The sequence below is a fragment of the Emydura macquarii genome, unplaced genomic scaffold, assembly GCF_026122565.2.
Source record: "Emydura macquarii macquarii isolate MOO-44397 ecotype Brisbane River unplaced genomic scaffold, CSIRO-AGI_Emac_v2 contig_1253, whole genome shotgun sequence".
Taxonomy (NCBI): domain Eukaryota; kingdom Metazoa; phylum Chordata; order Testudines; family Chelidae; genus Emydura; species Emydura macquarii.
The window spans coordinates 73,745,336-73,807,865 of record NW_027131390.1 but is presented as its reverse complement, the minus strand read 5'-3'; the positions used below and the strand labels follow the sequence as shown (position 1 = coordinate 73,807,865).

The window sequence follows — 62,530 nt, the reverse complement described above, 5'->3', positions numbered from 1 at the left end:
CCTTGCAGCACAAAAATAATCTTTACTTTTTAGCTTTTCGACATATGTTCTTAAATCCCTCAACACTCTCCGTGGCTAGTCATTGTAATTGCAATGTAATTGTTTGTGGGGCAAAGAATGGTAACGAGAACCCGCACACAAGCACACACACACACACACACACACACACACACACACACACACACACACACACACACACACACACACACACACACACACACACACACACACACACACACACACACACACACACACACACACACACTCTCTCTCTCTCTCTCTCTCTCTCTCTCTCTCTCTCTCTCTCTCTCTCTCTCACTAACTAACTAACTAAACGCTTTCCTTCATATTTTCCACAAAGAAAAATGACATCTGGACGAAAGAGCATCATAAGATTGAGCCCATGGGAATATTTTTTAAAAAGCCATGAGGGAGTGAAAACAGGGATTACAAAAATGGACCCCCTTTTGTGAGTTTAACTGTAGTGTTATTTTGTTATGTTGTAGGCTGGGTGAAACCTCATTGAAGCCGGCAGACGGAATAGCTTGACCTTCATTCCAGATACATGTAAGAAGCAGTTAAGCTTCTGTTGGATTGTTGAAACAATAGGAACCACTACCCAAAACATAGGCCACCTGCAAGGCCAGTCAGTAGCTGAGCTGTGTGGGTGGAGGGTTTCCACTGCAGACTGAATACAAACACAGAGGGCAGGGTATTGTTTGGGTGGAAGTGTGTTGTGTACATGTGCGGAAGCAGACAGAGGAGGCACTAGAAAACCCAAGACAGCCAGACAAAATGTCTTGCAGCAAGATTCTGAGAAAAAAGTTGAGAGCGCATGCTTTTTGGGCAGACTGCTAGCTGGAAAGAGAGGCTTGGAATACTGAGCAAGGACACTCCTGTTTGATTGCTCCTTTGTGCAAGGAGATAGGATTTTGTACATTCTTTATAAATTTTGTACATTCTTTATAAATAAATAGGACTGCATCAAAGAAATACCTGAATTCATCATCCATCTCTTCTCTTAATGCAAACAGCCCACAAGACCCCAACAGATGCCAAAAAGCACACACAACCTATTGCTATTTTCCCTTACCTGGCCTGTGAACACACAGTGTGAAATTCTGCCTCCCTTGAAGTCAATGAAAGTTTTGCCACTGACTTCGAGAGGGTCAGGATTTCACCCTCAGATGCCAATTGCACAGCATTGGGATCTGCCCATCACCTACTGGTAGCTGTTCCAGCTCCAGTGACAACGATCAGCTGCTGATGTTTGCTGTTATCCAGGAGGAGCCTTTGGTTTTCTTCAGTCGAGATAAAGCAATTCCATTTCTCCACCTTCAGTCTGAGGGCCTTCAGGACATGCTCCTTTAAATAATCTGTGCACTCATCTTTGGCCACACCTGAGTTAACAGTGATGGTGGGAGCACTGGTTTTCTCCAGGGTAGGATTTAAAGGCATTTGGGCCACCGTGTCCTGCTGAGCCCAACATGCTGCATAGTTGCAGCTAGTACCTGTGGCCAATGGGAGCTGAGAACATCCAGGTGATGCAGTAAGACACCACGCTCCTTGCTTATCAGGTCAAGCCAAGCAGCAGGTACCCCGACTTCCATGCAATACACAGCGGCTACACTCATCTTCAGCATCTGGAGGAGGGGCGGCTGCAAGCGTTTTATTGAAAGACACAGGGAGGATTGTTGGCTGGCAATATTCCGCCGCAGCAACTCCAGTTCTGATGCTGCTGTGCAAGCTCCCTCACCCTGCCACCGGTGTCACCTGCTGCTAGGAACTGACAGCAGTAAACTGAGCTCCCTGGGTCTGAGCAGTCGAGTAACATGACACCTGTCTCTAATGGCAATCTAAGAAAGGCAGTCACCTTCGGTTGCACTGAATTTTCTTTTATTATTATTACTGCAAATGACACCTACGTTTGTGTCATGGAGAGACCGTCTGAACAATAATATTGTTTTGGAGTGTGATTATTTTACACTGACAAAAGCCATGGTATAGACAGTCATACCAGCAAAAAAGTGCTTTTGTTGGTGTAGCTTATTTTTTTTCAGGGAACTGCTATGATATATACCAGCAAAAGAACTCTTTTGCCAGCATAAGCTGCAACTCTGTTAGGAGTGTTTGCTGGTATAGCTGTACCGGTATTGCAAACCCCTTCTAGTGTAGACAAGGCTTCAGTAATTGTTGTCAGATCCTCACAGCCAAAAGGAAAACTGGGGTATGGGGTGAAGGCGTTGTGTCTTACCAGAGGGCAATTATACCAGCTATAGAGCACTATTAAGTACTAAAAGCCACATTAAATTACATTTTCTGACACAAACTTTACTGAGTGATAGTCTTGACGCTGAAAAGAAAATCCAGGCAGTGTGTGAAGCAGTTATCAGAAGGCTTGTACAACAAGGACTGTCTGGCTAATTAGATCAGTGCTGTCATCTTAAACCCAACAAAGAACCCCATGAAACTCAAGCTGGGGCAGACATTGTTCCCTTAACTCCTGCTGTTAAGAAATAAGAGGGAAAAGAGTAGAGAGTAGACAAGGATACACTGTTAGCCAGAAAGGCACTTCAATACCTCAAGGTTGAGCACAGTATAAGAGCCTAAATAGAATATAATAGACAGCTGTGAAAGTAATAATCTCTCCAAGAAATACTCGTACTTAGCTCTTATATGGCACGGTGTATGTGTTCATAGATCTCAAAGGAAGGTAAGTATCATTTGCACTTTACAGATGGGGAAACTGAGGCAGAGAAGCACAGAGATTAGTCTAAGGTCACACAGCAATTCAAGGGCATGGTCCAGAATAGAATCCACATGTCCTGACCCTAGTGCACTGTCCAAGCCACTAGTCCAAGGTTGTTTGTGTCCTCCGCAGCTCCTTTATAATGTCTACAAAATCCTCACCCCAAGCAGTTTACAAACAAGGGTGGGAGAAAGAAAGCCTTATTATTGGTCAAGAGGCTCTTAAGGACTGGTGAGACAATGTGCTTAAATGCAGAGGACAAGATGCCAGAGGGGAGAGATTGATTGAGGATGATGCAGAAAAACAGGAACGGGATGAGGAAAGAGAGATTGTAGTTCAGCATCATCACACTGACTAGAGTCAGACTGTTTATTTTTTTTACATCTATAATTAACATTTATTTTGTTTTATACAATTTATATTTACATCTCTATATAAAATAAAATGAAGGTGGGAAAAATTGAAAAAAAAAAGTCAGACCAAAATCAAACCCTACTGCGTTTCAGTCATTCATTCCTTTGACGGCTCTAACACTCCCGGACGGCTAAAAAAACCATGTATCATGTACTGACTCTCAAGGATGAGTAAATACATAATTGGGTATTTTGAAGAATAAAATTGGCATTAATTCCTTGACTGAAAACAGAGCCATTTTGATCCCTCAGGCAAATAGTTAAGTAATCTTTTAAAAAGAAATGTAGCAGCACAACTAAAATGACTCTGTACAAATATGTATTCATGTAATTTTAAAAGGTGTATTATTTACAGAAAGGCTTGAATGACTCCTTTGGAGCTAATCCTACTGGTTAATTATGTATTTAGGACATGTGACCGACAGTAATAATTCTTATAAAAATATATGGAAACATTTAGTATGCAACACAGTAGTTAGTTATTAAATCACAATGTCTCAGGCATTTCATTGTTATTTTAAAGTATCAAAAGCAATTAGACTGTATTGGATTTACCATATATTTTTCACTGGGTAGAGACCAAACACATATTAATGCATCTTAAGAAAGAATCTGATATCCAAGCATAACTGATCATAACTATCCCCATAGACAATGATATATGAACCTTCAAACCAGCTTCGCCATTTTAGAGGATGAAAAATGTTAGACCTCTTGTACGGGCACTGCAACAACTAAAAGCGGACAAGAAATCCCCCAGCTGACTGGAGAACGGCCTACTAACTCCAGCATGTTGGAGTGACTCAGACTGAATTTCAGGTCTAAAATGTAGGGGCAGGGCTGAACATCAGAATAGGAAACATCCAGTGTAAGTAGACAAGTGGATTGTTCAAGAAATGGAGGTACCACATTGTGGCATATGGGATAAAAGTGATACTGCTGGTTGGAATGTATAGGACACAGTCAGAAAATGAACCATGTCCATGAGGCTGTTACTAATGATATTGTTATTTAATAGAACTAGTCATCTTTAGGAAAGGAACTCTGTAGGAAAATGTGAAGCATCATTATAATGCAGGCCTGTTCATAAGTGGAAGGCCTGTAGGGTAATTTAACACCTTCCCCGCTCCAAAAAACCCAGTTTAATTAAAAACTGCAAGCACTGGTTCATTCCATACTATATGAGATTGCTACTTCCTAAAAGGGATATTAATGCTACAGCGACTTCAATTTTACTTAGTTCCCAGTCTAACAGTCAAAAGCATTCATTCTAAAGTTGAAAGTTTACTGATCGAACAAGAAAAAACAAGAAATTAAAACAAGCATTTATACTGAAACTGAGTGATTATGCAAAAGAACCCTAGTTAAAACCTTTAAAGTTTCTCTTCTCTTGGAGGCACAATATCAAAGTCTCTTATCTTCAGAACAACCTTTCTTTGATGAAAAGGAAAGGGCTAATTTCATTTTCAGAACTCATATGTAAGGGTTTTCACTTCTCCTGTTCTAACAGATAGATGCAAGGTGGAGGAAAGGCAGGAGAGAAAAGGTGAGGAAAATACACTTTTGTTGATGTCTTTGGAACCCTGCAGGGCTGGTCAGTCACACATGAATGCTTTGGCTGGCAACTCGATCACAGCACCTGTTGTTTGGGCTCTGGTTCACATTCTGGTCAGGGGCATCATCTGGTTGGGTCTTTTCTCCGTGAACAGGGCAGGAATGTTGTTAACTCATCTTGCTGATGTAATGCCGTGCATTTCAGGGTTTGATAAAAAGCCAAAAGAATAGGAGATAGGATTGGAGGAAGGGAGGGAACAAGGAATACAAAAAGAAGGGAAGAGGATAGGACCTTACCTGCCTTCGCAGTACTGGCAATTGAGTATCCCCGCTGACGGGCTGAGGACTGGATGTCATGCTGAGACGGTTTTCAAGACTCAAGTAAAAAACAAAGTTCTTTGAATAAGAGCAAGGCCTAGTGGCCTTCCTCTCAGGATGAAAATCTTTCAGTCTCGTCTTTTCTTTCGATCTTACGGGTCAGGGAAGATGAGATGAGACAAGACAAGCTGCAATGCAAGGTGGGTTAGAAGAATAAAAAAATTTTCAAAATCTCTTTGTAAGAAATCCAAAAAGGGGAAAAGTTCAGTCCTTCATTATTTTGACTGTCAGTTAGGCTTAATATCTGCCACACCAATCTTGGTTCATTTATTTCTGGTTCCACATCTTCTGTTTTTACCAAGCATGATTTTCACATAGTTTGAGTTATATCAGTAGGCCTTTTTCTTTAAAAAAATTTGTTTCTTATATCTTCTTTTCATACCTTTCCCATCAGTGTTTGTTATTATAGGTTATTGTGGCATATTATGAACTTTTACATACTTTTTACAGGTGATCTTACAATTCAGGTAAATTTGTAGCCCCAATTATTACAACATGGTCCTAATCACTGTTGGGGACCATAAGTGCTATGTTAATAAAAACAATAATATCCAACAAATGCCTACCCTCAATTAAAAATATTTTTAATATTAATTAAATCTTAGTTGTAAGCATCCTATAACTACAAAAATAAAAAAGATTAACAAAACCACAATTTATAATCACCAATTACCCTTTAAGTTATCAAACAACCAGCTGTAACACTTTCCCTCATTTCACTCTCTCCATTCCCTTGGCTTTTCTTGTATCCATTTGTCATGTCATATCTTCAATTAAAATGTAAATTCTTCAAGTAGGTACCATTTCTTTTAAATATTTTGTAACGCATCTACCACCCTTTTGGTGCTATTTAACAAATAACAATAACATGCATAAGCCATGCAAGAGATAGAGTTCAGATCTGAGGCAGATTTAAAGGAATTGGCTAAATAAAACATGAAGACCAGACTCAAGGAGTATGATTAGACTGAAAATGATGGACAGATAGCCACAATAGAAAGCTACGTTTAAAAGACTGAAGTGGCAGCAAAAGAACCAGAATTTAGGAAGCCATGTTCAGAATAGCAAGTCAGAAAGGAGCAAGAAATATATAAACCAAAGCAGGGCAGATACTGCATCTGATTTTTAAAATGTTCTCGAGTATTAGAGTTGGGAGGGAAAGTTTTCCCATCCCTAGTATCTCTGAGATTTCCAAAATATTTCCCATTCCAAATCAGTACAAAAATTTGAGAACTCAAAAAATTTCATAAAGAATCTAAAAAAACCACATCAACCCAATCTAAATGTTTAATTGATAATGTTGAAATATTGAATTGTCGTTAACAATAAATTAACCAATTTTTTATGAAAAATTGCTTTGATCTGAAAAATGGAACTTTAATATTTCAAAATTGTTTCAAAATGGGAAATTTGTGGAAATTGACCCTTTCCCACAAACACATTTTTGATTTTGACAAATTAGCATTTTCCAGATGAAAAAAACATTTAGCCCAAAATTTCCCAACCAGCTCTACTGAATATGACCGTTGCAGACGGGATAGCAGGCTTTGGTGCAGGCGACTGACATACATCATAACATACAGAGCACAAACAGAAGTGTTGTCCACAGAGATAGAGAGCAGTCACCACTTTAGGTAATCCCTGATAAGCTCTGACCCTACAGGAGCTCCTCAAGTGAGATGAGGCCGTGGCAGTAGGACAGGGAAGTGCCAGTAGGAGGGAACAACACCAGAAGCTTGCTACAAGCATGCAGAAATCTGCAGTGCTGGCAGCAGACCAAGAGGACAGGTTGCTGCAGAGCTTGTGGCTCCCTACAGCTGGGAGGTGGTTTGGGGAGCTGGCTCATGCTGCTAGAGACAACAATATCAGACTAGCAGAGGAAAGCTGAAGCTGAAAAGTACATCCCACCATTGGAGCCCAAAGAGAAGGTGGCAGGAAATCCAGGGGCAGAGAGGTGAAAAGGGCTGCAACACAAGGAGAAGAGAGGATGAAAGTCCCTGAGACAAAGAGTCTGAGAAAAGGAGCCAGGGAGTAGGAATGAGCAAATGCAGAGGCTTAGGGAAGGAAAAATGGAGCATCTGGGAGTGAGAACAGAGGTTCAGCAAGGGGGCAGGTACTTACTTTCCTGCTCGGAGCTGTTGGGAAGAGAGGTTTTCCAGGTACATTTCTTACCATCACAAAGGCTTCTCTCTCATCTTCCTTTCTCATCCTTCTGCAGTGAAAGAATTGGAAAAAGACGGTTACTTACCAGTAACTGCTGTTCTTCGAGATGTGTTGCTCATGTCCATTCCATTGTAGGTGTGTGCACGCCTCCCTGCACGGTTACTGGAACTTTTTTCCATTTAGCACCTCCCGTAGGGCCAGCTCCAACGCTTCCTGGAGCCCCGCGCACATGCCGCAGTATATGAGGCGCTGCCGGCCCTACGCCCCCTCTTCTGGACGCAACTCCAGCAGCGGGGACGGGAGTAGTCATGGAATGGACATGAGCAACATATCTCGAAGAACAGCAGTTACTGGTAAGTAACCGTCTTTTCTTCTTCGAGTGCTTGTTCATGTCCATTCCATTGTAGATGACTCACAAGCAATACCTTGGAGGTGGGCTGGAGTTATGGATGAGCTGCCTGCAGTACCGCTCTTTCAAATATCACACAGTCTCATGCTTGCTGGACAATGGCGTAAGTGGGACATGAAGGTGTGTACAGACGACCAGGTGGCAGCCCTGCAAATGTCTTTTCCCGGCACTCTCGTTAGGAAGGCTGTAGATGAAGCTTGAGCTCTGGTTGAGTGGGCCGTAACTATCCCTGGAAGCAGCACCTTCGCTTGCTCATAGCAGAACTTGATGCAGGAAGTTATCCATGATGAGATGCGCTGGGCAGAAACAGGTAAGCCACCGTGACGAAGAGATCTCCGGAATGTGTAGATCTCCGGAATGATCTTGTGCGCTCAATGTAGAATGCCAAGGACCGTCTGACATCTAGCGTGTGCTACCTCCTCTCCTCCTCCAAACCATGCGGTTTGGGGAAAAACAGGGGGAGAAAAACATCTTGGTTATAATGAAATTGAGAAACCACCTTAGGCAGGAAAGCCAGGTGCGGCCTCAATTGAACCTTGTCTTTATAAAATACAGTATAAGGAGGCTCTGAGATCAGCACCCTAATCTCAGAGACGCTCCTTGCTGAGGTAATGGCCACCAGGAAGGCCACCTTTCAAGAAAGCAGCAGTAAAGGGCCCTGTGAGCTGCGAGAGAACCAGGTTCAGATCCCAGGGAGGCAACCGGTCACAGCCTGTGGGTAGAGCCTCTCCACCCCTTTCAGGAACCCAATAGTCATAGGGTGGGAGAAAATTGATCTCTCTTCCAAAGGCTGCTGGAACGCCAATATAGCTGCCAGGTGGACCTTTAGGGAGGCCACAGCTAATCCCTGGAGTTTTAGTTGTTAAAATAGTCCAGGATTGCTTGTATCGGCAACAGCCCTGGTAAAATCCCTTGGGATGCTGCCCAACAGGTAAACCACTTCCATTTAGCACAATATACATCCTGCGTGAAAGGTTTTCTGCTACCCAGCAGAATCTGCTGGACTTGTGCTGAGACAGATTCGCTCATCTGTGTTTTGCCACAGAGTCTCCATGCAGTGAGGTGAAGAGAATCCAGGTCCGGGTGCAGCAAGTGACCACGATCCTGGGACAGGAAATCGTGCCATCTCGGAAGCTCCAACGAGGGGGCGATCGATAGGTCTAGCAGCACATGCCGAACCAGTGCTGGCGCGGCCAGGATAGTGCAACTAAGTTAATGTCCATTTTATTCCTCTTGATTTTCAGCAGGACTTTGTGAAGGAGAGGAATGGGTGGGAACGCATACATGAGGCTCCCCGACCACTGCAGCAGGAATGCGTCAGAGAGCGACCTGATCTCCAGACCACGGAGGGAACAGAACTCTGAACATTTCTTGTTCTATGTTGATGCAAACAGGTCCACCCCAGGATAGCCCCACCACTGGAAAATCATAGAGACCACCTTCAGAAACAGCGACTCGTCATGGCAGGGTAAGAACAACCTGCTGAGGTGGTCTGCCTCGTTGTTCCTCACTCCTGGGAGGTGAGAGCCTATTATGTGAAAATCGTGCCTCACCGCCAGGTCCCACAGATGGATGGTCTCTTTGCAGAGGGCTGAGGAGCAGGCTTCCCCCTGCTTGTTGATATAATACATGGCCGCTGCATTGTCTGTCACTACCTGTACCACCTTGCCCACAATAAGGTGGAGGAACACCCTGCATACTAGTCAGATTTCCCATAATTCTTTCACATTGATATGCATGGCCCCTCTCCTCCCTCGACCAGACCCCTTGTGTGCCGAGGTTGGAGCTGATATGGGCCCCCCACCCTAAGTCTGAGGTGTCCGTTACCAAGGTAACTGAGGGGACTAGCTCTTTGAAAAGTTCACCCCTCAACCCTGCCTGGGGGCTCCGCCACCAGTGTAGTATGGCCAGGACAGGAGTGGGGACTGTAACCATCCAGTCCAGGGAATGTCTGCTCGGGGTATAAACCGAGGTCAACCACAACTGAAGTGGTCTGAGCCTTAGCCGAGCCAGCCTCATCACATAAGTGCAGGCCGCCATGTGACCTAACAGCTGCAGACAGTGCCTGGCTGTTGTCATCAGGCAGAGGTGCAGGCGAGCGATGATCGCAGACATCGCCTCGAAGCAAGGCAGGGGTAGCAAAGCTCTGGCTTAGGAAGCGTCCAGGACCGCCCCGATAAACTCTATCCGCTGCACTGGAGCTAATGTGGACTTCTGCTTGTTTGTTAGCAGACCTAGCCGGCAGCAGACGGCGTGTATCAGATCTACACTGTGCTGGATATGGGCCCTGGACCTGCCCCTGATTAGCCAGTCATCCAGGTAGGGAATATTTGGACCCCCTTGCGCATCAGCTGTGCTGCCATCACCGCCATACCTTTTGTGAATACCCTCAGGGCCAAGGAAAGGCCAAAAGGGAGTGCTGTGAACCGGTAATAGGAACCAGCTACCATGAAACGGAGGAAATACCTGTGAGTGGGGCAGATAGAAATGTGGAAGCATGCGTCCTTTAGGTCAAAGGTGGCATACCTGTCTCCTGGGTCCAGGGACAGAATGATGGAGGCAAGCGAGACCATGTGAAATTTCAGTCCCTTGAGATATTTATTAAGACGACGCAGATCTAGTATGGGTCTTAGGCCGCCTTTCACTTTGGGTATGAGAAAGTACCTTGAGTACTTTCCCCCTCCTGTCCAGTGGAATCCTTTCTATGGTCCCGAGGCTGAGAAGGGCCTCGACCTCCTGCACAAGGAGTTGCTCATGAGAGGGGTCCCTGAAGGGGGACGAGTAGAGAGGATTGTGGGGAGGGGCGGTCACAAACTGGAGGGCGTAGCCTGCCGAAACTATGCCAAGTACCCAGCGATCTGACGTGACCTTGGCCCATTCGGACAGAAAGGTAACTAGGCGGTTGAGGAAGGGACGGGAAGGATCCGGTGAACAGACTGGTATGCCACCCTAGAGCGCACCATCAAAACTCCTCTCCTCTGACTGCCCAATCGCCTACACGATCCTTGCTGGGGGGCTGAAGAGGTCCCTGGTGTTGGTCCACGCCTCCTAGACCCCCTATTTCTGTCCCTCTGTCTATAAAGCATGACCCTCTGTGGTTGGTACCTCTGCTGCTGCTGGCCCTGAGGACAGAACTGGCATCTAGAGGTCTGGGGCGTATAAAGACCCAAGGTGCGGAGCATGGCCCTCGAATCCTTCAGACCATGCAACTTTGCATCCGTCTGGCCTGAGAACAAGGCCGAACCATCGAAGGGGAGGTCCTGGATGGGTTGGACCTCCTGAGACAGCCCCGAGAATTGCAGCCATGAGCACCTGCGTGTGCAGATGGCAGAGGCCAGGGCCCTGCCTGCTGCATCTGAAGATGCCTGCAGTGCTGCCCTGGCCACCGTGACACCCTCCCCTCCAGGAAGGTGCTAAAGTCCAGTGCCTGGTGCTGGAACAGAATGTCCCCAAAGCGCTTTAACGAGTCCCAAAGGTTGAAGTTGTACCTGCCCAGGAGTGCCTACTGGTTAGCAATTTGAAACTGCATGCTTGCTGTTAAATACATTTTTCTTCCGAACAGGTCCAACTTCTTGTTGTCTTTGTTTCTTGAGGTGGATCTCGGCTGACCTTGCCTATCCCGCTGGTAGGCTGCATCCACCACCAGGGTACTAGGAGAGGGGTGGGTGAAGCAGTACTTGAACCTCTTGGCCAGGCCTTATTTTTTCTCAGTCCTTTTAGAGGTTGGGGCCATTGAGAAGAGGGTCTGCCACAGGGCCTTAACTAACCTGAGCTGTGGCAGCCACTGCCAAGACATTAAAGACACTGTCCGATGCCTCCTTCAGCTCCTCCGCCTCCCACCCCAAGTTGGAAGCTACCCTCTTCAGCAACTCCTGATGTGCCCTGAAATCGTCCAGGGGCACCAAGTGACCTTGGGTGTCCGCCTCATCCGGGGAAGAGGATGACGACTGGAATGGAGCAGTAGGAGGTGGCATCACTTCCCACTGACGAGCAACCCCCACTGAAGTCCCTTCCTTGGGGTCCGACTCATCATCAGAGGCCGAACAGTGACCCTTCTCCAGCACCTGTAGGGAGGACTGAACCACCAATGATTTGAAGGACTGTGGACCTGGCCCAACAGGGAACCCCCAGGGTCTCCAATATGGCCATTGGGGAGGCCACTGCCCTTGAGGCTACCCCGGGTCCGAACGTTTTGTATGTGGCCTGTGTACCTTTCTGATGGTTCCCGTGGCGCCATCTCACTGCGCCGCCGAAAGAGTGGAAGGCGCGTGATTTCTCGGCGGACACAGTGAGCTGCCGCCAAAAAAGGAGCTGTGAGATTTTGCGGCAGAGACTAGGATGCCACAAGAATTCCGCCGGCAGGTAATTCCAATGTGGCCCACCAGTGGAATGGAATTGAGAACCCTGATAAAGATGAAAATTCCCTGGGTGCACACCCTAATGAAATGTGCTGCACATGCCTATGCAGCCTATGCTGGTGGTGCCTACTTGCCTGGTGGCTGCCCTCCCGAGAGGACACCAACTCATTGTACGATGACTATGGCGGGGCTGCCTTGGATGCTCCCATTGTCAGGTGCCGAGCATTGGGGGAGCAATGACCCCATCTGCAGGTGCTCCAGTGCGCTGAAGAATGGCTCCTCGGCATTGTTGAATGCGAAGACGATGACACCTGGTGCCAGTGCCATGACTGGAACCAATGTGGGGAGTCTTGCTCTGACTGAGAGCTGGAACGTCCAGAGTGTCGCCTGGCCACTGACGACTTGCGGCACTGCTTTCTTCTTGGTGCCGAGTCAGCTTCCAGCAACTGGGTTCTGCGCCAACTCAGTGTGGGCAAACTCCTAGGTGCCAGGGAGCGGTGCCGACTTTCTTCAGGGGAGCGACCTTGTGCAGGCGACCCCAACAGGTGCTGCCTCCTGGCGTGAATGTCACCCGGTGCTGGGGATCGTGACTGGTGCTGGGAGGGCAACATCGCTGCATGCCCTGCGATGTGGCGTGCTCTGGTGACCGCGACCTGGAACAACCTCTGGGGGAGCGGTGTGTCAAACCTTCCCCCCGGTGCAACCGGGCTCGTGGGGATCTTCCTCCCTGCTCCGGGGATCACCTAAGCGAACTTCCAACTGAGCGGGCTTCCCCTGGTACACCCGCTCCTTCTCTCTGGGTGGAGGCTGGGGCGGAGGGAGGCATGGGCAAGGCCAAACAAGGCACTTGCCGCCTGAAATGCCTCCAGCATTGACAGTGCCAGCTGGTGCAGAGATGCCTCCCCATTCCCCAGAGTCGGGAGTGGCTCTCTGACCGGAGACCTAGGCTCCAGCAGTGGCGAGCAAGTCTCCGCTGTCTGGCCTTGGTGCCCCGTGCTTGACCCTGCTTTCTTAGACAGTGTGCGGGAGGGCATCCTCACACCGTGTGCTGTTTACGCTGCCTCTTCTTCAGCGCGAGAAAGATGTCCGGAACCCAGGTGGGGCCAGTGCCAATGATGTGCTCTGCACCAATGCCACACTTGGTACCGAGGCCAACCAGGTCGGTTCGGAGGCCGGTCTAAGTGCCGCCTCCATCAGTAAGGCTTTCTGATGGATTTCTCTGTCCTTTCGAGTCTGCAGTCTGAAAGCCTTACAAATCTTGCACTTGTCCTTACGATGAGCTTCCCCCAGGCACTTTAGGCAACTATCATGGGGGTCGCTCAGCAGGAAGGCCTTCCCGCAGTAGGCACACGGTTTGAAGTCCGGTGACAGGGGCATACCCCGCTCCCAGCTAAATCCCAGCTGGGACTATCCTAAGCTGACTAACTAACATTATTACCACACTTAAAGTCTAATCTACCTAACTAGAACAAACAATGAACAATTAAGGGAGAACAAAAGGGATTGAGCACTTACGATTTGTAAGTTGAAGCAGTTCCAGCAACCATCACAGGTGGAAAGAAGGAACTGAGGGGGCATAGGGCTAACAGCGCTTCATATACCGGGGCATGTGCACAGGGCTCCAGGGGGTGCCAGAGCTGGCCCTAGGGAAAAAAGTTCTGGTAACCATGCATGGAGGCGTGCACACACCTACAATGGCACTGCACGCGAAGAAGAACAGGATAAAATCTTCTATTCAAAGTAGGTAGAAAGATTTATGGAAAGAGGATAGTGTTAGTCAACATATAAACTCCCTCCATCTGCCATTAAAGACCTCCATGTCAGCAATTAGTGGAAGACAAAGTAGGTCACAACACTTGCAGGAAAGCAATACCTGAGAGCTCCACCCTGTCAAAAATTACTAGATGGAATGGAGCAGGGTGTCTTAGTTTTGAGTGATTATCCAAGGCCAGATTCTTTAGCCTCATCATAGGCTCTCTGCTACAGAGATGGTCAGTGTAGCAACCTGCATGGAACTTGGAGGGAGAAGCACAGGTTGCAGAAGGGAAGAGTCTGGAGGAGGTACCAAGAAGTCAGTCTGTTTGCACATCGCTTGAGTGCTAGTTGCAGTGGCAGCATCTCTGTAAATGGTTCTCTTAATAAAGGCCCAGTTTAGATTTAGAAACATGGAGTCCTCGTACCTGAAAACGATCATCAGACCTGACAAGGTCAGATCATCACACTCTCTGCCTTAGCTTTCTCCCACTGGGGCCACTGGTGCTACTCCTGAAATGTGGATGGAGCTCTGCAATGAGGCTGTGCTTTGGCTTAAACTCTTTGAGGCCACTTTTATTACTATTGTGACATATTTGTTTTGTGGTAATGTCTAGAGCAGGCCTCATTGTACTAGTACAATCAGAGTAAGACAGCCCTTTCCCCAAAGAGCTTATACATTACATTGACTAGGACAGGCAAAGAATAGCAGGGAAAATAAGGGCACAGAGAGGTGAAGTGACTGGCCCAAAGTCACACAGCAGGTGAGTGGCAGAGCAGGCAACAGAACCCAGGTTTCCTGAGTCACAGTCTGTTGGCCCCTCCTGCTTCTCAAATTTTTTTTCATCCCCAAAGAGGACTGAAAAGGCAGCCTACGAACATGGGCTGCTCTCAGAGCACTCTACACTTTCAATGGAAAAAGCAGCTCTCTGAAGGGCCAGAGCCATGAGCCAATCCCTCCCCTGACCATGGTGCTGCACCAATTCAGGTCATCCCCCTCCTCCCTTCTCTTTATCTAGCCCCTGCTGCACTCTCCATTGTACTGTTGGAGAAAAAATAATGGGGAAGAGAGGAGGAAGGAAGACACCTGCTGGGAATTAGCTCTATTATTCCCAACTGCCACCGTTGCTACTAGAAGAACTTGTTGGAGAACATATTAGAGCTTCCCTACAGCCACTGGAAAAGCATATCTTGCTAACACTATTTTAAATACCCTGAGCAAAAGATTGATAACTGTTGCTCAGATGAACTCTCTCTAGCTTCCCTTCCCAGAGGAAAGCCTGAACCTTCATTCCCCACATCAGAGATCTTCCATATGGGTGTTACATCAATTACTTCATTATCTTTGTGATCACGTTTCCTCTCCCTCTCTGCTAGGCAAGCAGAAATGGCTAGAGCCTGTTTTTCTCTGAGATAGTCACAAGTAGCCTGTAATCTGACAGGATTTCACATCATTAGTACATTTGGGAATGCCAAGGCCCAAGCACATGGACATACAGGCCTTGTACTTATTGAAAATGAGCACTCTGGGTGTTGAAGCTTAGTCACATAAGTCTCTTTCATCTCTTAAGTATAGACCTGCTCTCCAGCCAAGCCAGTTTTAAGGGCGGTCTCAGAGTTCCTTACTAATTAGAGATTATTCTGAACTGCAGCCCATCTACAAAATCCCAGTCATCTATATATCGTTGGAACAATGGAAGAATCTTCTGACCTCCATCCTCTTCTGGAAATTCAGCTGAGGAAGTGTCTCATATGATTATATATAATAGTCTCCCACACCCTTTGGGAGAACACTGCCAATTGAAGAGGCAAGACAAAAATAACCTTGCCATTTCCCTCCATGGGAGATGTCCAATATTTGGCAAGTGTCCTAAGAGCCAGAAACTATCTTAAAGTACAAAGGGGTAAAGAGGAGTACTCACAAGTAGAGATGGCAATATGGATCTAAAGATGATTGATTCTGGGATGGCAGAGAAAACCACCTAGTGTGGAGGGAAAAGAAGATGGAGTCTTTGTTTCTTATGAGAACTGATCTATAGAAATGGCTGCAAAAGCCTGAGACGGAATGTGCCTTTTTAAGCAGATGTTTAATTTTAGAATGTTTTAAAATTAGATGGATGTTATTTTTTATGATGTTTCTAATTAATTTAAACATGGGCAATGCAGATTTTAAAGCTAATTCATTTTATACGTTGATAAAAAATTTAACTGCATCTTGGGATGGCAAAGATTGTTGGGTGTGCTCCTTTATGGCAACCCATCATTGGAAAGGAATACCCCTCATACCAATTCCTGTGCCAGTTAATAAATGGGAAAGTTTGGCCTGGACTAATCCCATGGGAACAGTAATAGGAAAAGAACACCGGTTGGGAATGAGGGTTGATCCCAGAGACTTAATTCTCCCGGAAAAAAAAACAGCAGCACCAATATGTGTGCAATGAATACAAACCTGTACCAGTAACAAAATCAAACAAACCCTGGTTAAACATTACCTGTAAAGTAAAAAATGTAGGAAAATATTCAAAATGCAAATACATTGTCCATCTACCTACAGTGGAAGGAAAAAAAAAATCAGTAAAACTTTAATACAAAAACAAGGCTCAAATGCCACTCAATTGAATGAGAAAACAGTTTATAATTGTATGCTAGATGCCATCCAAGGAATTAAGTGTAACAAAACCCACAAGTGATAAATGAAGCTAGAAAATATACATTTATATAAAAATTACCAGTTTAAAAAAAAAGGTTTGAAAAATTCAAAAGGCTATTACCCTCAATCAATATGCAAATAATACCTGGTTTGCATGGGCTAACATCATGCTACATGTGCTATACCAAGCCCATTCCAATAGTTGCAGAGAAGTTACTCCAATAGAAGGTGTATGGTGGGCATGTGGAAATTGGGTGGGAAAAACTTTACTACCAAGGTGGAGGGGAAGATGTACCCTAGTATCTCTCTGGCCTGAAGGTGTGCATCCAGTTCCTCTACATGAGGTTGTGTATAATCACCGGCCTAAAAAAAGTTTTAGGCCCACCCTGCATGCTCACCATTATAACCCATTAACTGAACACTCTTCAGCGTTCTGGAGAGGATGGAAAATGTTTTGGCCTTGGCAAGGAGTGGGTGATTTAAAGTATGCACTAAGAAATTTTTCAGCAAAATTTAAAATATTTGCCAATGTAACTGAAGATGCTATTTTAAAATTACAGGCTGAAATTAAATCGCTAGCACAAATAAGTATTCAAAGTAGGTTAGCCCTAGACCAATTATTAGCTCAACAAAAAGAAGTTTGTGTAATGTTAAATCAAACCTGTTGTTTTTATAAAAATAAATCAGCTCAAATTTAGATGGATATACACAAAATTTGGAATGTCAGCAAATTTTTCCATTAGTTCGCTGACCCTCCAATGCCACCGTCTGGCATTGATATTTCATGGTCATCCATCTGGAATGCTCTGACTTCTTGGTTACCAGACTTATCCTGGCTTAAAAAATTGTTTGTAGGTATAATAATGTTTATGATAATATTAATGTTAATGTTTTGTTGTATGCAATGTTGCTGTTCATTATTCCAGCAAAAAAGGTTTAAACCCCCTATGAGACAGATGGTGCAAAGATCAATACAGTATTGGTATATTGGCAAGGGCAATGAAAAAATATATCATGATTGTGTTTCTAGTAATAGAACTATTAGAAACAAAGGGGGGACTGTGGAGGGAAAAGAAGATGGAGTCTCTGTTTCTTATGAGAACTGATCTATAGAAATGGCTGCAAAAGCCTGAGATGGAATGTGCCTTTCTAGCAGTTGTTTAATCTTAGAATGTTCAGAAGTAATAAAATAGTTAGGGGCCTAGGCGCCGGGAGGGATGGAATGCGGAGGAAGACCTTGCAACTTAGATAGGGACAGTTGAAAGATACTGGGCCAAAATATTCCTAGATAAGCAGTTTTTTTAGTATGTATTGCCATGGAAACTGTGACTTAAAAAGACTTGTTTGTGTAAAGCTATAAAAGCTTTTAGAAATGAATGTTTATGGTCGCCCCTAGCATATAGGGACCACCTTCTTTATGTAAAGAATAAACTTTGACTTTACTAAACTGCTGTCTGGTTAATTTGGACTATCTGCTGGGCAACGGACATGTAAGTAAGAACCCCTGAGTCTGGGTTCTTCCACACTAGTCATACTGCAGTGGAAGAAAAGCCCCTTTTGAGTACAAGGAAGGTTTTGTGCACCTTTTTCCTGTTGCCTTCCCATCTCCCAGCATGCATGGTAACATCACAATGCTTCCCTGATCCTGCATCCTTACGCTATTCTCAGCAACACATCTTGAGGGTCAGAGGGTCTTTACCTCCATTCTGGGGTAAGAGGCAAATGGTCCCACTTTACCAGAATATGGACATGTTGTAAACAAAATATCCAGAGGACTTATGTATTATACGACTTCATGCTCCCTGTGGTCGGGTGCCAAGACATCAAAAATACTCCAAATACTCAGTCAGATACTGACTATGGTGCTGAGGCTGATAAGAGTTTAGAGCCACCTGTGTAGAGCCTCATAGTGCAGATACATCAATCATCAAAATACCTCTTGAGATGTCAAGCTTCCAGATGCCAAAACCCTCCACAAGACACAGATGTCCCCAAGCTCAAATGGATTCCATGATATGGATCCTCACGGTACCTTCTGACAGACGCCCAAAATAGCATCTAAGGAATCTGGAGATCCAAACTTCAGTGGACACAGGCGTGTTAACAGCACTTTCTGCCAGGATTCCAAATAATTAGACCTGGTCAGAAAATAGGGATAAATCTTCTTGCAAGAAAATCTTGATTTCCTGGCTAAATGTTTTGGTCAAAACACAAAATATTTCAATTTTAACTGATGCTGTAATGCTTCTTAAGAGTTTTAGTTCTGATGCCTTATGCTCCCCTTCTCCTCTGTGGGCCTGCCTCTCTGACAAAACAACATTTCCTATGATGCACTAATTTCTTCCCTCTTGGTGAGTAGAGGGATGCACCAGGAGTCGTCTCTGGCCATGATGCATCATGGGAGTCTAGCCAGAGAGCTCTGTCCATGGTGAATGGGAACGCCATTTTGAATCAAAATATTTTGTTGGTCAAAATATTTCAGTTTTTCAATGAAATATTGAAATTTTCACTGAAAAATTATTCATTTAGCTAAAAATTCTTGTTTAGTTGAAAACCCAGTTTTCCATCAACAACAGTTTTGATGGAACCTTTTAATCCAGCCCTGCAATTAATGATACATGAACACAGTCTCCCAATGGGCTTCTGCTGGGAGCCCAGGTCATACCTTTGGCCATGGTGATGACGCTTCAAGTGGACCTGCAAAGGAAACGGAAGAGAATATAAAACAATATGTTCTGAAAAAAGCCAGGTTCCCAGGTTCAGTGAATTAGAACACTGATTAGAAACTGGAAAGTAAAACCCAGCCCCTTTAGCACTAAGACAGTTAGAACCAAAGCTACATAACTCAGCTTCTGTGGGAAGTGCCTGTGCTGACTGCAGTCTGAAAAAAACCCCTAGAATTTTCTGGGGGATTTAATAGTTAGTGCATGCTTCAAAAGGAAGAACTATGGATGTCTCAGAACCAAAAATCTTACAAGCTAGGGGAGATTCCTGCATGAATTGCAGTGGAGACACAGGGTTCAAGAATGAGAATCCTGCACAGATGGCATCTTTAAAGAATCTAAGTTATAGTCTCAGATAAAATAGCTTGGCTGCACATAGCTCTTTAAACTACTGCTCATAGAAGTTGTCATTTTACATTATGTGAAACACAGCAGGAAGTCACTGAAGAGCCATTGAGAGGTCTTCCGATTCACAATCCTCCTTTCATCTGCCAGAAACATGATCCACCACACCATCCTGAACACATAAATGAACAGATACCTCTTCAGATTTGTGCAATCAGGAAGCATTAACAACAATGGTAAAAGCAAAATTATAGTGCTAACTATGACATCATTAATATCATTTGGTAATAAAAGTTCCCCAGCCCACTCAAAAATTTGAGCTTTTGAAAATTCTGGTATCATGCACTTGGCCGTCTGGCTGTCAAACAAACATACTGAAGAACCTTCTATAAAGATCTACTATGACCTACATCACCACTGATCAATACTGCTTTTGTTCCAAAGTACTCCTGGGCCTTTTGGGAGCACAGAATGGACATGTAGGTTCCATCCGTAGTTCCTCGAAGATGTTTGTTCTAATTATAGACTAGAAAGTCACATTTTAATGTGCAATTCTACTCTGAAAAATGGTTATGTAAATATGGCACCTTCTTACTCAGCAGATCTGTTCTATGTGGGCAATAAGTCATACCTGTTCAATGATTAAAATAAATTTTTGCTACAAAGCCAATGAGAGAGAACTGGATTCTATTCTGACTCAAGCATCATCAATAATTATTAATAATAATAAAGATCCAACAGCAGAACCTTTATTGCTGTGGAAGTGCAAGGTAGAAAGAATCCAGCACGCCCTGTAGATTCCAAGTTGACTTTACAGCCCTGACAGAAAACATCTTTTTAATTGTAAACTAAAACAGATCTGACGTCACAGACAAAGTAACCCAAAAGGTAATTTTAAAGAACGCTTTTCAGTGTTGAGCTGCAATTCATTCTGCTGAAAAAACAGGGGCTGGCTCCTGAACTCTCTTAAGAAGGACCCCATTAAGCAGTTGGGTTGTTCCTGTCACTCACAGCACTTTGACTTTTGACCAACTTTACTCCACCAAAGCTGCCTTAAAAAGACTGATTCCTGGCCAAATTCAAGGATTCTTCATGCTCATCTTGACTTTTCAGCTATATTTGACACCACTATCCCCTCTCTTGGCTTCCTGGACTCAATACTCTATTACCTTCTCCACCGCCTTTTTCGGTGTCTCTATCTGCCTCACTTCTCCCACTCTCTGTGGGTATCACTGTTCTGTTCTTCATCTCCTCTCCTCTCGTTCCTACACTATCCTTCGGGTGAATTCATCTCACTTCTATGAATCTCTGAGATGAGAATCCCAAATCTACCTTGGCACCTCAACCTCTCCTATCTAGTCATGCACTGTTGAATGAGACAAGTCTTCCTGCATGTCCTGCCACCAACTCAAACATGGCTAAAAATCTGCTCTTTTCCTATGAGCACTCTGCTTCCTTGGCACAGCTGAAAACACCATCCTACCTGTTATCCAGAACTTTCAAGCTCATTATTCTATTGCAACTCCTTTCCCCCTACATCAAGGCCATTGTCACATCTTGTTTCCATTGCTGACCCTTCCTTTGTGCAACAGGAATTTCAAGGATCAACTATGTCAAAGCAAGGTCAGAAAAAAAATACAACTATTTTCATTACGAAGTATTAAAGTATTAAAAATGTGATAGCAAATCACACTTTGTTATATAGCACAAAGGAATGCAGTAAACACCAAGTCAAAAGAAAAAAAATAGTGTTTTATTAACTACCACACTGTTATAATACACTTTAAACGTACAATAAGGTAGCCTTTAAATTTGAGGTGGTTTTAAGAATAACGAACAGATTTCCAAATGTTTGTAAATAGGTGAACTGCTGTAATTATTGTTGTACATTTTTGGAAAATGGTATAGAACTTACAGACTGGCTATGTAACTTTATTTTGTACATTTTTTCTATAATTGAAAATATAAACAAGTAATTAAAAATAAAAAGAAAATTCAGCATAATAAAAAAAATATGTTTATCAGTTAAATGTACTGGATACATACAATTTAAGGGAAGAAGCAAAAAAAGGAAAGATGGTTGATATTTAAATGCAGATTGACTAACCAAAAGCTAAACAACAAACAAAAAAAACCTTGTAAAACCCCTAGTTCACTATGACTAATATCCATATGGTTGGGAGCATTGTCACTATGGAAGTGATTTTCTGTTATATTTGCATATGTTATATTTTTACTGGTAAATTACATGATGGCTGTTAAGGCCCTGACAGACAGATGGTTTTGGAAACAAGATTTCATAAAAATCACTGCTGAGACGCAATACACCTAATTTTTGGTCCTCCAATGTTCAAGAAAAGGGATATATTTCACTATAACATTTGCCTTACCACCCAAAAGCCTCAACCTATACATTTTTTTAAACATTTTAAACTTTTTAACATTGGTTATATTGCCCAACTTGGTTATTGAAAGAATATTAACAAGACATCATTTTGGCAAATTAAATCTTAAACATGGCTTTTCAACAGGATTTAAAAGGTGACTATCCCTAGAGTTCCATGTTAAAATGTAGTTTTCAAAATCTTACAAGAGTAATGCTTAAAATATTGTACATAGTTAACCTAATTAAAATAATTAGCTTCAAAATGACAAGCTGATGAGCTAAGTAAAGCCTACACTATGTAACATTTGCTTGGAAACTTGATTTGTCAGTTATGCATAATAAAAATTCCAGTCATCAAGAAAATTACAAAATTTCTTTTATCATAACATGATTTCTTTTCACCCATCAACTTCTTTTTATCTTACAATAGATAAATACCAACATGTTCTCATTTTTACACTAAACCACACAGGATTGATGCATTTGGTTAGACTACCATTCCCATAGTTAAATTTATTTTTTTAATATAACTTGGTAAAATTTCATCTCTTCTAGATTCCAAAAGTACCTACAAAACCCATGCAATTTTACCATTTTAATATACTATGGAATATCATACAAAGTAAGGCATTTCAGTGTCATGTATAACCAAGTTACTGTCAATCCAAAAATTTTTGCACATCAATAAAAAGATATCTAAGAACTTAGGAACAATATTCTTCTCACTACTGTATAAAAATAACCACAATTAATAGGTATCTTGTGTAATATTTACTCCATTGTCTCATTTCCAGAAACTGTGACAAGCTGTAAAGGTATTTCAGTGTTGGTAAGAATATCTTGATTGCTGGTGCCAGATGTATTAACAGTCCCTATTCCCGAAACAGAACCTTGCTGAATATTTGCAAGGATAAGTGTTGTTCCTCCTGCAGTAATCAAAGTATCATCAGGTGTTGCTTCTACTGATGCCAGCACTGTACTGCTAGAGTGAATACCTTTTTTATTCTGATGTGTTTTAATGTGTTTGGCAAGGTGGTCGCTTCTCATAAAGCGTTTTGAACATTCTGGACAGACAAATTTCTTCTCCCCTGTCACACAAGATAAAAGAGAAATTATCTTTACGTACAATATATCCATAGACCAGAAAAAAGTTTGCTTAATATATGAGATCCAAGAATTAAGAATTCCATGACCCATAATGTTGATGAGAAAGTAATGTCAATCTAATTTTTTTTTAAATGACAAGTTCTTCCCTCCCACATCTCCCCCAAAAACATTTAAAAAAATTTAAGGCATTTTTCTGTTTCCCTGGTGAGATTACAAAGATCTTTTTAGCATCATCTAACATGCTTGAACCCATTTGTTGCCTCTTCAGTTTCATTGTTGCTGTAACTGATAAAAACCCTCTTGCAGGTTATGGAGAACAGAGTGCAAATGAGCTTCCCCAGAATGGGGCTTGAGACTGATGCACATGATTAGCAGGTACCACTGATTGTACAGAAAGTACAGTCAAAAGCATAAAATAAACTATTTTAAAATAGATTTTTTTCTTATTGCTTTCTGTTATAATCCACGAGTTACTTGTAACAACAGTATCTACAAAATTTTCAAATGATAGTGTGATTTTCAAGGTCTGAAGCCCCTATCACTTCATTATGTATTAAATATTGCAGAAAACAAATTGCTTTTAATAGAAACAGATTTTAAAATTAAATATTTAGTATTTAATATTCAGAGGAGAACATATATTATTTATAAGAGTACTATTACAAATGAGACAGATCACAAACCAAATTTTGCTCTCAGATACACAACTTTCATGAAGTCAGTGGGAGAGTAATCAGAGACTAAAATTTGGCCAATTTTAAGAAAATTTTATCCTTCACATTCCTCCAATCAAATCTGCCAAAATCAAAGATTGATAACCTGTATGTGTTCTTCTGTGTCGCTGTAACTCATCACTGCGAGTGAACCTTTTACCACAGAACATCCAAGTACAAATAAATGGGCGCTCTCCAGAATGCCAGCGGAGATGAGCTCTCAAGTGTGAAGTCTTCCCATAAACTTTCCCACACCCTGGGATGTGACAGATGTGTTGTTTCTTTTTTCCCAAATTAGAGCCTCTGTTTAAAAAAAAACATACCAAAAACACTAAAATTATTCAGCAAATCTAAATTATTTTTACGAAACAATGTGTATTTTGTATGATTTAAAAAACGGTATTTTTTGTAGGTTAATCTGAGAGGTTTTTCAGAGTAACCCCAAATATAATGAAAGCCCTTGTGTACTGCACAGAAAGCTGGACCTGGATTCAGCAGCACTTTGGTGCAGTAGAGTGAAAATTCAGCAGCAACTTCATTTAAATGACAAAATGTAGGCTTTTAAAGAAATATGAAATTGAAAAATACAATCATTACAGTAGCTCAATATCAAAATCGATAGCAGGAAGTCCATTTAATGTATAATCTCCACATTTTCAGGATCTTAATATTGCAAATACTTGTGTATTTGCAAAGAACAACTGCACTGTTGAAGTTGTCAAATGAGAAGCGGGAGGTTTTGGCAGCTGGGAAGGGGACAGATGGGGCTTTTGGCACCTTACAGAGGCATGGAATCAATTTCAGATTGAAAAATAAGGAAATTAGTTGAATGTTTCTGCTAAAATGAGCAGCAGTGAAACAGTTAATGATGTTGATATTTAAATTGTCAGACAAAGCCAACTGTGATGAGTGGATCAATCTATACCTAAGTTATCATTTCAGGCTGTCTGCTGACTCAAGAAAAAAAATCTGAATTTTTTACTTTGTTCACGTTTTCAAGGTTTCTTCACAACAATAAAGGCAGTTTATCTCTACCAGTTTTGATCAAGAACACTTCTCACTTCATCTTCATTTTTCAATTAAATATCCCAAAGGAAATGTACTTCTTCAGCCAACAGGAACATCTCAAACACATCTCTCTCTTCTACTTTAAATCTCAACTGAGCCCTTCCATTTGTCCATAACTTTAGTTTCAACTTTGACTGCTAGGATACATCTACACAGTAAAAAAAGACTGGCAGCAGCAAGTCTAAGAGTCCGGGGCAACTGACTTGGGTTCACACCAAGGGACTAAAAATAGCAGTGTAGATGTTGGGGCTCAGGCTGGAGTCCATGCTCAGGGACCCCACCACCATCTGCACAGGATTCCATAGCCTGGGCTCCAACCTAAGCCTGATCATCTACATTACTATTTTTAGCCCCGCAGCAGGAAGTCTCAAGACCCAAGTCAGTTGACCCGGGCTCTGAGACTCACTGCCATGGAGCAGTTTTGCTGTGTAAACCCTTAGCTCACCATCGTCTCCTGAATCTCTTCTGGTCAAAATTTAAAAAAAAACAATCTAAAGTTAGGCTTCTAAATTCATATTAAGTCACCCAAATAAACAGCCCAATTTTCAATAGTGCTGAGTACTCAGCTGATTCCAAAGGGATTTAGAAACCTAACTTCAGAAAAACATTATTTTAAACCGCCCATGTTCTGAAGATGGCTGAGAATCAGTCACCCCTAGTGTAACTAACTTATTCCGCTGGCAACAGTTCCATATTGACCCATCCACCATCAAAGTAGCCAGCTCACAGAGTAGCCTGTCTCTAAGAAATAGACCTAATGTATTCCCTCCCTACCCTTTAATGTGACCCTGGATCCCCCAATCCTCAATTCAATGGATTCCACCTTTATTTCAGGATCCAATTCAAGATCATCTGTTTTGAAAAACCCTTATGTTGTACTTGTTCCAGTCTCTCTCTTCTCCTACATACTGGTTCGCTCCGAGTGTCTAGCACTGCCTTTTCTATGTATTTTCCCTCCCCCAGTATTGTCATGGTAGGTGGAAGAATTCTCTGAATGATCTTGCCATCTCAAGTCATTATCCTTATTTCATATAATCAGAAAACATGTTCATCCCTTGCTTATGCTTTCCACACTACTTATTGATCTTACAACCAAATAGTTTAATATGTTCTGTATAATTAGTCTTTACATCACTTTTCAGTAAGGTATGCCACAGTCCATCTCTTTATCTTGTAATTTATACTAAAACACTTTCTATTTAAAAAAAAAAAAAAAAAAAAAAGCCTGAGGGAGACACCAGGGATGGAAAACTTCAGCCCCCAGAGTAAAGAGTACAGCAAAGTTATAAGCAGTTGAAAATAGGGTTTTATAATGCAAAGTGTAAAGCTACTTTAACTATAAACACTGCTAACAGCTCTGCCCATAATTAAGTTGTATTGTATCATTTTGCTAGGAAATACTTTTGGTTTTAGTAGACATAGTTGTCTGTTCTAGGTATCTTCCTTGCAAGCACATCGACAAACTAACAGAGAAGACATGGCAGCAACAGGGGCAGCCAGATTTAGATAGCCTCTCACAATCCTTAGACAGTAACAGGTTTATAGAACCTTAGGTTGTCAATATGTCCCCAAGAGAGAATCAAGAAGTTTATATTAGACTTTCAAATAAAGTAGGCACCCATTTTAAATCTTTGCCTACATAACGTTCTCAAAATGAACATGAAAATTCTAGTACAAAGGCTATTTTCCAATATATAATAGTTTCAGATACAATAATGCTATCCTAGATATTTCCAGTTCAGAAACGCAACTTCATTTCTTCCCTCCTCCTCCAGTTTCCTATGCCCATAACAAGATCCTTACTGAAAATATGTCAAAACACAGCAGCTCTCTAAAAACCACAAAAATTACAAGTATAAAGAAATGCAGGCTAAGGTTTCATACCATTCCCTGCCCTTTAGGAGACCAAGCTGTGGAATCTTTTGTTTAATCAATCAGGAAATACATGAACACAAAACTTAATCAAATCCTTGAAAACTGAGATTTGGTAGGCAGCCAATCTCAGCTCTGCATATATAGAAAACAACACACTTTCATATTACTTAGGGGTATGTTCTGCCACCCTTACTGATGTTGAGTAGTACCTTATTCCCAAAGTAGTCCCATTAATTTCAATGGGATAACTCAATGAGCATGGAGAAATACTTGACTCACTAGAGTGCTAGAATTTGACCCTTCTCCTGTAAACATAAAAGAAGAGCTGAAGATGTTTTATTGCATAAGCTCAGTGCCTATAGATCTCCCATGGCTACAGTCAAGAAGTTTATAACTGAGTCTCCTATTTTTTTCCCTCATTATTTGTTTTCCACATAACAAGTATTATATGGACCCTAAACAGCTGCATACCTCCCACCACCTTCTTTACAGTTGGGACAGGTACAAGCAACTCGTCGCAATCTTTTTCCTTCTTGATGTGGTTGGTCCCCTTCCTCGTCTACCACCTGTACTCTCAAATGTGTTAGATCATTGGTATTCAGTGTTGAATCGCCACTGAGCTGCCACTCTTCTGGATCAGGCTCCTCTTCTTTAATCCTAATATCTAAGGAAAAGAACAAACACACATCCATGAATAGCCCATTAAACAGAGAGAAGGAAACCATAATGATCAAATCTTGACTGCAAATAGCACTATGTCACTCTAAAGACAACAGTTTTTAATGCATACTGACATATACTGACATTGTAGCCTATTCTGTATTTAAAATGTATATTTAACTATACATTTCAAAGAGCAAGCCAAAACTAGACCACAATGTCTAAAACTTAAAGTTAGAACTGTTCTTAGGAGAGAAGGGCGCCCCCCAAGACCATTTCTTCTGGTTGGGACTCGGGGAGTAGAGTCCTTACAGAGGTTTGCACAGCTTTAACTATATCAGTTTAAAAACAGATTTAAGTTAAACTGATGTATCTCTCCCATGCAGACAAAGCCTAAAGCTAAAAAGTGTTAACAGTAAACTTATTCAGAAGCTTGGTGAATGGTAAAAGGTAATCTAAAATGATTGAAAAATAAATAAATTTTCTGAATGCATGTATTTGTAATTTTAAAACTACACGTTTTAAAGGTAAACTGAAAGATTCAGTGTTTGTTTTATAAACCCTTGAGACACAAATTCAGGGCTTCTGAAACACAGAAGAGCACCCTGAACAACTAAATCAGAAAATGGAGCTACATTCCTAATACTGCTTAGTTTGTAATTTCCATACTTGCAAGAAAAAAACTACATAAACCTGAACTTGAGTACCGGCAGGTGAGTGAGAACAGGGGGGAACTTATTCAGAATAACAATTTTCTGCATTTAAAGACCTTTTCAGTTATCGGGTTTTTTAAAATAAAACTTAACACAGCAAAGTTCTAGTTTCTTTAAATTAACAGCTATATTTAAGTGTTGCAATTTTTTTTTATTTGCAGGACTCCCCAAAAGAGCAGTTTTGAAAGTGCTAAGGACATAGAGAAAAAAATAAAAATTCCCATGAACCTGCAATAATTTACTATATCATTTTGGGGTTTAAATTTATACAAGTCAGCTAAAACAAAACCCTTAGAAATTAAAGTGAAAACAAGTATTTCAGGATTGTTTTGCGTTTTTTATTGTTTCTAAATTATAACCATTTCTTTAGATATTTTGAAGAATGAAACCATCCTATGTTCTGAGCGCATAAAATAAAGAGTGTAATTTACAAATAGGACTGTGCTCCCCCTTCCCCCCACAAAAAAAAATCTTTCTAAAACTCTACAACGCAAAACAGATGGGTTTTCAAAAGAAAACTCCCTGCCCCACAAACTGATCATCATTCTCCTTCTCAAATGCTTCTGAGGAGAGCCACAGGTAAAGGCTACAATTTAAAAATATAATCCTCATTCAGTTTTTTGTTCAGGTAATTGTGCTTTAAGGACTAGGAAGAAAAGCAAGGGGAAACCGTGTGGGAAAAACAGGCAGACATATAAAAACTACTCAAAATGCCCTCACAGATGTTTTTAGTATGCCACAGCTTTCACACTGAAGATTATGTAGACAATGTTGGTATTGCATTTCCATAGTTGCCTTTCAGTGTCCCACTGAACTACAGTGCTCTAGCTGAGGCATGACTGATGGACAAGGCCCCCTGTACTCTGTGACAAGCTGGACCTAAATTCTGTTGCAAGGTCCCCTACATTCTACAGTAAACTGTTGGAAATTCTGTGGCAGGTTCAGATACATTTTTTTATATAAATGTTTCTATTAAGTAGGAAACAGTACTGCCAGCAATCTCATCTCCTGTGTTTTTATGTTTATATTCTATTTCACACTGTCCCCTTGTTTTCAATATGCCATATATATATATATATAAATAAATTAGGTTTAAGAGTTAACGTTTATTAAGATGAAATGGGCAGTTCATAAACTCAAAAGCTAAGGGTTTCAGGTTGTCTGCAAGTTCACGAAGACCCACTGCAATTGCTTCCATTCTGTTCACCTTTTCAAGTTTTCCTTGGCATCTATTGGGTTAGATACAGGCGTGGGTTTGCTTGTTGATGGACTTTTCGTTTTTTGACAAGACGAAAGCTGAGCTTCTGTGTACAATTCTGCAGCAAAAATTAAATTCTGCAGTAGCAAAATACACAGGCTTGCAATCTGAATTTACAAATATTTGATGGACAAAAGAGTAAGAGAGTCGTTCAGAAAACTGAGTTTAAGAAAGGAATACCCTAGGTCCAGGAGTTATGGAGTGAAACTGAGCAGATGTAAATGCCATGTTTGAAAACTGTTCTTAAGCATGGTTCTGGTGTTGCAGCTACCATGACTCGATAATCTAATATGGAAAGGATTTTTCTAGTTTCTGATATATCAGTGTAGTACAACTGGGCCATTTGCTTCTCATATCACATGATAAAAGCATCAGTCAAAGTAGACCAAATTAAAGCAAAAGAGTTTGGTCTGTCTCTCTTAAATTTCCATTCCTGCTCTGCTTCAACTGGATTAAAACAGTATTCTCTTGCACTATTTTTTTTTTAAATGAAAAACTGAGAGTTTCCCAATGACTGAAAAAGGCAGATGAACTGAGAAAAGGGGAAATAAATGTTTCACTTAGAAAAAGCTTCTTCATTCCAACTAATTTTCAGTTTATCTGCCTCCGCTTCATGCAGGATTGTCAATTGAGACGATCTCAAAAGATACTTGTGGTTTTCAAACTCTGTTAAACCTGCCCAGCTGTATAGAAAAATATGAAAGTGAAATTCTGCTCACTAACTAATTTTTTGTAATTCTGTCTAAAAGTAGTCTGTTTCATAACCAAAGCTTTCATAAAAGCATGGGTTCAAGTTAGCTCCTCAAACCAGTCTCCTCACTGTTAAGCTGATCAGATCAGCTATCTACTCAGAGAGCATCCAGATAAACCCTAAACAGATGACACAGATAGTCCTTGTTGTTTCAGGTGGAGTAAGTAGTCTATAATGAATGCATAGGTGAGACAGTTTTCTGCTTCCTAGAAATATCTCGTGAACCGGCCCCAAGCATGTTAGCTTTGTGAGGTTCAGCCATGGAGATTCCAGGTCATGAGGTGAAGGGACTTGAGGTTTGGGTGATGCAGGCAGCCATGGTCCTGGGAGACCACTAGAATGCGAGGTAGACAGATTGGAGTTTCTACCATGAGGTCTAGGAGCGTGGTGAACCAGTGCTGGCAGACCCAGGCCAGGATTATCAGGATTACTCATGCTTTGTCCCTTATGATCCTCAGCAGGATCTTGTATATGAGAAGAATGGGAGGAAATGCATAGAAGAGATGATCCAGCTAAGTAAGGAGGAAAGTGTCTGCAAGAGACCCAGGAAGAAGCAGAACTGGAAACACTTTCTGTGTTTGTCGCAAACAGACCTGTCTAAGGAGTACCCTACTTTTGGAAAATGGCTTTCATGATATCTGGACAGATGCACTACTCATGATGGTTGGAGAAGGATCTGCTGAGGTGATCTGCTAGTTTGTTCTGTGATTCCGGCAGTTAGGAGGCTTCAAGGTGTATCGAGTGAACTATGCAGAATTCCCACAGGCAAAATGCTTCCTGGCACAAGTGAAAGGAGCAGGCTCTTCCCTGCCTATTGATATAAAATATTACTGCTGTGTTGTACATGAGAACAGACATGTACTTGTCAGCCCCATGGGGTTGGAATGCCTAGCAGGCCAGGCGGACCGCCACAAGCGCCCCGATGTTGATGTGTAGCAAGAGCTCTTCTGGATACCAGAGGCCCTGAGTTCTGAAAACCCCAATTGAGCGCCCAGCCCATCACTGAAACGTCTATGATGAGACCCTGATGGTTGGGGTCTTCAGAATGGAATCCCTGCATGCACCCCAACAGATACAGCCACCAATGTGGGAGGTGACCACTGATGGGGGAGCTGTGATAACTCCGTCTAAGTGGCGTCGGCTCAGAGAGCATACAGAGGCTAGCCATGTCTGGAGAGGCCTAAGCTGAAGTCTCACATGCTCCACCACATAGGTGCATGATCCCACGTGGTCCAGGAGCTTCAAGCAGTTTCTCGCTGTGGTGATGGATTTCTGAGGCTCTAAGCATCCCTATCATTTGGAACCATGCTTCTGGGAGGAAGGCTCTGGCTTGGACTGAGTCAAGGATCACCCCAATGATCTCTATCCTTTGAACCAGGGAGAGAGCAGACTTCTGCACACTTATTAGGAGACCTAATTCCTGGAAGGTTGACTGTATTAACTTTATGTTGGACTTCACTTGGGCCTTAGTCAGATCTCTGATCAGCTAGTCGTCAAGGTAAGAATAGACCCAAACCCCCTGCGCCATGCACTTAGTAAACACTTGAGAAGCAACTGATAGGCCAAATGGGAACACTGCAAATTGGTAGTGCACTTGGTTCACTATGAACCCGAGGAGCCTTCTGTCTCTCTGAAAGATTGAAATATGGAAGTAAGTGTCCTTCAAATTGAGGGTGGTGTACCAGTCCCTTGGATTCCGGGAGGCGGATGATGGAAACCATGAAGACCATGCGGAACTTTAGTCTCTTCATGAACTAGTTTAGTTTTCGCAGTTCTAGAATCAGTCTGAGATTGCCGTTGGCTTTCAAAATTAGGAAATAACAGAAGTAGAACCCCCGACCTCTTAACTCTGGTTTCTACCCTTAGGAGTGACTGCACCTTGTGGGAGTGAAGGAGGGGAGATAACTCAATTGAAAGGTGTATCCAAGTGCTATGGTGAATAGCACCTAGCAGTCTGGAGTAATACAGGCCCACACCCAATAGAAATGGGATAAATGGCCCACAAAAACTGGGGAAATTGAATCCAAGTTCTGTCCTGGTACGTTGTCCTTGAGCGTCCCATCAAAAGGCCTGCTTAGACCCCAAAGAGTGCCAGAAGGTGAGGGGGGAGGGAGGAAGGAGAGGCAGACATGGACACAGTAGAGTATTGGGGTGGAGGTTTTCTGCTAAAGCCCTTGCCAAATCAGTGGTGGAAAGAAATGAATGGCCGGTTGAGATTTACGTTTTCGTGAGGGTGCTGGTGTATACAGCCCTAAGGACTTCAATGTGGGCCACTAGTCCTTTAGGCTGTGCAGCTTAGAGGCCATCTGCTCAGAAAAGAGTGACATACCCTTGAAAAGAAGGTCCTGCAATGTCTGTTAAACCTCATGGGAAAGCCTGAGGATTGAAGCCAAGAGGTTCTCTGCACTGCCACCACTGAGGCCATGGACTAAACTATAGACTCCACCCTGTAGGGATGCCTTTGCCATGGATTTGCCTTCCTCCACAAGAGCTGCAAATTCTCATCTGGACTCCTGTGATAGCAGCTCCTTAAATTTTTACACGGAATTAAGTTAAATTGTACCTGCTCAGGAGCACTTGCTGATTTGAGATACTGAACTGGAGGTCACTGTGGAATAGACCTTTCTACTAAAGAGGTCTAATATTTTGGCATCCTTGGCCTTGGGGGTTGGTCCCTGCTGACCCTCTCGTTCCCGTTCATTGACCGAAGAGCCCAGTGGTGGGTGCATATAAAGGAATTCGTACCCTTTAGCAGGGACAAAGTATTTCTTTTCCATTTTCTTTGCCCAGCATGCCTTCAGCTGATGGGTCTGCCATAAAGCCTTGATGGCATCCATAACAACATCATTTAAGGGCAATGCCACTCTTGAAGGTCCCATTGCCACTACAATGTCCACCTGGGCATGGGAGGACTCCCTGATCTCCTCTACCAGGATCCCCAGGTTTTGAGCCACTCTCTTGAGGAACTCTTGATGCGCCCTGTAATCATCCTGGGAGGGCACTATGTCTACTCCCATGACCACCTCATCTGGAGAGGAGGAGGATGCCTGTACAGGCAGAGGACACTGCTCTTCACCCTGATGTGTCTCATGGTGCCAAGTCTTGATAATCAGCACCAGAGCCTGGATCCTGCTCCAAGTGGGGTGGTGGAGGCACTCTGGACTCCAACACCATGGAGCATGACCTTCTGGAATGGAACCCCGGTATTGGTGGGAAAGCCCAGAAAGGCCACTGAGCTGGCATCTGCCACTGTCCTAGTGTCCACACCATAGATGGGATGACCTAGCTTGGGTCCATGGCAGGATAGTGCTGACTGGAGTGACAGTGTGCTGACTGTCTCTGAAGACTCCCTTCCTTGAGACCAGGATAGAGCAGTGCCAGTTATCAGTGCCGGGAGGGAGGAGGCCCTTTGATGGCACCTGAGGCCTCAATGCTGCGGAGGTCCTTCCCACCGGTGCCACCACTTACAACTCCTGTACTACTAGGTAGGTGGTTCCAGTGGACAGAGTAAATCTTTTGCTGCCACAAATGCCTCTGGGATTGACAGTATCTCCAGGGCAGTGGAGCTCCAGTGGCTCTCCTGTGGTGGGAAGTCCATCGGTGACGGACTCAATGGCACCTGTTCCAGGGCTGGTGTTGATGGCATTGCACGTGTTGCTGGAGACGCAGAGTGTCCTGGCATGGGTCACACTCTACTAGTCTCTCTCTGATCCACTAACTTCAGGGTTGGGGATTGACCGTTATCGATCTTTTTCTGCTTCTTAGACTGATGCCAAACTTCCCTCACTGGAGCATTTTTCTTCAGCACTGGGGATGCCGGATAGTGTCAAGGCTCCTGAGAAGCACAAAGAGTGTCTTTTCTCAGTATCAAAGATGAGGAACATCACTGAGTCTCCCGAAGAGTAGCTGGGGCATTCCTTACCGAGGCTGAAGTACTCAGTACCGAGTCTGACAGACCCAGCCCCGAGTGAGGCCGAAGTGTTGCCTCCATGAGAATAAAACTGAGCCTAGGATCTCTATCCTTTTTGGTGCGAGGCTTGAAGTCTTTGTAGAGCTTAACAGTGCTCCCATATGTGAGCTTCCCCCAGGCACTTAAGGCAGCTGGAATGGGGGTCACTCACAGGCATAGGTTTGTGGCAAGATGCACAAGGCTTAAACCCCAGAGACAGAGGCATGGCCTGGTACAGGGCAGGGTTTAACCCTGCTGAGTTGGGTTCACTAACCTAACTAACTATTTATCTAACAATTGAAACTTAACTATTAAGAACAAAGATAACTATATACAACAAGAGTTAGAAAGTCTACTGAAGGAGTACTTGTGAATGCAAGGATGAGGCAATTCTAGCCATCACAGGTGGTAAGAAGAAACTGAAGGGGCGGCGGGACACTTTACATCGGCACAATGAGTGCACAACTCCAGTGGCACCAGAGCCAATCAGATGGATGCCAGTGGAGGGAAAATTTTCTGGCAGTGGTGCTCAGGGCAAGCACACACCTATACTGGAATGGACATGAACAAGCACTCAAAGAACTCCTCATTACTGTAGGCAGAGGGGGCAAAACCCCACACAGTTAATGCAATCCAACCATCCACAAATGCTTTCAGTAAGCATGACTGGATGTGATGAGCTATGTAATTACAAATATTCACACAAATGCAGCCTCTTCCCCTGGATACCAAAATCATCCTGTCTACCCACTCAGTTAAGCTTTACAAGTCTCTCACCAGATAGGCAGAATTATGGTTCTCAGACACCATGCATATTCTGCAGTGGGCTCCCCGTATATCTATGTCAACTTCCTCATGGGTATCTCAGTTAAGTCACAGAGAGGTCTTAAGAGTGCAGACACTCAACTTGCAATTCCCATTAATTCATTCTATATAGCTGGGTCCCTTGGAATGGCTGAGAATGTTTTGTTTTTTGTTTTTTTAAATAAGGGAGACAAAAGGCACCAACTTGTCCTCCTATAGGATGTTAGGGACCTGTGATTCAGTCTCTCTTTTTCTGCCGTGGAGCCATGTCCTCCACATCTCTTATGTGTAATACAGCCACTCTCAACGTCATAGCTTTCCTTGATTATACTTTTGGATGGGAAGAAATTCTGCTGAATCATATTAGGCAAGAGTCAGATTTCTTGGGTGTGGTTTTTGTTTGGTCTAATCTAAACTAACTTCCTCCTCCAAGTCTCCCAAGAGGAGCAGTCTTCTGTGTCTCAGACTAAACTCTTCATAGCAGGAACTCTTTGTGTGCCTTGTACAGTGGCAGGTATACTGTCAGTACTTAATAGGGATCATCTTTCAGGAATCCCTGCTGAAAACTACATCAACTTGCTGATTGCTGATTATAGGAAAGTCTATAATCAGGTTCAAACAGAATTCATCCTATTGTAAGTTAGGCAGGAATCCTTATTGGGTAAACCAATCATTTTGTTTCAACTCCACCCGAAGTTGAGGCTGAACACTCAATGAAATAAAGGAGCTCTAAAAGCCCCAGATCTGGCTGGTGGAACATTGTCCCCATCTAATGAATCTGGCTGTCTTCCAAAGACCCTGTAGCAAATACCAGCGTCAGTAGTCTAACAGAAGTTGGTGGAAAACAGGGTTACTTACCAGTAACTGTTGTTCTTCAAGATGTGTTGCTCATATCCATTCCCATTTAGGTGTGTGCGCGCTCCGTGCACAGTTTCTTGGAACTTTTTTGCCCTTAGCAGTCCCGGTAGGGTCGGCTCAGGCGCCCCCTGGAGTCCCGCGCCTATGCCGCGGTACATAGGGCACTGCCGACCCCACCGGCCCCCAGTCCCTTCTTTCTGCCGACTCCGACAGTGGGGACGGAGGGTGGGTGCGGAATGGATATGAGCAACATATCTCGAAGAACAACAGTTACTGGTAAGTAACCCTATTTTCTATCTTCGAGTGATTGCTCATATCCATTCCCATTTAGGTGACTATATAGCCATACCTGGAGGTGGGTAGGAGTTAGCGTTGCGCCGCCCTGGCCAGGACGGCTCTGCCAAACCCCGCATCCTCTCTCGCCTGTTGTACGATGGCGTAGTGGGATGTGAAGGTATGCACCGTCGACCAGGTCGCTGCTCTGCAGATATCCTGCAAGGGCACTCTTCCCAGGAAGGCCGCAGACGAGGCCTGAGCCCTGGTCGAGTGTGCCGTTACAGCCCCTGGAAGCAGTACCTTTGCCTGCTCCTAACAGATCTTGATGCAGGCAGTGATCCAGGTGAAGATGCACTGGGTGGAGACAGGTGAGCCTTTCATCCGGTCCGCCACCGCCACGAACAGCTGCGTTGACTTCTGGAAGGACTTGGTCCTCTTGAGGTAGAAGGCCAAGGCTCGTCTGACATCCAAGGAGTGCCATCTCCGCTCCTCCTCCGAAGCATGTGGTTTAGGAAAAAACACAGGGAGGAAGATATCCTGGTTATAATGAAACTGGGACACCACCTTCGGCAGGAAGGCCGGGTGGGGCCTCAGTCGGACCTTATCTTTATAAAAAACCGTATAGGGAGGTTCTGAGGTTAAGGCCCTTATCTCAGAAACCCTTCTGGCTGATGTGACAGCCACCAGGAAGGACACCTTCCATGAGAGGACGAGCAGCGGGCATGTAGCCAAGGGCTCGAAGGGGGGTCCTGTCAACATGGCGAGGACCAAGTTCAGATCCCAGGGAGGCACCGGGTCGCGGACCTGGGGATATAGCCTCTCCACACCCTTGAGGAACCTAGATGACAATGGGGTGTGAAAACATGGATCTGCCCTCCATCGGCTAATGAAAGGCCGAGATGGCAGCCAAGTGTACCCTGAGAGAGGCCAGGGCTAAGCCCTGTAATTTCAGGTGAAGGAAGTATTCCAAAACTGCCTGAATTGGCGAGGATCTCGGTAAGATGCCCCGGGACTGAGCCCAGCTTGTAAAACGCTTCCACTTGGCCCTGTATACCAACTGTGTGGAAGGCTTCCTACTGTTAAGTAAGACCTGCTGCACTTGTATGGAGCAGGATCTCTCTCCCTCCGTCAACCACAGAGTCTCCACGCTGTCAGGTGGAGGGAGTCCAGGTCCGGGTGGAGCAGGCGACCCTGGTCCTGGGAGAGTAGGTCGTGCCGCCTCGGAAGCGGTAAGGGCGTGGCTATGGAGAGGTCCAGCAATATGCTGAACCAATGCTGTCTCGGCCAGGCTGGGGCGATCAGTATGATGTCTGCCCTGTCTCTCTTGATTTTCAAGAGGACTCTGGATAGCAAGGGGACAGAGGGAAAGGCATACATGAGGGTCCCCGTTCATTCTATCAGGAACGCATCGGAAATGGAGCCTGGTTCGCGCCCTCTGAGCGAGCAGAACCTTGGGCATTTCCTGTTCCAGGCTGATGCAAAGAGGTCCAGATGGGGAACCCCCACCTGTGGAAGATAGAATCTACCACCTCCTGGTGTAGTGACCAGTCGTGCCGGGGAAGGAACGACCTGCTGAGGCGGTCCGCCTCGTCGTTCCTGACCCCCGGGAGGTGAGAGGCAGCTATGTGGAAGTTGTGTCTCACCGCCAGTTCCCAGAGCAACACAGCCTCCTGGCACAGGGCCGAGGAGTGTGCTCCCCCCTGCCTGTTCATGTAGAACATGGCTGCTGTGTTGTCCGTTAGGAGCTGCACTACCCTGCCCCGGAGGAACCGGAGGAAAACCTTGCAAGCAAGGCGGACTGCCCTGAGTTCCCTGACGTTGATGTGCAGGGATATCTCGCTTGGTGACCAGCGCCCTTGGGTACTGAGGTTGCCCGCAATGTGCGCTCCCCACCCCACATCGAAGGCATCGGTGATTAGGGTTACCGATGGGACCATCTCCCTGAAGGGAACTCCCTTCAACACTTCCCTCGGGTCCTTCCACCAGAGTAGGAAAGTCAGTAGTGGGGTGGGTAAGGTGACTATCCTGTTGAGAGGATGTCTGATGGGGCGTACACGGAGGCTAGCCACCTTTGAAGGGGTCTGAGTCTGAGGCGAGCGAAGCGCACCACGTACGTGCACGATGCCATGTGTCCCAACAGCTGCAGGCACCGCCTGACTGTCGTCGTGGGGGACCTGTGAAGGTCGTTTATCAAGGCTGCCATCGCCTCGAAGTGAGGTCTCGGAAGGAAGGCTCTGGCCTGTGTGGCGTCTAGCGTGGCCCCAATGAACTCTATGCGCTGCACCGGGGTAAGAGTGGACTTCTGCTCGTTGATGAGCAGTCCCAGGTCAGTGCAAGCTGTGCACGTGAGTTCCAGGCTGTTCCTGACATGGGCTCTGGACTTGCCCCGGATCAGCCAGTCGTCCAGGTAGGGGAAAATCTGGACACCTCTGCGGCGCAGATGCGCTGCTACTACTGCCATACACTTCATGAAAACTCTGGGGGCAGACGAAAGGCCAAATGGCAGGGCTGTAAATTGGTAGTGGGCCCCTGCTACCACAAACCTTAGGAACCTTCTGTGTTCTAGGAGGATAGATATGTGAAAGTATGCGTCCTTGAGATCGAGGGCTGCATACCAATCCCCTGGATCTAGGGTAGGAATAATAGATGCCAGGGAGACCATCCGGAATTTTTGACGTCTGATAAACTTGTTCAGACGGTGGAGGTCCAGAATAGGCCTCAGGCCCCCTTTGGCCTTGGGGATCAGGAAGTATCGGGAGTAAAACCCTTGTCCCCTTTCCCCTGGTGGAACCTCCTCCACTGCCCCCAGCTGGAGGAGGGAGCAAATCTCCTGAGTGAGGAGTTGCTCTTGTAGTGGATCCATGACGTAGGGTTGGACCGGAGGAGAGTCCGGGGGGAAGGCCGTGAGTTGTAGTGCATATCCCCTGCGGACTATACCAAGGACCCATCAGTCCGACGTGATACTTTGCCAACGTGCGTAGTACGGCTGTAACCTGTGGGCAAAGGGTCGGTCGCGAGGCAGGGGGGAAAGTAAGAGTACCACCCCCTTGCGTACCATCAAAAAGGCTTTTTATTACTTTGGCCCTTGTTCGAGCCACGGGTTCCCGCCGAAGACCCCGAATGGTTATGGCAGTTGGGCCCTCTGAAACTCTCCCAACCCCTTCTGGGTTGGGCTGGTCTGGGGGGCTGCCTCGGTGGCTGTTGAGGCTGCCGCTGGCCCTGAGGGCGGTCTTGCCGCCTTGCCGCCTGAGGGGTGTAGATCCCCAGGGAGCGTAGCGTGGCCCTCGAATCCTTGAGGGCGGGCAGCTTGTCATCAGTACTGTCCGCAAAAAGCCCAGCTCCATCGAAGGGGAGGTCCTGGATGGTACGCTGGGCTTCTTGGGACAGTCCCGAGGACTGAAGCCACGAGGCCCTCCTCATGGCGATGGCCGATGCTATAGCCCGACTGGCGGCGTCCGCCGCATCGCTGGAGGAGCTCAGGGCTGCTCCCGCCACTGCAGTCCCCTCCTCTATGACCGCCATAAAGTCCACAGTCTTATCCTGGGACAGTGACTGTGGAAGGACCTCAGCAAGCCTCTGCAGCGAGGACCATAGGTTGAGGTTGTACCTCCCCAGGAGCGCCTGGTGGTTGGTGATCCTCAGCTGCAGAGATGCTGTTGTGTAGGCCTTGCGGCCGAAGAGGTCCAGCTTTTTGGCGTCCTTGTTCTTTGGGGTGTTGGCCTGACCCCCTTGTCTCTCTCTCTGGTTGACAGCCTCAACAACCAGAGAGCACGGTGCCGGATGGGTGTATAAGTACTCCACCCCCTCCAATGGGACGGAGTACTTCTTCTCAGCACCTTTGGCAGTTGGTGGGACCGAGGCTGGAGTCTGCCAAAGGGACTTGGCCACCTTGAGCACCCTCTCATGTATTGGGAGGGCTACCCTGGATGGCCCTACCATCCCCGAGGCTCCAAATAAGGGGTCCTCCTCCTCAGAGAGCTCCCTGAGATCTAGTCCCAGGTTACCAGTGACTCTCTTTAACATGTCCTGGTGTGCTCGAAAGTCCTGCCATGGACCCTTGCGACCCCGGAAGGTGACGTCATCGGGGGATGAGGAGGAGGACTGGGGAAGGAGCCCTGTGGAGGGCCCTTCCTCCGGATCAGATCCCTCGTCCGAGGGATGATCCCTTTCTCTGTGGGACGCTGGAGGTGGAGGCGGTGGTGCCCCAGATGATTTAAGGGAGACCGTTGCCTGTCCCACCTGTGTACCCCAAGGGCCCCAATAGGGCCACTGCCAAGGTCCCTGGGGCCATTGTGGAGCTGGCATCGGTGCCGAGTGGGTCACCCAGTGCCGGGATCTGGACCCAGAGCCGCTTGACCGACGCTTGCTCCTGGTCTTTGGTGAGCGGCTCCTGGAACTGGAGGCGGTGCCGTCGTGAGTGGTGCCGGCGGGAGGAGGAGCTGCTCGAGCCCGAGCGTCTCCGTCCTCTTGATGACTTTCGACGGCGCTTGCCCCCTTTAGGTGACCGGGATCGGTGCCGTCGATGCCGGTGAGAAGATTGGGACCGGGATCTGGATCGGTGCCGACCTGCGGAGCGAGATCGAGCGCGGGATGGACTGCACGTTGGTGCCCGGTGAGACGGTGCCGAAGGCGTCGGTGCCGCGGGTAGCGGTGCCGATGACAGCGGTGCCGCGGGTAGCGGTGCCCATGACACCGGTGCCGCAGGTAATGGTGCCGTAGGCGGCGACAGTGCGGCTGGCTTTGCCACAGACGGCGATTCAGGCTGCGCCGCTGTGGAAGGCTCCGGGATCTGCACCGGACTGGGTGCCGGGGATCTGGACCGGTGCCAAGTGCTGCGGTGCCGAGCTGGGCTGTCGAGGGATGAAGGTGTTGTCGTCCCCCGAGAGCTCCTCCATCGACCACGGTCCTGTGGCGATGAGGAGCTGGACTCGGTGCCGGAGCTGGGAGGGGAGCCCGCACTCTCCACCCTCCACGGCCGTCTGGGGGGAGACTTCGACTCCTGTCTCCACCCACCGGGTCCACCCATCACGGGCTTATCCCGAGACGCAAGCCCCAACCTCGGCCGAGGGGGGGGGGGGGGGAACGTGGGCAGGCCCATGATGGCGCGTGCCGCGGCGAACGCCTCCGGCGTCGACTGCCCCTGCAAGGGCTCTACCCCACTCCGGGGAGTTGGGGAGGGCTCCTTGCGTGGAGATGCCGGTGCCGGAGAATCCTCTACGGCACGTGGCTGGGGCATCTCCGGACTCCCCCGGTGCCGGGTCGGCGGTGCGGAGGAGTCCCGGCGCGTTGTCTCCTTTCGGCGCTTTGGTGCCGGCCCCTTGGATGACGACGGTGCCGGCGGAGCGCTCTGCACCGAGGAGACGCTCGGTGCCGCAGATGACCGCATTGGCTCGGGGTCCGGACACAGAGCGGACTCCATCAATATCGCCTTCAGCCGCGCCTCTCTCTCCTTCTGGGTCCGCGGCTTGAAGGCCTTACAAATTTTACATCTGTCCCTGCGGTGCTGCTCCCCGAGGCATCGGAGGCAGCGTGAGTGAGGGTCACTCACAGGGACCGGCTTGGCACATTCAGTGCATGGCTTGAAGCCTGTTGAGCCAGGCATGGTCCAACAGAGAGAGAGAACCCCTAAGAGTTTTCTCTAAACTATGTATAACTGTACTATAACAACTAAGCGAATAAAGAGCTAAGGGTTTGCGACTTGCAAGCAAGAAGCAAAGTTCCAACAACCGTCAACGGGCGGAAAGAAGGAACTGGGGGCTGGTGGGGTCGGCAGTGCCCTATGTACCGCGGCATAGGCGCGGGACTCCAGGGGGCGCCTGAGCCGACCCTACCGGGACTGCTAAGGGCAAAAAAGTTTCGAGAAACTGTGCACAGAGCGCACACACACCTAAATGGGAATGGATATGAGCAATCACTCGAAGATAGAAACACAGATTCCAGGCAGCACTGCTGCCCATTGGCAGCTGGTGACATACTGCCATAACTTAGGAAGCCTTCTAGAGCTGCTTAAATTACACCAAGGGCAACTCAGGCCTCTGGAACAGCCCATCATCACAAGGGTGGAAACCACCTTACTTGACTTTTAGAAGCACAGCACAGATTCCTACCCAATATATTAATTCAGTTTATAGTATACTTTTCAACTATCATTAACTGATGTTTAATTTTACGTTTCACCCATTAAACATTCATCTCTTTCAGAGTTCCACTGAAGATTTGTCAGGGGAATTCAGGCGACAAAACTGGGAAAGTTCTTAAGACCAAAACTTTTGGTATAGAATGACTGGTGGTTCTAACATTCATTTTAAAACAAAGCAGGTTTAAGTAATTTCCACCTTGATTTTCCTACCAAGACCTCTTTTCAAGGTTCTGTATTTCTCCTACACAACACTTACATCCTAAATCAATGGAAGGAATTCCAAGGTATTCCCGCAATACTCACAGGCCTGAACTATCACCCACCGAACTTAATGGAAAGTCTTCCAATGTCTTTAACTGGCTTTAAATCAAGCCCTAACTTATTAAAATCATCAGCTGTTGCATGCGGAATAGAAATCCAGAAGCCTAAACTGAGGTCTTGGTAGGTAAAGTCTTTCATTTCACAATTAAAATAATGAGTATTAAAGTACTGTGTCAATCATCAAGATCAACAAAGATGAAGCTAAAACCATTCATGCAAAGCGTGACACAAAATACCTGTTTTAAAGGACCATGTGTATTGCTTTATCAGTTGGTCATTTAAAATAGTCCTAATAGTACTTAAGTCAGTATCACAATTCATATTATGTGGCAAAGAATACTTACCATATAGTAACTGTGATTCTTTGAGGTGGGTTGTCCATGCAGATTCCTCTCTTGGTGCAGATGTGCCCAGTGCATGCGAGATCAAATTATTTTGAATAATAGTGTCCACTGCGCCCTATGTGTGCCATGAATGTACTCTTGCTCCCCAAAGCTGAAGGCATAAAATGCCTTCACACTCAGTTTGTTCCCCATAAGAATCCCACAGGAGAAGGGGTGAAGGGCAAATCATAGAGTCTGTAAGGACAACACACTTCAAAGAACCAGTTATTGTGAGGTACGTATCCACTCTCTCATCTTCAAGTGATTGTCTACACAGATTCCACTCTTGGTGACTATCAAGCAGTGCTATTGGTGCTCGAATGTGAGTGAATGGAGGCCTGCTTGAAAAGTAACTGTACAACTGTCCTACCAAAACTAACATTCAACCTGGAGGCTTGCACAAGGAATAACGACTGGAAAGGTGTGGATCAAACTCGACGTCACTGTTGTAAGTATCTCTGATGTGGGGAAGTTACCCAAGACCACCACAGAGTCTTGGGTAACTTCCCCACATCAGAGATACCTAGAACAGTGACGTCGAGTTTGATCCACAAGATCTAATCTGTCAAGGTGACTCTTAGTAACAGCAGCAGCAAAGCTGAAAGTAAAACTTAACAGGCAGAAAGCAGGAGCATAAACAGAAAGGGATGAATAGATAAAGGGTAAGCCTAAGCATGTTTGGTGTTGCTTGTCTGAGGCACACCCATAAAACTTTTCTACCTATCAACACTGGAGCAGAAAATTGCTGTTTTGAAATGAATCAAGGTAAAAAAAATTATACTGACAATCCCTTTATAAACTATGGTTCACAGCATTTCACCAGAAATACTAAAAATAGTTCAGTGACATCTAGCCTAAGGGTTACTAATGTATGTATTCTCTTCTTTAATCATTACCAAGATGTTAACATTTTTAGTTTTTTTGACAACCACATTTCATATAGTAAATGTTAGCCCTTAACCTCCTATTTGTTTCAGCCAGTGTATGCAAGCAAGATGCCAGAAAGGTTTTATATTCATAATGTGGTGTAGTCATTGTGAGGGTGAAAGACACCTGGAAAGATATTAAAGTTTATCATTTGGGCAAATATTTACCCAGAAAACTATTTGGGGCCCATTTTAAGTCAAATTTAAAATGACTAGATTATGCTACATTTATGTCAGTGTGATAAGTCTCTGGTGGGGATAGGGAATAAGTCTCCTTCATGAACAGACCACCACCCCTGCTCTCTATTAACCAGCTTGACTCGATTAGCAGATATGAATGATGATGAGCTACACTAGCAGCAGGCACCTAATTCTCTGAGCAACTGTGTATATACATCTACAAGAAGACATTGCTGGGGGAAAAGGACTGGGACTAAGAGGAGAACCAGGATTTTGCTCCTTCTTCAACAGATCTTAAATGAAACAAGCTTTACCTTAGATCATTTAGGAATTATAGCTGAGGGAAACCTTTGGGCCTTTATATTTTAATAGTCAGCAAAATGCTTATAGAATTATACTTCTGGTTTTGTTTTGTTTTTTAATATACGCTGAATTTAACAGATGTGCATTATCAACCCAGATATGTACAGTCCCTTAGATAGAGCTACTACTATTCCAACAGGCTTATCAGTTTTCTTCACATTACTCTTGGGAACCAAAAGTACCATCAGAATACAGAAGAGTGAAGAAACCCTGACCAGAACTGGTCAAGTTGTATTTGCTTAAGAGAGTAATTACCATAAAGTGGGATTCAAAAGTTTGCTAACTCATTTGAGAAGCCTTTAAAATTAGATTATATGCAACTCATCAATTATCTAGAAGTCTTCAGAGGAGCTAACATACACTGTTGGGTTTTTTAAAGCATAAGTTTAAAGTGTCTCCAAAAGCAATGCAAACAACTTAAAGTCTACATTTTGATAAGGAGGAATTATATTATGTGACTGAAACTGAATACTTTTTTGGGACAGCTAAGCAATAATGTAATCTTCAAATCCAAGTTGTGTGCACCTAGCCTCTTCATTACAGTGGGAATGCAATGTGTCATTGGTAAGTGCAGGTAAAGGGAGAAAGCTGCTATAGATCTTTCCTTAAGGTTAATTTCTAGTAAGATCATCAGGAACTGAACCCAAAACACAGATGAGCAAAATACCTTTTTGACAGTATTTGACATATTGGAAATTTGCTGTACTTTGTTCTGCATGCCTCAGATCTAGGTAGCTTCAGATTTGACTGTCTAATACTTGCTTTTCCCCTTTCTGGACAATCATAAGCATAACAGGGTAATATGAGCTTTTGTAAACATCCCAAAACAGGATGTTAACTAATTTAACATGAAGACTTTCCTTCAGAATTGTTCAGTATAACAAAAGATTTTGCATGTATGTAAGGTATTGTATATACTGTTACTGTTGGAAGCAAAAGCAGTAACTGTTTATTGAACAACCTATTTTTCAAGGATAGACACAAACTGTCCATTTCTCACTAGACAACTTATTTTGCAGTACCTCACTGTTTTTCCTTTTGATTCTCCGCTTTGTTTACTCATGAGGCATTTTTGTCTGATGCTGACTAAATCTCTCAGCAGTAAAGATGTCCTCTTCAAATTACCTTGAAACCAAGGTAGACAAGAGCACCTCTTAACAGTACATCAAGATTGAAGGGACCAAAATCTAATAGGATCTACATACTTCACAACTATATAACAGCTCACAGGATCTTATTCAAACTTTACACACATACCAATCAGTTCTGGCCTGAGATTAAACATAAGCAATTTTTATTTTTACGGCAATGCCAAAAGGAAAACCTGAAAGGCGTGAAAGCAGAATACAACCTAATTTTGCCTTCTATGAAAGGAGGAGCTTCAGTTTGTCTAGTAAAATAAAGAAATGCAAAGAAAACTTTTCCCCTCACCTCACCTTAAAATTTTGTAATCCTCCTCATTTGTGGAGGATAGGGATCCTTCCAACAGACCTAAATAAGATAACCTCTAACATGCATCTTATTGATTTACCTGCTCTTGTTCTATTATTTTCTCCTCATCTATTCCTCTTTCATTGAAAAAACTAAGCTTTTTTTCTCCCTTTTTCAGGCCAGAAAAGTGTAATTTCTCCCCCAATCCTAATGGTTATTCCCTATACCTGCTTTATGTGTATATCCTCTAAAATAGGGGTAAATCTATGATATTGGAAAAGCTTCGGAGAATTATAAATAAAAAGAGAGGAAAGGAATACCATAATACAGCAGTAGAAGACCATAGTGAATGGAGACAGTGTTTAGCCATTTTAATACAGAATATCAGATGTGTGTGAGGGAAACCTGAAATAATGAAGGAAAATACTTAATCTGATTCTATCGGTTTGAAGAGACTATATGGTGAAAGTTTCTATAGAGACATGCCCAAATAATACGGATTTAAGTTTTTTTATTTGTGATTTGGGGGGAAGGGGAGGAATGGTGTGGTATGTGCCGGAGGGACAGATTAAGTTCCCAAAAAGTTTAGGAAGGAGGGGAGGAATTTAAACAAAAATCTGCTAATCCATTTATCATTTATCATTATCAGAAAAATAGCAAAAAACCTCAAATGTAATCTCCACTCCACCTCAAATATAATCAGATTTTGCTCATCCACTGGTTTACATACAATTTCCTTCTCCCGTAATCTATTATTTCTGTGAACTTTGATCACATTGTCCCCCTTTACTTACCTCCCTTCCCTAGCCATAGCAGAAACACTCGGTCAGGGAAGGCTTGATGGGTTTCCCTCTGCAGCCATTCAGTAGACATTTAAACGTTAATTGTGATGCACACTATTCCCTTCCTACAATGGCCCAGAAAGCAAGGGGCCAAACTAACATACACTGCCACTATGGCAATCTTCATTTTCCACTCCTTTTGTGCATACTTTTCTCTTTTGGTCTTCGAATGCATTCCCCCTTCTCATTTCTTCCCTCTCACCCAGGATCATGTTTCTAGAACTATTCCAGAAGCAGCAGCAGAGACTACATGACCCTGTACCAAATTTAAAACTTTACAGAAATAAAGCAGTTAGAAATTTAAATATTTATGTAATATAAAATCTATTTTCCAAATGGTTCCAAAAAGGCTTTTTGAAATTAACTCAAGATCATGGATGAGGGCTATACTTTACTTTGTTATTGTTGGTCTAGACAATTTTCCTTAATAATTTAATGGTGCAACAGAACATGGATCTGAGAAGCCCATCTTGACAGGGAAAAGAACTAGAAAAAGAAGTGTTATAGCTTATTATTTTAAAAGGAAATTTTGGATTCCAAATGGAAAAAAAATTTCTGGATACACAATAATAAAAACCATCTGAGCCCAAAATTACCAAGTCTTTGACACTTTGGCCCTGATTCAGCACAGTACTTAAGCACACATTTACCTTTAAGCCCGTGAGAAGTCCAATTGATTTCAATGGGCCTACTCCTGAACTTGAAAAGTTAAGCATGTGTGCTTAAGTCCCATGCTGAATCAGAGCTCAGATATACTACAGTCTTCACGTTTGGATTTTTAATTCAATGCTGGAAAGATGCTTTTCTTAAATAATTACAATTCTTACCTTACCTACGGAGATAAATATCAAACACATTGTAACTTCTGATATCTACAAGTATTAACATGATAAACATTATGCAAATAAGTTGTACCAGAAAGTAGAAGTCACTTGTTCTTAAACATAGTTACCATGTAGGTGTTAAGTTTAACAAAATGGCTGATCAATAATGGCAGAAGTTCTCAAACTGTGATACATGGCACCTTGGAGTCCATGAACATTTTCAGAAAAGTAGGGATGGTATCCTCAGAAGCGCTTGGATTTTCCTATAAAACTTGATCAATTATAGGATGAGGGTCCATGCTAGGAGAAAGGTATGGTAATGGCACTTCTGCTGTGTAAGTCTAATGGTCAGAGTCCCAGTCCCCTCAATTTAGAAGAGAGGTCCTCTGCTTCAGAAAACTTAGAGGCACAGACACACCATTTTAGAAGGTGTTAATGTTGACTCTTTCATTGTGACTAATTGAAAAGTCACAGTAATTTACATTTTAGAGAGTGAATTTGACTACATTCTGCAACAATTGTTTCTTGTGAATCAGCTGTTTAAAATGCTAGCATAGTTTGTTCAACTAACAATTTTTTATGCATCCACAGCAAGAAAATGTAGTTATGATTATCACTGTTCAAACAAACTACATACAGTAAAAACAAAAACAAGCCATTTTCCCCAAAGAGTTAGAGTAAGATAAATACCTGCAGGACTGTCAGCATTTTCTCCTGGGTGCAGCTGAATACCAGCAGAATCTATAGAGTTTACTGTAACTGTCTGCAGATTTGGCAACTGAGCAGTGCTCAGACTAACTGGAGTGGAAGTCAAGGCCCCACCTGCTGCAACTTGACCAAGAGTAAGAGTCTGCACAGGTGTTAGAGTTATCTGTTGTCCAGGTGCATTCTGAATCTGCAGGTTTTGCAAGTTTTGGACACCTTGTACTTGAAATGTCTGCCAAGTGATCTGCCCAGAAGGAGTCACTGTTTGTGCCTGAATTAAAAAAGTTCCAGGATTGAGCTGCAGCTGAAGATTTTGTAGAGCCTGTTGCGATATACCTTGACTTGTTTGCACACCGTGGATTGTCTGTTGCGCAATACCTTGTACAATTTGGGCTTGACTGGTTGGTTGCTGAGACTCCTGAAGTTGTATGTGTTGTACAATAGGCTGTGCTGTGGAGACCTGAATATTCTGGGCCTGTGTGTCATCAGAGACTGATGTCTGAATGTAATTTCCCTGAAGGTCAGAACTGTGTACTTGCCCACTAGTTGTGGTCAAGCTGTTTGCATTTTGTTCCAATATACTTGTACTGTCTATGGTAACAGGCAGTTGTGATGAAGAGGACGTTGGCACAAACAAGTCATTATCAGTGGCAGTTTCTGTAATTTCAGGAGAAACTTGTTCACCAGTCCTTTCAGAAGCGTCTGAACTATCCATGGCCTGTCCAGTATTTATCAAATGTCCATCTGCATTAATGCCTGCAGTCATGGTTTGAGAACCACTGCTGAGTCCCAGAGAATCTAGATCAACACTATTGATGGGTACAAAAGTAATATTTCCTGGTAGTCCAAGAGGGACATTAGCAACTACTTGTGCTTGGCCAGGAAAAGAAGAACCACCGATTGCAACTCCCTGAACTTGAACTTGACCAGTCTGTGATAAGAGATTCTGAATATTAGCTGAAGGTGTTCCAGAGGCAATTATGGTTTGATTAGAGCCAGGAATGATCTGAATTTGCCCAGTTTCTTGATTTATACCACCATTATCAGAAGAGGTTGCAAAGCCAAGCTGAACCTGCTGACCATCTGCTGTCTGGATCTGGGGTATTACTTGATATTGTACGTTAGACACTGTACCATTTGATGAATCTGATCCTGATGCAACAGAAAATATTTGCTGATTTTGCAAACTCTGAATGGGAAGGACATACTGTCCACTTGAAGTTACTGTGGCAGCACCTGGAATCTGTACTATATTACCAGCTTCATCCTTTATAGTGGTAGGAGCTGCAGACAGAACCTCCCATCTATTTGGAGTTCCTGCTAATTGTACAGAAGCCAAATCCCCTGTCTGAGCAAAAACAAAAAAGGAAAAACATTTAAAATGAGATACACAGATCATATATACAAGGACAAACATTCATTACATTCAATACTATATTTTACCAGAGGTTGGTATGCTACTGACATACATGCAATGTAACCCACATGAATAGCAATAGCTGAATCAGAACTACAAAATATGAAGCTTTGTAGGACAGGTAATGCCTAAAGATATCACATTATCAAAATCAAGTCCCACATATGAAAAGACTACATACATTACTCTTTCATTAGAAACAAAATAGAGCTTTTTCAAAATGCAATATTAAGAATTCAGGTTAACATTCATAATGCTTACATATTTGTGTATTCATTTGAATTCCTGAGTTAAAACATATCGTAGTTTAAATATCATATACTTAAATTCCTCCTTACCTGTGCTATTACCACTACAGTAGATTAATGTAATTACTTAAATGCTAGTTTACTTTTCACTATTTATACTGCTGATGTTTTGCAGCTTACTCAACTTGAATAATGAAACTATTCTGATCTCCATTAGTCAATTTCACTTTCTGAATCTCATACCAGCAGTAATGTCAGACTCTTTGGATGCAAGCCCCACAGCGCAATGTTAATCTTTTAATATAAATGCTTTTTATACAAAATTTATTCGATTTATTGTAAGCCTCCTTCCCAATAATGAAACTTACTTTTTTTTTTTTTTTAACCTGAACTGCCTTGCAATGTCAATTTTAGACAATAATTTTTTTTTACATAAAAACTGAACTTGTCTTTTTGCCCTTAGTAGAAATACTAGGAACTACTTGGAAGTTTCCAAGAAAAAGCGTATCTACTATTCCCAGAAGCAAACCCTCTTTATAATTTTAAGCTTTAGGGAGTAGGGAGGAAAAAAGGCAGATCCAATACTCAGACTCCCCCACCCAGCTTTAACCTTTTACCGTTTATCCTGCATTAGATACAATCCTTTCTGCCAAAAGGATAAGATTTAACCTCCTTCAGTCTTTCAACATCATGACTTAAGAGACCATAAGAATTTCTGCCAAGCAATGCAATGCAATGCACCACCACTCTCCCCCTTAGAGCCATATCACACTCAACTCTCCTGTTATGAAGTTAGGCCCATAATTTTGTATCATCATATTAAGTGAATCCTTGGGTGCTGAAATGCTGTGAAAAATATATAGCTGATTATTCTAAAATCAGACAGGACTGTAGGTGTAGGTGCAGATAAGGTATCTATTCCAGCTAAAGGTGCATTAAACAATAGAAGAAATGAAAAAAGTTGTGGGTAAATATCTCTGTAATAAAAGAAGCACAGTGATCTCCTGTTGTGTATTAACTATAAAACAATCATTCTATTATTCACTTTTATTATTCGTTGGAAGAGCGAAGCACAGAACAAAAAAATGACTGAGGATGCAACAAAACCTAACTTAGCGGTCTAAATAAATCAACAAGAAAGTTGTATACATAACAGCACTACTTGCCAAGATTACAAACAGGGCTTAGCTTAGTAAGCAGTAGCGTACTGATACATGAAACCCTTCCCTCCAGCAATAACTCAAGCCAAACCCACCTCCTATGCAATATAGGCGTGCCATGCCCCAAACATCTCTTTTCCTCACACCTTGTCCAGTGGCTTTTGTCTTTTCCTTATGCTGGGAACACACATCAACCTGACACAAGAAGCTCCCCATGTTTCCACAGTCTCTGGGAATCTTTCCCCACTTCCCTCTGTTCAAGTGTTTTGGCTCTCAATGCTCCCACCTCCACTTATGAGGTCTACTGGTTGTGCCAGGGAGCAAATGAGGATCTCCAAGCAGGTGGCTTTGAAGCAGCCCTGCCATATATGATGTGTGGTTGGCTAGTACTACTGTACCCCTTTCAGGAGTCTTAATTGTCTTGCTTACCCCCAAGTTTTACCTCATTTAAAAACTACTTGCTTATAAAATCAGACATAAAAATACAAAAGTATCATAGCACACTATTACTGAAAAATTGATTACTTTCTTATTTTTAACGTATAATTATAAAATAAATCCACTGGAATATAAATATTATACTTATATTTCAGTGGATCACATATAGAGCAGTATAAACAAATCATTGTCCGTATGAAATTTTAGTTTGTACTGACTTCGCTAGTGCTTTTTTATATAGCCTGTTGTAAAACTAGGCAAATATCTAAATGAGTTGATACACTCCCTGGAAGACATCTGTGTGTTGAGAACCATTGGGCTAGCAAGAAACATCTGCTAGCCAAGTGTGTTGCTCCTGCAGCTGGCTCTACCACAGATTACTACATGAACAACAAGGAGCAGAAAAAGGTGAGCTTTTGAAGGAGCTTCTTCTGGCTGCTACCCCAATTTGCTAATGTCAGAGCGGCAGACTGAGCTTCCATAATGGGGACGGATGTTTGACAGCTTTCCCCACCCTCAACTGGTCCTCTGCTATTCCTGTCACAATAAACTTTTCTGTTTTGCCCTTTTCTTATATGCCACAGACTTGGTACGGCAGTTCTTGGAACTGTACCTCGCCATCTCTTCTGAAGGTAACAGCTCCTACTGTGCTCCCAAGCAGTGAAGGGACTAAGTTATGCTAATAATTATAAATCTTACCATTGACCTAAAAAAAAGCAATTCTAATTTAGATTAAGACTACTACTAATTTCAAAGGTTCAATCCTAAATAACTTGCTGTTTGTGTTCAAAGTCTTAATGACACCAGAGCTGTATTTAACAGGGTTCAGAGAGTGATGGTTCTTTATCAACTGCTACTCAGACAGCAAGCAGAATGCTTTGGGGTTGCCCTTTCAGGGGGAAAGGAGCAGAATGTCAGCATCCAAAGGTTCCATGTTAGTTGAAAGAGAAGAAGTGCAGTGTCTGCAGCAGGACCCACCTCCCTGGAGGAGGGAACAGGACATGAGGGAAGTTAATAGGAAGCTGGTGAAAGTCTCTAAGTCAGTGGTACCCAAACTGTGGGACGGGAGGCACAGAAGAACATGTGGGGGGTGTGGCAGGGCCCAGGCTAGCCCCACATGTGAAGCGGGGAGGGAACACCATCCAGCCCTGCTCAGCCCCCAGCCCCACTCCTGCTCCCGGACACGCTCCTCACCCTGCTCCTGGCCTCCAACCTGACCACACCCCGGCTCCTGGTGCAAGGGGGGTGGGGGGGGGGCGCAGAGCAAAAAGTTTAGGGAGTACTGATCTAAGCTGAGCATCAGGAAGTGAAATGAAGCACAGAAATGAGACAGAGCAAAAGCAGCAGCAACAAAGTGGCTGAGGAGGGAGAACCAAATGGTAAACCCACCTGAAAAGGTAAGTGTCCCCTGTGAGTTATCAATGTTTCCAGCACTGCAGGTGGAAGACATGCTACAACTGCTGCCTGCTCTGTCTTTTGATTACTTATTTTATATACTGGAAATTGCAGCAAGTTTGTTACAGAAATGTGTTCACCACTGACGCGAAGTTCTCATTAATGAAATCCCTTCTTATAAGAATGAGGCTCTGTTGAGTAAGTGACTAATTTTGTTTTTAAAAAAAGAGGCTGCAGTAATCCTAAATCAAAAGGTGGGGGGAGGGGAGAATTTGGAGGAGGACCCTCTACCCCCAAGAGGCGACCAATAACATTTGTGGGGCGAGAGTTGATGGAGTAACACCCTCCCCCTCATATAAAGCTACAAAAATAGGGGTGCACACATGCGCGCATTTCAGGATATCCAGTGGAACCTGGTAGCAATCATGGTACCAAGCTGGTAGCTCTATCCAGAAGCAGTCCCACTACACCGGTGGTTCTAAACCTATTTACCATTATGGGCCATATGTGGTCCATAATGTGTTATGTGGGCCATATCCAATACTACCTGTATGGCCCTGAGGATGTCACATGGGCCGCAGCTGTATGCTGACTGGGCCACAGGTTGAGAACCACTGCTCTACACTATCAGTGGCCCTTTCACAATGCGGGGGGCCTTAGTACAATGGGGCCACTTGTGGATCTCAACTAGGCAGTGGCAGCAGAAGCTGAGCACTCAAGGCCACCAACCAACACTGTTTCCCCTCCTAATTCCAAGGTTGCTCAGCTTCCAGTGGAGGAGGGAAGACAGGAACCATATGCTCCTCCTAGTCTGATCCAACCATCTAGGCAGTTCTGTGTGGTGGAGAGGTTGACATGTTTTACCCTTATCCCCTTAACTATTCTGAGTTTCTTGGTGGGTAACCTCCTCTCCCTACCCTATAAATCTCCCAACCACTCCCACCACTGTCTTGTGGGAGTTGCCCAGGGGAATATTACTCACTAAAGCTATGTATTCTCTCCTTGAGTGAGGGACCGTTTCTCTGATCCAACCTCCTCCCGCACCCCACCCCAACCAGGCCAGTCTTCTACTGCAGCCTCTTCAGGCAGTCACTTTTTCCCCTAACTGGCTCTTTCCCCTGTAGTTATGTAATTGTCTCTCTGGGTAGGAAGACGAGAGAGAGAGAATCAATCAAGATCCCATAAATGTTTAAAATTATATATCAATGACCAAGGCAGGTCACTTAACTCATCCTAATCCTCATTTTTCCGCATAAAATGCGCTGAAACAAATGAGCAGTCTATCAAGTTTAAGATTTTTAAAGGAAAAATTCCATCTTGAATTGTTTGAAATTTAATTTTTTTTAAAGCGGAAATCCCCATTTTATAGAATATGCTTAAGAACATATAATTCAAGTGGACAATCTCCTTTAAAGGTCACCTGTAGAGATAGAAAAGACAGATCTGTACTCTTATTTGCTTCTTTGAGATATTAAGCAGGCTAGGAGGTTTATTTTATTTTATTTTTTTTTTAAACACTAGACATTCAAGTCCATCTAAGCTAAGGCCTGGTCTCCACTGAGGGCTACCTTCTGCGTGACATAGTTAGATCAACCTAACTCCCCACTGTAGACACTGCTAGGTTAATGGAAGAATTCTTTTGTACTAATCTTTGAATCTTTTGTAAAAAGATTCAACATTAGTCCTTCATTTCAGGTATTAAGAACTCACATACAAATCTCTTACTTCGCCACTAATGCATCAATACTATGAGAAAAGACTTGTCTTTATGGTCTTGGTATTTATGCATTTAATAAAAATCAAACAGAAAATCTTTTAAAAACCTAACAATCTTAAAAATCAAAAGAAGCAACATGACAATCTTTGACAGGTCATCTTTAAAAGAAAGAGAATGAAAGTTATACTAGTAGTTGAAGCTCCAGGACTTCTATACTTAGTTCTGAGCAAGCACTATGAAAACACTACTAGAACAAGGAACCAATGAGCATTTTAAGATGATTTCTTGTATACCATGTAGAAGAGAAATTAATTATTTATAGCATTGTAAAAGAGGAACTTTCACCTTTAATACGATATAAAGCATACATTTCTTGTTAGAATACAAAATTTGGAGCCTTAAAATCCTCTCATTTCAATTACTATCTTGGTTTTCTCCCCCACCAGTGCTCCTCCCCAAATTCAATTCCAACATGATTTTAAACATATCATCTCATAGTTAGAAGTTAACATTTCATGGTGTTCATATGCTAGAATTCTAGATTTTCAGATGGCATAAAGCACTGATGGCTAGTTCTATGGATCAACCTAAACCACAGTAACCTTAAATTAGTGAGTCCACTATTTTTCAGGAAGACACTATCACCCCACTTTGTCAGAGAAACATAAAACAAAGACCTTGTTCTACACTACAAAAGTCATACCAACTTTCCCAGCCCTTCAATATATTGAAAAACACTGCTGGGGAGCAACAAATCAGAAACTTACTTCAAAAGTTTGCACAAGTAAGAACTAGTATAACTTGAATCAGTGCAGTACATGCAACTCCTAACCACAAGTGGTGCAGTCAACTCTGACAGTTCCCATCCTTTGACCGCTGTCAAATCTGACATCTGTCAGTCAGCTAGCATTCTTATTTCCACTAGCTGAGTACCCTCTCTGCCTCCCACCATATTGCCTTAATTCCCCATATTATCCATGCCTTTCCAAAAATCCCCCTCCAGACATGCTCAAGAGGTATTGTTGGGCAAAGGGCCAACAACACATTTTACAGGAGGTAGCAGCTGGGAAGGAGGGATATGGCAGAAAGATACAAGGGGGATTTTAAGTTGGCAAATCTGTTCACCATTTGAGGTGCACAAAAATGACAGCCTCCCTACTGGAAATCAGTGTAAGACGGTTCTAATGCAGACACAGGGACAAACCTTATGACAATCATAGTGGGCAGTGCGGATGCACTCATTTCAGGAAGGAAAGCACACCACTAATGGATTTTCCTAGTGCAGGCAAGGTCAAAGAGAGAAAATCATCTCTATGCCTCAGATTTCCCATCTGCAAAATGGGAATGTTAATCCTCTTCTACCTAGTGGAGCAAGGAGAGTTAATTTAAGACACACTGATATGTTTGATGAGTAATAGAAATGCCTAAAAATAACAAGGAATTGAAAAACATACTAGCCCATGCTGCCAAGCCCCTCTAAAAGCATGTTTCCCTGTAATTTAACAGAACACATACAATACTATTTTACCATTGCCAACTTTCTACTGATACTTTTTTGAAGTATACCTTACTACTATCTACTACTACAACTACGAATGATAATATAAACAACTGACCAATATTTGCTAAGTTTACATAGTTTATCAAATAATATTGTCCCAACTATAGAGATACCCAAATAGTGCAAAAAAATAAAAAATTAAAATATAATAGAGATTCAATTTATTGGCCCTTCCTTTCCTGCCTTCCTTTCCCTCCACTACAATATAACACATAGTCAACCTGTAGCTCTCTTTGCTAGGGGATGTTGCAAAGGGCAAAACTACAACAGGGTTAAAAAAAAAAGAGCTAGGTAAGTTCATAAAGGATAGGTCAATCAATGGCTATTAGCCAAGATGGGCAGGGATGCAACACCATGCTCTGAGTGTCCCTAACTTCTGTTTGCCAGAAGCTGGGAGTGGATGACAAGGGATGGATCACTCGATGATTACCTGTTCTGTTCATTCCCCCTGAGGCACCCGGCATTGGCCACTGTCAGAAAAACAAGATAATGGGCTAGAAGGACTATTGGTCTGACCCAATATATCCATTCTTATGTTCACTATCTATGCTACAAGAGCTGCACCAGTGCAACCAAGTCAATTTTAAATCTATGTAGTTAAACCAGTGCAAATCCCTAATGGAGATGTAGTTAAACCAGTGTAACCCTTGCATAAAACTGAGTTGGTTGAGTCTAGTTGAGACAAGGACTTATTATAGCTCTTCCCAAGTTCAACTGTCACTTTCCTCTCTTTCCTTCTCCCTCCTCCCAAACTTTGTTTCTCCTTTCTCCTCACCTTCCCTCCTCCCCCCAATCTCACTACAGATGTTTATTTAAATCCAAACAAGCAAAGCTAAAGAATCTATCCAGGGCTCTATGCACTCTTGCCATCAAATAAAAAATATGAAAACCATTGTAGGGGAAAAACAAAAAACAAAAAACCAGACCATTAAAATGTAAAACTATTGTTCACCAAAAAACTGTTAAATCAAGATAATGCGCCTGCCAACACTTAAGCACATGCTCAACTTTAAGCACCCACATAGTGCCGGTGACTTCACTGGGACTACTCAGGTGCTTAAAGTTAAAGTTAAACAAGTGTTCACAGGGTCAGGGACTACACCAAAGTTTCCCCACCTCAAATTCCCAAGAAAGGGAATTTTTCAGTGTGCCAGGAAGGTAAAACAATCTGGGCTGTTTTGGACCAGGTAGAGGTGCATTTAATAATAAAATTGAAAGGCTCTCACAGACCTTGCAGGCAGCTCTTATATGGAAGGGGTTCCAATACAAGTGTCTCAGCTAACCACAGTTGTAGCTGTATGGCATGGGGAGAAAGATTCTCAGGTAACCGAGTCACAAAACATTCAGGGCTTTCTATGTCAAAACCAAACACTATAAACCCAATCCAGAAACCAACAGGTAGACCACAAAGCACTGATGTCAAATACTCCACTTAACAAGTGAATTGACTCATTCTACCTTTGCTTCAGCTTTTGAATGGATTTAAGGTGTAGCCCCATACAGAATGCATTGCAGAAATCCAATCTATAGGTGAAGGCAACATAAATGACAGTAGCAAAGTTTACACTGAAATGATCACAGCCTTCTGGCCAGATGCACATCAAAAAGAGGAATAACTATGGCCACTGCTGCTTTATGGTAATCTAAAAGGAAGTAGAAATTGAATGAGACCCCTTTCCCCAATGCTCCTAATTGAAAACTTTGGTATCAGATGACTACACTGCCTCCCTGGAGGCCAGAGGTCTCATATAATCTCAGCCATCTCATCCACTAGTTTCCCCTACCCACTATAGTCAATAGTTTTATCAGCCCATCTCTCCTTACTAATTCTCTTCATGGCATATATACACATATTGAACAAAAAGATGACAAAAGCACTGCTGTACTTATATTAGAGCATATAGGCGGAAGAGTAATTGCCAAATATTGCCCTCTGCCACCCACTCACAAGGTTTAGAAATTTTACCATATACCCACCAATCATAGCCACAATCCAACATGGAAGACACCACCCCCAACACTTCTATAAGCAATAACCAAGTGAGAAACCAAGCCCTCACTCCCCATACACACAGCACTTCTGGGAAAGGGAAAGGTTCTGGCATTCTAACCAAGGCACCATTGACATGTGAGACCTCTTCTACACTAAACATCTCAGCATTTTGCAAGGGGTGCGTTTCTGGTACTCCATCCATCCCTCAGTATGTATAGCCTGTTTTTAAAAGGTTATCTTAATCAACTCCAATGTTTGCTTCTGCTATTGAACATATCTTTCCTAAACAGCAGCAGAGCAAACTTGCCCTGGTTCTTATCAGTTTCATTGCTGCCCACAATATTCTGAATCCCTGAAGAAAAATCTGACAAGATTCTGGTAGTTTTCACTCTGCCCCAGATTGACTAAAAACAGATACACAGGAATGGTCTGTCTGCAAATTTGGAAAATATTGCAAGTGTCTACATTCAGATTTTTTTGTTTCAGATCAAGTCTTAAGTCCTTCTTAAGTTGGTGGATCTTGCCTAGGAAAGCTATCTATTAGAAAAACAAAAATGAAAAACGCAAATAAGAGGGAAATAGCTAAAGACTTAAAAATGGATGTTGATAATTAAGAATAAGTTATCAGTATTATCTGTACTGTGGTTGTACACCTAAAGGCCCCAATCAGGAATCTAGTCCCTGTTTGTGCTAAGCACTGTACAAATACCACCCCTACCTCACCCCCCAAAAATGCCTGCTCCAAAGAGGTAAAGAAGTGACAGCCTTGTCAAAGTGTACACATGGAGAAAAGCTGTATTAGCACCATCATAGTTCAAATATGTATCTTCATGGCATCTGTTCTGTTGCAAAGCACTGTGTACATTTGACACTATTAATCAGATTTTTAAGGATATTTCACAACCTAAAAACCATTAAAAATCAAGTCTTGTATAATATATTGTGCTGCAAAATAATCTATAGTTAAAATATGCTGTTAAAATGGAGACACACATGCGGTAGTGGAAAGACCACAGGACCAGGAGAATTTTGATCCATTTCTAGTTCTGCCACTGACCTACTGTGTGACCTTGGGCAACTGCTGTAACTCAGTTTTTCCTTGTGTAAAGTGGAAATAATGTTTACTAGCTACTGAAATTTACACACAAAAACACCAAAGTATTAAAAATTAACTCTTTAATGTTTAAAGAATTTAATAAAATCTTGATGGTATCAATGCATTAATACCAAGTTTTTTAAAAGCCTGCCAAACCCATTTATTCCCCAGTGTGTCTTATTCCCTAAAGACTGGGAAAATGTATTTTAACAAATTAATATTTATGTTAAATCAATGCCACTAGATAAACCAGTCCTGAGTAACTTTCCTTACGTATAGTAATAGATGTCTATGTCAATATAGAATGTACAACTTCTGAAACATATTTCTTACAATAAATAACAAATAATCAGAAAACTTAATAATAATCAAAAGATACTCAATTCACTAATGTAATTTGACCAATTAAAAAAATTTAAAAAACTATAAAGTCTCCCCAAGCATCTTGCTATTTAGATGGTTAGAAGGTGTAGGGATGTCTTCCTAGTCTACAACCTGACCCAGCTCCTCATTAGGGGTTCCAAGGTCATCAAGGCTCTTTTCAGAACAGCCAGCACATGAGATAAGAGTAGAAACTTGGTCTATAATTTAGAGTACATGATAACTGCACCTAGGAGCAGTGTTGATACAGGCAGCTAGTTTCCAATGCTCTGATCATTTCTACACAGCCATTTTAGTCTTAAACTGCTTCCTCCCTTTCAGCCAGCCTTCATTTTGTGGTATTGTTCGGTGAAGGGTTCCAGGCTGACAGCTCGAGAGGGGGTTGCGCTGTGCTCAGGTGTAGGGGAGAATCTCTCCGTTTTCTGGGGAGGAGAGAGCGGGATTGTGCTGGTCTCAGGGGCGGGGGGTTGGATTTCCCGCCTCCCCCCAGTTTAAAGCAGGAGAACGCGCCGCTTTCAGAGGCGAGGCGGGGTATTTACCCTCCCGCCTCTCCTGGGAGCCTGGCTCCTCCTGGAGAGGCAGGGGAGCCTGGCGACCCCTCGCTTGGCAGGTCGGCCTTGCCATCGTCCCTCCCCCGGGCGGGCAGTGCCGTGTGTCCCGTCCCTCCCCCCGGGCGGGCGGGCTGCGCGGTCTCTCCCCCCGGCAGGCCGTGCGAGCGCGGCGGGGCGGGCACTTACCGCTCCGGCAGAGTGAGCGGCGGCAGCGGCCTCATCCTCCTCCGGCGACGGCGGGCCGATCTTGCTGCAGGTGGCCGCCAGCAGAGCAAGCGGTGACGGCTGAGTGTCCTACCCACAGTGGGCGGGTTCAAAGAGAGAAGTGGGTGGCGGTTAGTGCGGGGCAGGGGCTCGGGCTCCAGTCCTCAGACTCGCGCACAGGAAGCGGCGGCACCGGCTCCCGCGCTCGCTCCTAACGTGTCACCCGGGGGAGGGGGGAGGAAGGGGCCCCGGCCGGGCCAGGCCTGCGCTTACCTGCGGGGCGGCCGCCCCGGCGGAGGCCGAGGCGGCGCCGTTGCCGTGCTGGAGATAGTCGCTGTGGCTGCTGCTGTCCACGTCTAAGGCAGCCATTTCCTCTTGTTTCACGGGCTTCTCGGGAGCTGCGGGCGAGCGGGGAGGGGGAGCGGAGAGTCACTGACGGGAGAGATCACCCCCTAACCCCAGCGCTCCCCCCGCCCTCCCGCACGGAGCCCTCCTCCTCCTCCTCCTCCTCCCCGCGCTGCTGCCCCTGCCCCTCTTCTCCCTCCTCCCCCTGCTCCTCCTGCTGTTCTCAGTGCCGCTCTCGCCTCGCTCGCACGCAGACGCGCCAGGGCCGGAGGGGAGCGCAGGGCCGGACCAGGAGCGGCAGGGAGCCTCGCTGGCGGCTCGCTCTGTGCGTACGTACCGGTCATGGTGTGAGTGCGAGCGGCTGGCTGGGCGGGAGGCAGGCTGGCTGGCTCGCACACAGGCCCCGCCGGCTGGGGCTAGGCGGCCGCCGCCAGGGACATGCTTATTGTGCTCACGGGCTGAAGCGGCGGCGGCGGCCCGAGCCCACTCCGGGTTTTTTTTCCTATTTTGATTGACGGTGCGGGAAAGCCGAAAGGTGGGGCTTGCAGCGGGAGAGGGGGCCCGGCCGACACCACCACCGCCCGCCCGCCTGCCAGCCCGGAACTCCCGCCCACCCCCAATCGCAGGTTCCCATTGGCTGCGCCGCGCCAGCACCGCCTCTCTCACTGGCCGCCCGGCCTGTCGCTCACCCGCTGGGGGGGGGCCCCCACGCCGAGGTGGCTTCCTGTTTGCTTGGGTTTGTGTGAGGAACAATGAGCGGGCTCCTCGGAGAGGCTGGGCGCCTGGGCCCGCCGCCTGCCCCAGCCCCGGGGAGCGCTGGGCCCCCGAGGCCGCTCAGCGGCATAGCTGTAGGGGCAGCGGTCCCCTGAGACTGCCCAGTGCTCCCTGGGGGCGGGTGGGCCCCTAACGGCCTCAGATGCTCCGAGCCCGCGCTCCGGGCAGGCACAGGCAGCTCCAGCTGCTGCCTCGGCTAAGGCTGCGCGCTCGGTGGGGGGGGGCAGTTGGCAGCCCTGGTTACGGTCGGCTGCTTTCCCTGCGGGCCTGAGGCGGGTGAACGTTTTGTGGCAGACGTTTCCGCTCTCCCGCAGCAGGGTTTGAAATCTCCCTCGTTCGCAGTGTCACTCACAGCTTGTGACAGCCGCTCCCAGGAGGCGGTGGAAGGGAGCGCCTTACAAAAAACCCACCAAGAAGCTAGGGCAGTTGAAATGCAGCGGGGGCCTTGGTGCCACGGGGGCTGATGGATCTCATAGGCAGGGCACAGAGTCCTAACGTCGTAGCACCCGTTTAAAAACGGCTGGGCCTACTCAGACAACTGACAAGCCCTTTCCTTGCAGTTCCTCTTTGTTGTAACATTCAAACTCCATTATGGTGGGAAACTCACTTGTGTTATAAATGCTTCTCTTCTTGCTCATCCCTCTCTGAAAAGCATACTGACACGCTCCCCCGTGATTACTCCTAGTTTTTAATTCTCTAAAGCAGCTCAGTTTCATATTTTAAGGGCAAGATAGATTTCACAGCAGATTTAGGCACAACAAGGTATACCTTAATTCCTGAGTTTGCCTCTACAAATTGTGCATCTTGTCTTGACAATCTAACCTCTGCTTGCCTCTGGTTGACTCGTCAGATCTAAGTATAAAAAGGTCCATCTGAGATACTTGAGGTTAGCTGGGCTATTGCTTCTGTAAAATACAACAACCCATTCAAAACAATGCCTTCTGAATAAGATTTAATACCTGTATGGAAAGTTATATGTTAATCATGATTAAATAAAACGTTGGATGTTCTTAAAGGCCTTTAAGTCAAGGCAGTGTATGTAGAAGCACTGGGTTATAGAACAAGCCTAAATCCTTTGTCAGCATTACTTACATAAGAGGAACTCCTGAGACTGTTCATGTATCGGATTCTTGATATGGCATCTGCAATACAACATAACTTATTCTTTTTAAAAATCTTATAAATTCAGGGAATGTATTTTTGCTCTGTAAAGTACATGCTGAC

General features: G+C 44.2%; 1 protein-coding gene across 1 annotated transcript; it reads right to left on the bottom strand.

The window, feature by feature from the left end:
* Positions 1-21,248: 21,248 nt before the first annotated feature.
* Positions 21,249-61,059, bottom strand: SP3 (Sp3 transcription factor). The gene is made up of 7 exons (XM_067549226.1): positions 60,870-61,059; positions 60,461-60,585; positions 60,170-60,277; positions 48,012-49,374; positions 27,115-27,307; positions 23,807-24,003; positions 21,249-22,968 (listed from the first exon to the last, which is right to left on the bottom strand). Exons 1-7 carry the CDS (start codon positions 60,874-60,876, stop codon positions 22,652-22,654), a joined length of 2,310 nt encoding a protein of 769 aa, XP_067405327.1. The 5' UTR covers positions 60,877-61,059; the 3' UTR covers positions 21,249-22,651.
* Positions 61,060-62,530: the final 1,471 nt, after the last annotated feature.

Coding starts and splice junctions, on each gene's coding strand:
- SP3 (XM_067549226.1), bottom strand. Junction 60,278..60,460: donor CCGGGGCGGCCGCCCCGCAG/GTAAGCGCAGGC, acceptor CACTGTGGGTAG/GACACTCAGCCGTCACCGCT. Junction 49,375..60,169: donor CCGCTCACTCTGCCGGAGCG/GTAAGTGCCCGC, acceptor GTTTTTGCTCAG/ACAGGGGATTTGGCTTCTGT.